Source organism: Gymnoscopelus braueri, assembly GCF_963280865.1.
Source record: "Gymnoscopelus braueri genome assembly, chromosome: 11".
Taxonomy (NCBI): domain Eukaryota; kingdom Metazoa; phylum Chordata; class Actinopteri; order Myctophiformes; family Myctophidae; genus Gymnoscopelus; species Gymnoscopelus braueri.
In genome coordinates this window covers 7,249,236-7,321,324 of record NC_137613.1, presented here as the reverse complement: position 1 = coordinate 7,321,324, position 72,089 = coordinate 7,249,236, and the positions used below count along the sequence as shown (strand labels likewise).

Below are 72,089 nucleotides of genomic sequence, written 5' to 3'. Positions count from 1 at the left end.
ATAGTGGCTATGAGCTTGTATATCTGCTATTTTTGTATAGCCCAAAGTACAAGATAATGGTTAAAGTGGTTAAAAAAAATCTAAAATGACAGATGCTTTCCCGGTCAAAACAGACTTGTGTTTGTAGAACAGAAAACAAACCATACCTGTAATGTACCACTGCCCTACAAGTTGTAAATATATAAAGAGGTTTACCTTTCTCATCGTGGATGATCTGTGCGGCGCGTCGTTGACGCTCCGAAATAGAACTGAGCTCTGAAAGACGCTCGAACAGTTGTTTTTTTTGACGCACCCAGTGTACTCCATACCTCCGGTGTGGCTACAGCCCAATGTAAGCAACGGGTCAGACAGTGTTGATTTTGACAAATTTAGATTTCGTTTTAGTCTTTTGATTAAAATTCCATTCAGTTTTAGTCATATTTTAGTCATCTGAAATGTTTTAGTTTTTGTCTAGTTTTAGTCAACTAAATATCATCAAGATAGTCGACTAAATCTACAGTTGATTTAGTCGACTAAAATGTGTTTTGGCGGTGCCTTGATGGCGTCGTAATGGCTGATTTACACCTGGTTGCATGCAGCGCAACACCCGAGCGCAACCAAACATAAAATGACTTGTCTTTTAGTTCTACTGGATCTCTTCTCCACTAGGTCCCTCACTAACATTTTAGTCTAGTTTTTATTTGTTGATGAAATTGTCAATATATTTAGTCTTAGTTATAGCCGTCGTAGCTTAGTTTTTATTTCGTTTTTATTTCGTTTTCGTCAGTGAAAAAAGGTAGTCGACGTTTTTTTGGCATAGTTTTAGTCGACGAAATCAACACTGGTCAGACGCAAGAAGCGTCTGACACTGTCAGTGTGTCAGGGGCCTTCACGGGTCCATTCGGATTCCATTTCTACACTCTCAGAGTTAAATTCATTTTACAGGATGTTACAGTGTAGACTGGGGTCCCAGAGATGGAAAAAAAAAAAAAAAAAAACGGTGTTTGTAGCCTTAATGCTATCAAACTGGGTGTCTCAGACCTAGAGAATCAGATCTTCTCTGATATAGAGGTGTGTGTGTTGAGTCATTAAACCAGTTTAGAGAGGATGTAGCAACAACAAGCAGACTGGTCCAAAACGGTGACGTCTGGCCCATAAACGCTGTCACTGCATGTTGAAGGTACAGTAGGTTACTCTGTGTTAATGAAGTCTCACCTGTGCCCAGGTGTCCCTTGAAGCGCTCCCCTAAGCGGTCCACAAAGGCCCCGCAGATGTCTATTCCCAACAGAGCCACCTGCAGGAGACACAGAGAGAGAAGAGAGAGAGAGAGACAAGAAGGTTAAAGTGGGGTCAACATAAGACAGTTTTGCTGGGTTAAATATGTTACGTTTCACATTAATACCAATGTTAGTCCAGGATGTCTGTCTTCTTCCACATTAATGCTGGTGGTTAGAGGTGTGGCACAACCAGGAACACAGTACAGTTCAGCAGTGTTAACCACTTTAACCCACACACACACACACCACAACACAACGGTGGAAGCCGAAGGGAACCATGCAAAGCGGAGGAGGAGTTCAGTGCCTTGCTCAAGGACACTTCCACAGGTACAATAGACAGATCATACTTCCATGTTGACAGCCAGCTATACGACACCCAAGGGTCCAGTGACACGTATCGCTATGGATACCATAACCAACGCGTCATCATCACATCAAACAATGCTTTCCCCCATGGCTTTGATCACATGTAGAAATGTCAGTCATTCGTTTCTAGCAGATAATGCTGGGTTAATGTATGGATCCCTGTTGGTACAATGGAGGGCCTGTGGCCGTGATGAGGTCATGGTACGGTTGTGTAATGTGTGTTAACGTCATGGAGCTGAATCCCTTTGTAGACGTATACTTTGTGCCATCATGACAAACACCTTCTCTCATCTTTACATCCTGCTGCTACTGTTGTTGTTGTCTTAAAAACATTCATCGAAAGAAATAGAATACCATAGAACCAGAATTCACTGAGTTTACGTGCAGCCAGAGAAATGGGTTCCTTCCAAGTTCCTCTGGGGTTAGGATGAGATCATGTCACTCTTTCATGCTCTATATGCATCTTGACCACTTTAGAACTTGTCTGTTCTAAGTCTGGAGCTGTACTTTATCACCTTTTATCACATTACACCAGAGCTACAGGGTGCTCAAGCTTGTAGATCAGGAAAAAACAAAACTGCTTTCCAGTGTTGATTTCGTCGACTAAAACTATGGCGAAAAATGTTCGTCGACTATCTTCTTTCACTGACGAAAACTAAATGAAAACTAAATAAAAACTAAGCTATGATGACTAAAACTGAGACTAAATATATTGACAATTTCGTCAACAAATAAAAACTAGACTAAAATGTTAGCGAGGGACTATAGTGGAGAAAAGATCCAGTAGAACTAAAAGGCAAGTCATTTTATGTTTGGTTGCGCTCGGGTGTTGCGCTCTGAAAATAGCAGATCTACAAGCTCACAACGCGTCGCAGTTGTGAGCTTGTAGATCTGCTATTTTCAGCACGCAACCAAATGCAAAATTTCGACGCCGTCAAGGCACCGCCAACATACATTTTAGTCGACTAAATCAACTGTAGATTTAGTCGACTAAAATCTTATGATATTTAGTTGACTAAAACTAGACAAACTAAAACATTTCAGATGACTAAAATATGACAAAAACTAAATGGAATTTTATTCAAAAGACTGACTAAAACTAAATCAAAATTTGCTGTCAAAATCAACACTGTTGCTTTCATTGTCTTGTCTTTTATTCTTAGTAAAGACAATCGTTTGTGGGTCTAAGAGGACTGGGCCATAGTTTTATAACACACTATCCCAATATGACAACAATGTTTTAGTATAGAGTTCTAATGGGTCCCAAGTCTCTCCCAACAATGAACAAAGTCGACTTCAGCCAAGGAGCCATTGTAGGGCCGCACCTTAGAGAAAGCACCTCCTCCATTGATTTAATAAAATAAAACACTATTCATCAAGACACCATTGTTGGGATTGTTTTCCTTTTTTTTCTTTCTCCGCCTGGCCTTAACCCACTACGACCAGGAACGCATCTCTGTCATTTTAGATTTCTTTGGCTATAGCCTATAAACATTATTTTATACTTTGGCTATTAAAAAATAGCAGATATACAAGCTCATACCGCTGCACTGAGTGACACGCTATGAGCTTGTAGAAAAAAATATATCGTGAAAATCTGTGCAAATCTTTGAATATATATATTTTTTTAAACAACATTTTTTACTAAAATCTTTGCTTCTGGGGGTCCCTGGAACAAAACCTTTTCATGTCAAGGACCCCCACAATTATATGTACTCAAAATATACCCCCCCCCCCCCCCCCCCCGAGGAGCAAAGATTTGAGTTACAAATTATTTATAATAGCCTATATAAGAGTTGCACACATTTTCACGATTCTTTTCCAAAAAATAGCAGGTCTACAAGCTCATAGCGTGGCACTCAGTGCCGCGCTATGTATATATTTTTTTAATAGCCAAGGTATAAAATACAACTAAAATCTAAAATGACAGATGCGTTCCCGGTCTTAATGGGTTAATGTATTTCCAGTGAGAAGCGAGTAGGGAAGTGAAACAGGACATGTGACGTGGGTGACATGTGTGCTTGTGTATTATTGTATCATCATGGTGGACACTCTGCCCCTTCCGCAGAGTGGACTCCTTGTCCTCCTGAACTCATCCCCATCCAGCTGACCCTGGATCTGTGGAGCACTGGATCAGACCTCAGATCCGTCGTCTTAATGATAAAAGACAGGATGTAACTATAGTCCCGTGAGCCTGACTGTTGCCTCGCACAATTTTTCAAATGGTTCTGTCATACAGTCTGAACTCTGAAACGGAAGCTGTGAAAATGATCGGAGGATAAAAGCGGATGTGTTTCGTCTTTACAGTTGCGCAAAATTGTCCCAATATAAATGAAAACAATCGAAGCATATATATCTTTGCTTCTTAGCAGAAATGGAAATTCTAAAATAAAATGTAAAGATATTTCAAAATATATTTTTGTGAACGGAAATGACGAACAGATGAGAGCTTCCGTTCTTGGCTTTCGGGATGTGTTGTTCCAGACACTATAAAGCAGGGGTTTTCAACCAGTGGTCCGGGGACCACCAGTGGTCCTTGAGGGGGGTTCCAGGGGGTCCCCAGCCAAATTAATAGCTAGCAACCAAATTGACCCTTATATGTCTGTAACTCTGAGAGTGTACAAATGGAACCAAATGGACCCTAGCGGGAGTTAAATGAACACTAATGATGGTGATACAGGATAGATTGGGACCCCCAAGAAATCTAAATGGTTGAGTCCCTGGCATATCTTTTCAAATTGGGGTCCCTGGGCTAATATTTGTCAATTTGGGGGTCCTTGATGCGAAAAAGGTTGAAAACCACTGCTATAAAGCATTTGGAGACTGTGGAATAGTTGTCTAGTGGCTACACAAAACTAGGATGTAACAGGATGTTCTGTGTGGATTAACCATTTCCATCCACAGTCAAGTCAATTCATTTATATAATGCCAAATCATAGCACGTTGTCTCATGCATGCCAACTTTTCATATAGAGCAGGTCAACACCATACTCCTACAGAGACCCAACAATTACCCTAGTACATACTACAAGGGCAACTGGTGGCCCGGGGGCCACATGTTCACTTATTGGCCCCCACCTTCACTTTAATGCGGCCCCCTCAGGTTAATATGGGATTACTGATATATGATTGATTTCAGCTGTTACAATTCCAAACATGCAAACATGACCCGCTTTAATTACTTCAGTCCATAGCAGTAGCTTAACTCATTGACTGCCAGAGTTAAAACATCGTCTACCGTCCCCTTGCCAGCGGAAAAAAACAGCCATTTTACTGTACCTTTGAAAAAACGGAGATCGGCTCATTACACGCAAACGGGTGTCGTAGTGGAGGGGGAAAAAATGATCCAGAGCTATGGCTGTTTGAATGTATCTCGCCTTCTGTGTTTTTACAATGCATTTTTGGCGAGACATGCTATTTTCAACGGCCTACAACAAGCGAACAGGGGAGGGGGGGGGGGGGGTGCGCGCGCGATGACATTTTTTTGTGCTGGCTCACAGCACAGCCAGACTCAGCAACTACGAATGTGGAAATTGCCTCTGGGTGTCTGCTGCACCGTCGACCTTCTCCTCCGACTCTCTATTACAACAAGCGCTTGGCAACGGCTGAAAGGAAAAGCTCTGCTTCGACGGGAAGACACCCTGCTTTAACAGGAAGACACCCTGCTTTAACAGCACCCCAGGCTCTAGGTGGACGGCCGGCCATCTGCCTTGACCAGTTGGGTTGAGAGACAGAGAGACAGAGAGAGAGAGAGAGAGAGAGAGAGGGAGCAGCGAGCTACAATTTATGAAGAACATTTCAATGAAATAAAGAAAATGGTCATCACGTGGATCTGAGGATCCACATGGGAGCAGCATGGCTCCAGGGTGGATGTTGGACTTCATGAGGCCAGCCTGTGACGTCAGTCATCTATATGACCAGTGGTGGAAAAAGTACTCGAATGTTTTACTTGAGTAAAAGTATCAATACTGTAATGTAGAGGTACTCTGTTACAAGTAAAAGTCGGGAATAAAAAAAATTACTTGAGTAAGAGTACAAAAGTATTGGCATCAAAATGTACTTAAAGTACCAATAGAAAAAAGACTAAAATTTTTGAAAATAGCAGATCTACAAGCTCACAACGCGTCGCATCGCGACGCGTTGAGCTTGTAGATCTGCTATTTTCAAATAGCCTATGAATAAAATAGGGCTCAAAGTACCTCAAAATTGTATTTAAGTACAGTACTTGAGTAAATGTTACTTTACACCACTGTCTATGACTGACACTGCTATGAAGTATGACTCCATCATTTAGGCCAGGTTTTGGGCCGCTCAGAGTCTCCCCCCCCCCCCCCCGTTGACTTCCATCATTAAATTTAAGTCAAATATTTTCAAAATGCATAAAACATGTGAAAAGAACGTATTCAGAGGATATTTGACACTGCGAGATTATCTCCGAACAAACATACTGTACAGACACACTAGTAAGAAGGCTAGACTTCTGCTTTCAAAAAGACAAAATAAGGTAATCTAATATTTTATTTATTTTTGCTACTGGCCTCCTGCTGTTCACAGGCTGCAGTGAGCACAGCAGAGAGAGAGGCAGCTCAGACCCAAAAGCTATTTCCATCCTCTCTTAAAAACCCTTCAGTAAATAAAAGGCATCAAACATAGGGACAGTGGTGTAAAGTAACTAAGTACATTTACTTAAGTACAATTTTTAGTACTTTTTTTGAGTACTTTACTGGAGTATTTCCAATTTCAGTACTTTTACTTCTACTCCACTAAATCTCAGAGGCAAATATTGCACTTTTACTCCACTACAATTATTTGACAACTTTAGTTACTAGTTACTTTGCAATTATCAATTATTACATTATAAAACATACATTAACCACTTTAGCCCCATTTAATACCTAGGCTATTTGAAAATAGCAGATCTACAAGCTCGATGCGACGCGTTCTGAGCTTGTAGATCTGATCTGATTGTAGAGCTTGTAGATCTGATCTGTAGTACTTTTACTTTTGGTACTTTAAGTTCTTTTACTCAAGTACATTTTTTATTCCGGACTTTTACTTGTAACAGAGTATTTCTATATTGCAGTAGTGATACTTTTACTTAAGTAAAACATCTGAGTAGTTTTCCCACCACTGCATAGGGGTACGTTGTTACATTTGTATCACTGTGGAAATCTCAGAGAAAACGTATCGTTAACAAACATACTTTAACGATACGTTTTCTCTGAGATTTCCACAGATTTACACGTAGAGAGACGTATCGAATATCGACGTTTGGTCCAAAAGTATTGTGATGATGTCATCTCTAGGTCACATCACCTCGCAAATGCACAGATCAGCGATCCTATGTCGTGACTAACCGTGCGTGTGCGTGTGTGTGTGTGTGTGTGTGTGTGTGTGACTGTCTGTGTGTGTGTGTGTGTGTGTGTGTGTGTGTGTGTGTGTAGAAGGGAGTTTTTCCACGGTGTGGTTGATTAGTATCAGATCCCATGCAGCTCCTGGAATGCTTATGTTGGCAGCGCGGCGCAGCCGGCGGTCCAGAGAGTAAAATCCTCTGAAAACATCATTCCCTCCATGCTCTGTCCCTACAGACTAACAGCACAGCCTTTTCCCTATTTTAGTCATGAGAGAATGAGAGAGAGAAGGAGAGACGAGCCAGGTAACCACAGACAAACAAAGAGGAGGAACAAGGAGAAGAGGGACGATGGATGGATGAAGAGAAGAAAAGGAGGAGGCCAAGAGAAAAAAACGGAGGGGGGACGAAAACCAGTGGTGGAAGAAGTACTCAGATATTTTACTTATGTAAAAGTAGCAATACCACAATATAATAATACTCTGTTACAAGTGAAAGGCTTGTGTTCAAAATGTTACTTGAGTAAAAGTACAAAAGTATTGGCATCAAAATATACTTAAAGTACCAAAAGTAAAAGTACTAATGTTTCTATATCTACAAGCTCACAACGCGTCGCACAGATCGGCTATTTTCAAATAGCCTATGTATAAAATAGGGCTAAAGTGGTTAATGTATGTTTTATAATATAGTCATTTATATCTGCAAAGTAACTCGTCACTTAAGTTTTCAAATAATTGTAGTGGAGTAAAAGTACAATATTTGCCTCTGAGATGTGGTGGAGTTAGTAGAAGTAAAAGTACTGCAAACTGGAAATACTCAAGTAAAGTCAAAATACCTCAAGATTGTAGTTAAGTGCAGTACACATTGGGTGCCAAAACCGTATATATACTTCTTTTCAAATACAGCTGTTGAGTGCCAAAACCGTATATATACTGTTTTTGAAAAAAAAAAAAAAAATTCCTTCACAGCACCAGGAGATATCATTTTTCGAATATTTAGACTCCAATCCACTTCCTGGTTAACTTATGACTTCAAAAACCTGTATCTCGGCTCCTGTGTACTTTTTTTTTTACAATGTATTTTTAACTATTTTCAACTGGCTGCAACTATGGAACGGATTACCGAATGTTTTTAATTTTTTCCCCCCGATTGTACGAGACCTCTATGTGTGTAATGAGGGGATCACCGTGAGGACGGTGATCACTGAAAATATTTTGTGACTACTTGAAAAAGGTTCAAAAATGGTTAAAAATCCTGGCACTCAACGTATAATATTTTAATAAACCTCTGGCACCCAATGTGTTAAGTAAATGTACTTTTCCACCACTGACGAAAAGGAACTGAAGAAAAAGTCATGTTGGATTAGAAACATGAGCTCTGGGTCCATACGATGATGACTCCACCTACACCACACTGACCTCATTATGATGGGAGGAGGAGGAGGAGGAGGAGGAGGGAGGGGGAGAGAGAGAGCAGGAGGAGAACAGGGTGAATTTATGATGGGAGGAGGAGGGAGGGAGAGAGAGAGAGCAGGAGGAGAACATTTATGATGGAGGAGGAGGAGGGAGGGAGGGAGGGAGAGAGAGCAGGAGGAGAACATTTATGATGGGAGGAGGAGGAGGGAGAGAGAGCCGGAGGAGAACATTTATGATGGGAGGAGGAGGAGGAGGAGGAGGGAGAGAGAGCAGGAGGAGAACATTTATGATGGGAGGAGGAGGAGGGAGGGAGAGAGAGAGAGAGCAGGAGGAGAACATTTATGATGGGAGGAGGAGGAGGAGGAGGGGGGAGAGAGAGCAGGAGGAGGAGAACAGGGCGAGGGGGAAAAGGAAGCGAGGTGCGCAGGATGAGGAGACGGCTGAAGGAGAGAGAGGCGAAGAGGAGGAAAACAGAGGGAGGATGGCAAGAGGACAAGGGGAGGAGAGGAAAGGAGAGGAGGAGGAGAGAAGTGTGGAAAAAAAGAGAGAGATGGAGAGAGAAAGAGAGAGATGGAGAGAGAAAGAGAGGGGGGGAGAAACAGCTGAGGTCTCTCCTCTCCTCTCAGCATCCCAACATGACCATATGTTCACCTCCTCGCAGGAGACAGAGAGATGCTTGTACACTCTTGTACACTCTGTTGAGTGGCGGTGTCGCGCTGAAAATAGCCAATCTACAAGCTCACAACGCGTCGCAATGCGACACGTCATGTTGTGAGCTTGTAGATCTGCTATTTTCAGCACGCGACGACAGCATACGATAAAGCATCCATGGGCATCCGGGGGCCACATGCGGCCCCCACCTTCACGTAATGCGGCCCGCAGGTTAAAATCGGATTACTGATTTCTTATTGATTTCAAAAACATGCAAACATTACTTCCCGCTTTAATTACTTCAGTCTATATTAGTAGCTTAATGACTAGTATTAAAATTCTATCTATGCAATGTGGCCCTCTGGAGTCAGTGTGGAAATATAGTGGCCCTCTACATCATCAACGTTGCCCACCCCTAAGATAAAGTATATAAATAAGTTTAGAGAGAAAGACACAAGAGAAGCCAGTGGATGTTGTTGTCGTCTATCTGGGTAAAAGCGAGCGAGGGAGGAGGCTCTGTTCTGCGGTTCAAACCCCAACGACTTATTGGGAATGAGCGCAGACACATGTAAATATAGAGCTGCTGGGCGAAATATTAATTTCTGCCATGATTCACTTATCCAGAAATATCCACTCCACTGACAGATGAGGAAATGTGGGCATTTAGTTTACTACTGTGTCAGAGGGGGAAATTAAATTATTCACCCGAATCATCTCCAGTCTGACCTCTCTGTCGCTTCTCCTTAACCTTTCGTACACACGTCTGATTCCAGTAAATGAAGATAATAAAAACCCACAACAAAATGTGTCACAATACAGAGAGGTATCGGATATACATAATTATCTAAAGTATGTTTGGTCCATAACTACTGATAACGTTTAACCCATTAAGACCTGGAACTGTGTCATTTTTAGATTTGAGCTAAAAAGCATTATTTTACACTTTGGGCTATTCAAAAATAGCAGATCTACAAGCTCGTAGCGCGGCACTGAGTGCCGCGCTACGAGCTTGTATATCTGCTATTTTTGAAAATTCGTGAAAATGTGTGCAAATCTTTGAATATATATATTTTTAAAGCGAACATTTTTAATTCAAATCTTTGCTTCTGGGGGGGTCCCTGGAACAAAATATTTTGATGGGGGTCCGCGACCAAATACATATAATTTTGGGGGTCCTTGACATGAAAAAGATTGAGCACCACTGATATAGAAACATACGTTTTTCAGAAAACTGTTGGGATTTAGGAGACATGTAGAATCGGCTTCAGGTCTCAATGATTTAAGGCACTGACACAGTCCACACACACACACACACACAGTCAGCGGCTCAGTTGGAGTGTGTGTGTCACTATGATTCAGTGCCAGTGTATGACCTTGCCGACCTTGGTGTGAGTCTCTGCTGTGTGTGTGTGTTCTGGGCCAGGGGAGCAGCAACCCAACGCACAGTGTCAATTTAACAGAGTGTAAAAGATAGGCTCTCAGAGTGAAATGGCCTCTCGTCATTGTGCAGTGTGCACTGTGCACACGCAGCACATAAAAAACAACTGTGCATTGTAACCTGGTGCAGCGCTGAGCTTCACTTAAAGAAACCCAAGTGGAGTTTTTTTTTTTGATCACCCATAATGAATGAATAGGGCTTTGAGAGGAACTTAAGGAGCTGTGTGTGTTGCATGAGGGGCTTAAGCAGCACTTTAATGCGCATACCGTGTACCGGGCTACCCCCTGGCTTCTGGAGGGGCTTAAAAAGGAGCTCATGAGTTTAAAAAGGAGGAACGCTGAATTCAAGACAACAACAAAAAAACTATGTGAGAGAGAGACCACGAAAAGCAAACAGAAGCCTTACTGAAAAGGCCATGAAAGGGAGATTGCTTAATTGCTTAATTATGTTTGCCCAGCAATTCAGAAAACGCATATCTTTTCATAATGTGTGAACAAAGACAAGCATTCACATGTTGGTGATCTGTTATTTAAACCACACACAACCTCCAATAGCAAAGTCCAACATTTACTAAGGCATGTCATAACAATGGTATTTATGTAGCACGTTTCATACGAAACAGACAAAATGTGATTCACTAAACTAAAAGGATGACAAAAAATGTACAATCAAAATATAGCATAATATACAAATGACAGTAAGCATACCCCCCCCAACGCACGTCCATCCACACATGGACAAGACACAACCCACAACACACTGTACATAATAAAGTATACATAGAATAACCACCCACAGATAGCATGTCATGTAGACAGATGCCAGGTCATTGTTGGCCTGGCATCCTATAGTAGTGCATGGGTTCCCAAACTTTTCAGCCCGCGACCCTAAAATAAGGCGGCCATTGACTCGCGACCCCACCTAAACCTGGAGGTAATTTATGCACATAAACTTGCACGTTCGGTGCGCATTTGAAATGTATTAAAATGGTAAAATGTACTATTTCTAATAATTTTAGGTTGTATTTCATCCATTCTGTTGAATTAAAAAAAAAAAAAAAAAAAAAAAATGTTTTTTAATGACCCAAAATAATTTCGCGACCCCACCGTCAGTCTCCCGCGACCCCAAGTGGGATCGCGACCCCAACTTTGGGAACCCCTAGTTTCAATGTAGGCTGATGATAGGTTCTTGGTTTAAGTATGTATTTGTTATTATTAGATAACTGGTTTACTTATGTATTACTTTATTATTAGATACTATGTCTATGCATTTGATGTATTATGATGTATTATCTTGTGTCCTTGCTTACCGTAAATCGCTCTGGATTAACACATTGACTGCCAATCACGTAGATCTACGTGAAGTAAAAAAAAAATTCACCCAAAGACCAAGGAGATATGATTAGTTGAAGATCTAGACTCCTATCCACTTCCTTGTTAACTTAAAACTTAAAAAGTCTGTATTTCGGCTCCTGAGTACTTTTTTTTTTCCAATGAAAAACTCTGGCACTGGCTAAAAAAATATGAAAATACCTCTAGCAGTTAATGGGTTAAGAGCGTCTTCTAAAGGCCTAAACTGTAACTGTAACTGTAAACCCAAAGGCCTGAGAAATTGCTTAAATGCAGGTTCCACACAGAGATACCAGACTAATATCAACGCAGTGATATTAGTCTGGCCAATCAATGCCGGGCTACACAGGAGCAGCAGTCGGTCAAGTTCAAGCCCATGGGCGATTCGGCACAGGGTTGAGTTTCCATGTATGAGAAGGGGGGGGGTGGGGTGGAACGAGTTCAGCAGCTGCATTTTCAAAACATCTGGTTGTTGTTGTCATTAGTATTCATGTCATAGTAATACACAGATATGAAAACTATAACATATAGGTGGGGCTTATATCCAACTACATTACTTCACTATACCGTCCGTGATAGTGTTTGCTAGATAAAGTAGGCCTAGATTTTGTGTAGATGAGCTACTAATCACAGCCACACCCATCCTATAGCCTATGTTTAAATCAAATGCACTGTAGGCCGATAGTCTCAGCATGAGTGTTAGCCCATAACGTTATATAACCTTTCATAAGCATGACAAAATACCCTCAAAGTTCACCACAGAACCACCAACAGACACACTCGTATGCCCAACTTATACTGCGTTGTGCACTGGTGCTGCGCGCCGAATATGTGCCAATCTACAAGTTAAAAAAAGAACAGATCTACAAGCTCACATCACAGCGCAACAACACAGATCTGCTACATTGGGCATGCAAGAGCGGTGCATGAAGACATAACTCCGGCTTCATGAGCTGCATAAAGCCGTGTCATACATCCTCCACCTGCTGTGATATGAGCTGGACCAGGTTCTCAGCCCGGGTCACCTCCCACAGTGGTCCACCAGCCAGGTGGCTTCACTGGCTTGTATTTATTATCATAACACATCCTCTTCTTGTGTTTATCTATGTAAATCATGCCATCTGTTTTTTTTAATGCCAAACAGGAGTTGGTTGCATTTATTATATGAGCTACAGTTGAATTGTGTTTAGTGACTACATTGTACATTTACCCAGTTCTGATTTGATTCTACAGTACGTACAGTTAGCAGACCAGTGCCTGGTGATCTGAGATTTCTGATTGATCCCACAGTGAGTAACAAGCTTCCAGATCAACACCTATGCCAGACTTTTAAAAATGGTAAACGGTGCATTTATATATATAGCGCTTTTATCCAAAGTAAGCGCTTCACATAGATTGTGCATTACATTCACACACAACATTCACACACCGATGGTGGAGGAAACCATGCAAGGCACCAACCTGCTCATCGGGAGCAATTAGGGGTTTCAGCGTCTTGCTCAAGGACACTAACTCTGGGGGAGCCCGGGATCAAACTGGGAACCTTGCGGTTGCCATCCGGCCGCTCTACCGGGCCGCTCTACCCCTGAGCCACTGCCGCCCTAGCCTTGACACCTGCCAACAGTAGCTAAATATGGAAAAGGAAACGAGACCCGTTCTACAAAACACTGACGTTTTGCTGATGACATTTTAAGTTATCCAGCTGATTTCAGCAACATCCAGCAGATTGAGTTTGGTAGACAAGGTCACAAATATGGGAACAATATTGTCAAGGATGCACTGGTATTAAATTACTGGCCGAGACCAATAACCAATAATGCAAAATGTGCCCCTATCTATCTGCAGATCTGTTAATAATTAGACAAGTACCAATACATCGGTGCTCGCCTCGCCTCTACAAAGACAACACAGAATCCTTGACATGAGGGCTTTGGGAATGCCTGCTGGCTCCTCAGAGATAAAACACTCCGGTGGGCCTTTCTAATGAGTTGACAGCTAGCCTAAATGCTTATTTCTCTCTGCGTCGTACAATCTGTACAAGCTACTGTTAACAGACGGTGATGGAGAGCCTCGTCCTCCTCTGGGAGACGTGAGACAGAGCGGACCGGACGCCAGGGGAGAGAGAGGAGGCTGGGACTTAGGCCACTCACTCACTCTCACAGTAGATTCTATCCTGAAAAGCTCCACAGTCACAGACTAGTGCCCAGTCATCTGGCCCTGCTTGTTCCTGACAGAGCAGTAAAAAGCAGCCTGAAATATTAATGTCTGGTGTGTGTGTGTGTGTGTGTGTGTGTGTGTGTGTGTGTGTGTGTGTGTGTGTGTGTGTGGCATATGCACAGAGTGCACGGTGAAGGTGAGAGGACTGCAGTGAGAGTGAACGCTGGAAGAAAGACAGGAATAAAAGAGAGGAGTAGTATAAGAGGATGACAGAGACTCCCCAGACAGAGAGATCAGAGGCAGGATGAGGGCTCAGAACAGAAAAGGAAAGGAACGGAACAGGAGAAGGCACTCAATCGATATTTCCTCCACAAACGAAAAAGCAGAACTGTGTGATGTGATACAGTCCCCAGTCCTCCAGACACTAGCATTTTGTGAGTCACTATTCGAGCGCTCCACTCCCCTCTGGAGTCTGGCCGTGCCCAATCTGTCGCCCTAACAGCCCTCCACTCTTTCTGAATCTCTAATTCTGCATCCCACCCCCCCAGTCCTCTGTTCTCTCTCCACCCCCCCCATTCCTCTGTTCTCTCTCCACCCCCCCCCTAGATGCTGACTCAGCATATTCCTCAGACTCCCTCCTCCCTTCCTGCTCGGCTAGAAGACAAACGTTATCATCACAGACAGAAGTCTAGGGAGAAGGGTTATACTGGCCCCTGAGCTGTACTAACTAAGCCCCCCGATATGTCTACTGTCTGTCTGTCTGTCTGTCTGTCTGACTGACTGACTCAGAGTCCACTGTCTGGCTGCAGTCTAAATGTGTCCTGACCTGTCTGTCTGTCCGTCGGTTTCGTTGTGCATCTTGTGTCAATTTGCAAGTGTAACGTTGGGTTTGTCACCGCCAGTAGTGGAAGAAGTACTCAGATATTTTACTTAAGTAAAAGCAGCAATACCACAATATAAAAATACTCTGTTACAAGTAAAAGGCCTGTGTTCTTACTTAACTAAAAGTACAAAAGTATTGGCAACAAAATATACTTAAAGTACCAAAAGTAAAAGTACTAAAATGTTTGAAAATAGCAGATCTACAAGCTGACAACGCGTCGCATCACGACGCGTTGTCAGCTTGTGAGCTTGTAGATCGGCTATTTTCAAATAGACTAGGTATAAAATAGGGCTGAAGTGGTTAATGTATGTTTTATAATGTAATAATTTATATCTGCAAAGTAACTAGTAACTAAAGTTTTCAAATAATTGTAGTGGAGTAAAAGTACAATATTTGCCTCTGAGATGTAGTGGAGTAGAAGTAAAAGTGCTGAAAACTGGAAATACTCAAGTAAAGTAAAGAATACGTCGAAATTTTACTTAAGTACAGTATTTGAGTAAATGTACTTAGTTGCATACACAAATGAAATTAATTAACCATGACAATGAACGCACCAACACACAACCCAGAGAGAGATTCACTTATAGCAGTGAATGGTTGTTAGTTTCAGGGTCCCCACACATTTTTAGCAATGAAATTCCAAAACTTTTCCAAAACTTTTCCAGAACATTTAGCCCAATTTCCAGGCCTATATAACAATCATTCAGCGCAATAATGTGTCTCTTACTCCTATGTAGAATGCCCAAAGATAGGCAGTGTAGCAAAAATAAAGCATAGAATATAGAATAGTACAATTTCATTCAAAATTTCGTGCAAAATTAGGGCATAGCTCACTGGAAGACTCATTATGGCATCCGTATGACTTATTTTATTTAAATAATATTGCCTTGCATTTGCCCCATTTATGAATTCAAAAGTAATGAAGGATGCAAGGGCGTTTTAAATTACACTTTTGTTGTTGGTTTTCCTATGTTTTTCCTATTAAGTTAATATCAACAAGAGGATACTGTCAGCCACAAGGAGGGATGAACATAATTATGCAAAACAAATCAAGACTTAAAGTGCCATTTATTTTAGGAACAGTACAGTATTTCCAGACCAGTAGATGCTACAATATTTCAATGAATGCTCAAATAGCTAAAAACACTGAACAGGTAGAGTAAGTCAGTCAAATAAAATAATAAAATAAAAAAACAGCTTACTCCTGGTAATGTTAAAGTGCATTAAGTTAATGCTTACATATTTGGCTTCCCCTGGACAACACAATAAAATAAAATAAGTCAACTTAATCCTAAGCACAACAATTACAGTCAAACAGCACATTCCAACAGGAACGGGTCTAAGTAAGTCTAAGTAAGTAAAACAGCACAACAATAAACAGCAGTCATAGTGCAGTACACCTTCCAACCGATAGGGTCACGTTATTGAAAGCAAATCGATAAAAACGGAGAAAATGGCCACCGATCGGATTAAAATGCTTTTTATTGAACAATACGAAAGAAACAGGTACTTTTGGGGGCCCGTACACAATTGTAACAACCGTGGCCATAGGGTAAGCACTTTATATTTGAAATATGAACGTTCATGTAGATGCACGGGCCAAAAAGGGAGAAAGGTCAAACACTATTTTGAAGATCATCCATGACTGTCAGATAACATAATGACAGTCACGTACAGTATCAGGGCTATGAAGTTCTCTGTGAATGGAGGGATCGAGGATATGGGAGGGATACGTTACTAGCGTAACGGAAGCAGAGATTCACTAGCACCACCAGCTTCTCAAAACTTGGTTGTGTTGCTTTCACAACAGAAGAGTGAAGACACGCTCACATCTGCATCTCACAGCGACACAACTGTCCCTACAGCCAGGTCACACCATGTCAGCTCAGATCATCAGTGGCAAAGAGGTCTCAGCGTAAGTTGATTTCATTTATCTTATTAATAGTACATACTTGTCTTTGAATGGATGAAGCATGCTATAATGAGCCATGCTGTCTGTCTGTGTGCGGCGGGCTAACTCCTGTTTCTTCTGATGTCAAGTTCTATATTGTTATTATTACATTAATCAATTCATTCATTGAACTGAGTCATCTTGGAATCTTAAAAACTTCCTTACAAGAGCTGGCCTGGGCTGGTACATTTATTAATTGTCTTGAGCTTGAGTGACAATGAATGGATTGTTATAAAGTGGCATTGTGTGTGTTGACCACGTGTATCAAAATCAATAATGCAGGGATTTTAATATGACATGTTTGTATCCTAATAATGATTGGACTGAGAAATGAGCAAAACTGGACGGAGGAGTGTATGGCCAGGTTTGAATTGGTGCCATATACCCTCTGAAGTCAGGTCAGGGTCAGCCTTGACCACTGTTTGTGATTAATTGGTTAGGTATTATGTAATAAGTTTATATATTGTGGCCTTTGCCCTTTACGCATGGGGAGTGACCTGTGGTGATGTTGACTGAGACTTTTATGGCATTCTTCAGAGCTGATTATTGCCAAAACAATGCCTTTGCATTCCTATTTTTCACTGCCTATATAGGCTTGTAAACAAAACAAACAATGCAAATAAATAGCAGTTACCACTATTTTCATTCTTTCATTTCTCTTAGCTTCTCATCAATTTGCTTTTCAATGTCTTGCAGGCTTGTTTTTTTTTCTTTAGCTGAACGGCGGAGGCTGTTGGACTTTGCAATGAAGGTAAGTTTGCTAGTGGTCTCTGCCTTTTCTGCAAACTCATCTGCAGCTTTCTCCATGGCTTTGGAGTCAGCATCAATTCTAGCCCTCTTTTTTTTCAGCTCACCTAATTCATCCATGAGAGTCTGTCTTTTCATAACAAGACTCTGTCTACTTTTCTCTCTCTTTTGCTCATCAAGGTGGGCAACATACTTCTGCCTTGCACCTGAAGCTGATGCGAGCAGTTCTTTTGTGAGCTTAACCTTACAAACCCCTCCAACTGCCCTGATATGGTCAATGATGAGTCTCAGTGCCACTAAAGACGTTTGCTTCAGATTTTCCACCACAACTTCTTTATTCACAGAAAATCCCCTCTCCACACTTGCCTGTCCATGGGACATCACAAGGAGCACCTTCACCACATCCCACAGATGTTTGAATTTACTGCTAGAGCCCATAGTCTCATGAAACAAAGTATCCACTCTATCTGAGGAGGGGTCAAATTCTCTGAACCCTGGAGTGATCAGAGAGAAATCACAGAATTCCTTGTACTCTCTCAAGACATCATCACATACTGACTCCTGCACTTGATTTGCAGCCACAAGGGTCTGCAGGACTCTCTTCATTTTGTTCCCACACTGCTCTTTGTTTGCAACCATTTGTCTTGGATCTAGGCATTGCATGTTTCTAACAAGTGGGTACTGCACAGGTGACTTGTTAACAAACTTGCGCAAGAGTGAAATGAGGAATTTTTTACAATCTGTTTTTATCTCAAGCACCTGCCTCTCTGAGATCTTTTTCTGGTTTTTCAGTTTACTGAGTGCTGTTTCTGCTGTAAAACCAATGTCCACCTTTGAAGCATCCTTGTGTTCACTTGCTTGCTCAAAGGGCACCTGGAGAACTTTGTATGCAGAGGTAGCCTCTTTCATGGTCTTCTCTGTGATGAAACGGTCCATAAGCCCTCCAGACAGAACAAAGCAGAACACATTTCTTTTGTTATTGCTCCATCTATGTCAATACTTTTTCTCATGACTACATTAACAAGCTATTAAAGGCCAAATCATTAATATGAGTTTACTGGCTCCATTGGTAACTGACTGTCTTCATCAGAAATATTTTTTTTAACAAATGTATTTATACATGGACTGACAATAATATTTGTCATATTTATGTTCTAGCTTAAAATTGTATTTCAATGTGCATTGATTAATCACTGGAGCAAAATTGGATATTACTGTAAAATATCTCTCTTTGTGGTATTACATCTTAAGGTCAATAGAGGGCTCATGCATTTCATTAATAACAAAGCCAGTATTATTATAATATCTGGCCACTCAACAGTAATGGAAAAACTTTTCAGATTCGTTTTTCTTAAATAAAAGTAGCAATACCACAATGTAGAAATTGACATCAAAACAAAAAGTACCAAAAGTAGAAGTACAGTATGCAGATTGTCCCATTTCACAAGTAATTTTTCTCCAAAATGTTTTCAAAATGTGTCAAAATCTTTTGGAAATAGCTGATCTACAAGCTCACAACAAATCACAATATGAGCTTGTAGATCGGCTATTTTCGAAAAGACAAGGTACAAAATATGGCTTAATTGGTTAATGCACAGTTTGTAATAATCTTAAATCTACAAAGTAACTTGTAAGTTTTCAAATAACTGCAGTGGAGTAAAAAGTTAATTATTTGCCACAGAGATGCATGTAGTGGAGTAGAAGTATTGAAAATTTGACAAATATAAGTGAAATTATCTAAAATAAATACTTTGTACTCTTTATGTAAATGTAGGACTATAAATAATATTTTACTATAGAAGGGCTATATATAATTACCTTTTATGAGCCTGTACATGTCCTCACTCATGAATGGTAACATTGGCTTATCCGTTTGGTATTGGACCAGGAAGGGAGTGACTTGCTTGGCTATGCTCAGGAATATTGAGGCTTTCACTACAAACAGTGGATCTGCAGAGGCTTTCTTGACCTCCTGGAACGACTTGATCTTTGGCTCTGGTACTTCCTTTCTTGCCACTGCGTCAATGTACTTAATAATGTGAGGCCACAACAATAGTCCTCTCTCACAAACGGTCACATTTTCAACCCATCGGTGCTGGCAGAATTTAAGCATGGGCGTGTCACAGCCTGTGGCTTTTATGAAGTCTTCTCTGCGCGCGGGGCTGTCTTTAAACATCCAATACATCATGGAGAGAGTATGGTCCACCTCCCATCCAGTTGCCCGGTATCCATCCTTGAACGCATTATGCAGTGTGTGCAGACCGCACGACCCGATGTTCAGTAGGGATTTGTTAACTTGGGCAAGTTGAGATTGAAGTAAATTAAACGCTTTCCAATTTACATTCGGCCCATCCATGGATAGCTGCACAAGGTTCTTTATTCCAGTATCGGATAGCATATTTTGCATCCGTTCAACTATGTCCTGGGCAGCTGCGTGGCCTAGGAACTCAGAGCCAACATACCTGGTTTTCACCTCCCCCCCGTCCCAAATCCGAACATGCAGGTCCATCTGCTTCATTTGGAGCGGTTTGTTGAGACTTTCGTCGAACATCAACGTGTAAGCAGCCTGCCTGGATACCTCTCTTACGAGGAGTGACTTAAAGTAGGGTCCCAGTCCAAATGTACTGAGGTACGCACATTTTGTTTCCCCACACGCAAATTTGGACGCTATTGCACTGTCGGGAAACATAGCTCTGAAAAGCTCACTCGTGTTGGCGCTGGAGGTAAACGAATAGTGAGAGTCCACTGTTTTAAGTGCCCACAACACTTCAGCCGACAGCTGGTCAAATGAAGCTGCGACGGCTTGGTTGAGCGTGGGTTGTTGTTGTCTTGCGGTCGTGCAAGAAGCACCAGTTGGACCTGGCCTTACATCAGGTGTAAAATAGGTGCCGACACCAGCGGTCTGTTGAGCAGCCTTTTTGAGGTCGAGGTGTTTTTTGCTTTTCGCATGACTGACCAGCGCCGATTCCCCCATGTTCCCAACATCAAAAGTTTTGTGGCATAACTTGCAGCCAGCTCTATTCGGGTCCTCATCTCGCTTTATCCAGTCTTTAAACTTTTCATTTGTAATCCACAAATTATTAAACGAACATTTCCCTGGCATTGTGGATCATACTAGTTCAACCGATATATTTTAACTGCATTCAATCGTTTACGCTTCACCGACGATTCACGTGTTGCTCGCAATTGTTTGTTGGGACAGCAAACGCACAACCTGCACAAGTTGCCAGGTTGGTGTCACGTGACAAAACGAACAGCTCTACAAGCTAACTACTCATCACGCTGCAGCATGTTGTGAGCTTGTAGATCTGTTCTTTTTATCACGTGACACCAACCTGGCACCCTATGCAGTGCAACCTAACAATTGAGACATACATTAGGCTGCCATCACACAGCCCGTTCGGCGAAAAACTACTTATGTTACATATTTCGTGTAATGTTATACATGTTTATGAAAATGTTTTGTATTAACAAAATCAATAGCCAAAAACAATGCATAGCCAAATATTTTTCCAGGACCCTTGATAAATTCCAGGACCTTTGATCAATTCCAAAACTTTTCCAGTACTGGATTTTTTTTTTTTCAATTTCAAAACTTTTCCAGGAATTTCATGACCGTGGGGACCCTGTAGTTTACAAGAGGTTGCCACAGCTTATGGTAATGTTAATGTTGTGTGAACACTGAACTACTTTTCTCAACCACCACTTGGAAACGGTGCTGTCAATCAAACGCTCCGTCTGTCATCATCACACAGACCCCAGACACTCAGCCACGCCTTCATTACTCTCATCTCTCTTTGAAGAGGTTTTCAATGGTCTCTCTGAGTTTACCACATTAACACCAGTAATGTCAAGTCAAGTTTAAAAATAATTCCTGCAGTTCAATTGCAGCATGACTTAGAAGGAGAGGAAAAAAACTAAACAAAACAAACAGTACACATTCAGAATGTTTAGTCTGAGAGTCCAGATCAGCAAGATGGATCTTGGCAAGAAAAAAGGTCACATTCCACTCTTATGATGATATGAAACACACAGCAGCGAGCGCACAGAGCAAAAGGAAGAAAGAAAGTATGAGGAGAAAACAAGAGAGATGAAGACAGAGATGGATTGACAGAGAGATGGAGAGAGAGAGAGAGTCGAGACCTCCTCCAAACAATGAGCTTGTCTCTCTCTTAGCCCCTCCCCCACAGCCCTGAAACAGTCTGGAGCTCTCCCTCTGTGACAGACAATGGCTGGCTTCTCTCTCAAAACACACGCAGACGCACACACACACACACACGACCGTCTGATCCAAAATAACAACAACCCCCCCCCCCCTCCTAAACCAGTGGTTTTCAACCCTTTTCACATCACGGTCCATTATTTATTCAGCATTTGAGCCACGGATGAACCACCGTTTGATGAGATTTAGACTCTCAGACCCCAATATGTAGAATATTTTGTTATCGTTTGGATACGGTTTTGTCCACAATTCCATCCATGCTGTATTGATGTTGGTACCAATAGGAGAGATGACAGGCAAACGCTGATCAAAACAACAATTCTGCAGATGCTTAACAATAATTTAACTCTTGAGAGTGTAAAATTAAACCTTGGTTTCATTTCACACTCTCAAGAGTTAAAGATCTATAAGGGTCCATTTGGTTACCAACTCTCCCAAGGACCACTGGTGGTCCCCGGACCACTGGTTGAGAACCACTGTCCTAAACAATCCACAGGAACGCCATCATGCACTCAATGTAGTAACTTTATAGCGTAATACAGGATTAGATCATGATGTTCTTTTTTTTTTTTGAAGGAGAAACGTACTGGATCTTTGTGTCCTTGAATGTTTTCCTTGAATTGAGTACAAAGGACCCCAATGGAAACAAGCCATAGTGCTTTCTTGGGGTTTAAAATCCTCTTAGCAGACCTTGTATTGAACTGTACTTTCCTGTGCTTTTTTTTGGGGTTGCAAACTGCTGATAAAGCATTCAATCAATCAATCAGAATTCCTCAGGCTGAAGCTAAACTTTAGCTTTAGAGTGTAGATAGGACCGTTTTAAAATCAGATTAGCAGTGTTTCGAGAGAATCATCATGCTGATGATGATGGCAGATGGTTTAGGTCTCAAATCAGTGGTTCTCAACATTTTTAGGCCGTGACCCCCCAAAATAATCATATTTGAACTGGGGACACCCAAAAATAATCATATTTGAACTGGGGACCATCCAAAATATTCACATTTGAGTTGAGGCATTACATTTAGTTTTACTCGGTTCCACAGATAAATATTGTGGAAAATAGCCGATCTACAAGCTCACAACGTTGTGTGCTTGTAGATCAGCTATTTTCTGTGGGTTAGGAGGACCCTGGTCTAAAATGAGCAGCCAGCCCAGAAGAGGAAAGAGAAGAGAAGACTTGTGTGACTGTGGAACAAAATCATATTTCCACTCACAAGGAGAAATCTGCTCCTCCCTTCTTTCTGCTCCTCATTCATAACTGGTAATAATTCATGAACCACAGCAGATGCTGCAGTGTCTGTCCAGCAGCAAATCTGCAAATCTAACACCTATAGGGCAGTGGTCCTCAAACTTTTTCACATCAAGGACCCCCAATTCCCAAATTGATCAATATTTGGCCGCGAACCCCCCCCCCCCATCTGAAAATGTGTTGTGCCAGGGACCCCCGGAAGCAAAGATTTGTGTTAAAAATGTTCAAGATTTTTTGAAAAAATAGCAGATCTACAAGCTCACTATGAGCTTGTATATCTGCAATTTTTTTGAAACGCCAACGTGATGCTGTATCAACTACTCTTGCTGGGGACCCCCTGGGACCCCCTGGCCCCCATTTAGAGAACCGATGCTATAGGGGTAATGGTCTTACAAATGGACCCCTCGGGAGATCTCAGTGTGTGACTGATCCATCATGGTTCGATCCCCTCCTCCGTCCTCTCACTCACCTTGAAGTTGCTGGAGTTGACCCATCCCGTCAGCTCGTCCACCGTCTTGTCCAGCCGGGGCTTGTCGTGCTCCACGTCCGGGGACCGCTGGGGGTCCGCCAGGTAGTCGATGAGCTCCTGGCCCACCTGCAGCCTGCGGGTCACGTCCTTCTGCACGACCTGCTGGTAGAAATAGTCCATGTTGTCATGGTCCTCCATGACAGGAGCACAGCAGGAGGTGCCCTGTGTGTGTGTGAGAGCAGGAGGAGGAGGAGGAGGAGACACCGGTCTCTGGTGGATCGATGGAGGAGACTGAAGGAGGAGGGTGGCAGAGATCCAGGAGGAGAGAGTAGCCCTGCCTGGGGACGAGGAGGTTCACTGTGGTGGTCCCGTCGGGGGGAGAGGAGGAGGAGGAGGAGGGGGGAGAAGGAGAACGGAACTGTGTGTAATCATTAAACACACACACCCCTCCGATGAGAAAATAATGGACTCAACATGTATTGTGTGTGTGTGTATTGTCACTAAAACACAACAAACACCCTGTGTAATAAATTAAGACTTAACACTAACTACACACTACTAGTGTGTGTGTGTGTGTGTGTGTGTGTGTGTGTGTGTGTGTGTGTGTGTGTGTGTGTGTGTGTGTGTGTGTGTGTGTGTGTGTGTGTGTGTGACCATTAAAGCCACACTAATAAGAGTCTATAACACCCCCTCCACCTCCTATAATACACTATAACACCTCCTCCACATTAAAGCCACACTAATAGTCTATAACAGCTCCTCCACGTTTCAAGCCAAAGGCTTAAACTTTGATTTTTCTCCTCTTGTTGTGTTTGCTTCAGTATCCCAGTGTTATTCCCTTTGCTGCTTTAAACCCTCCTTTAAAAACACAATAAGTTCCAGATAAAGTTGTGTTGTTGAGATCCCTGGAACAACAGATCCACATGAAAACCCAACCAGCAGCACCGGGTCCACTGAGCTGGAAAACCCCAAACCCGCCGAAAAACAGCCTCTCCAGTCGGCCAGGCTCAGCACTATGGAGCCGCTGCAGGCATCAGTTAGCGCTTAGCTTCAGTTAGCTTCAGTTAGCTTCACGAGGCTAAGCTAAGTCCTCTCTCTCTCTCTCTGCAGGCCCGCCTGGCTGCTATGATAACACTAGCGGTAACAAACACTCCATGAGAGACAATTAAAGTCTCCTTTCCGTTAGAAAAAAGAGCTTCAAATCTTCCTGAAGCTCCGGCTCCTCTCCGGCTCAACGTAGCGCCACTGTAACTCTGTGTGTGTGTGTGTGTGTGTGTGTGTGTGTGTGTGTGTGGGGGTCAGTCAGCGGGACAATAATAAGGCTGTGTCCGTTAAAGAGCCTCTATGAGCGGGTCTGTTCTGTTGGTCCTGCCGCTCGGCCGGTCACTGCGGTTAGAGCATATAGTGACTGACTGACCCCATAGCCCGGAGGGGCGGCCGTTAGTGTGTGCGCGTGTTGGCTGGTTTGTTTTGTTTTTTAGTGGCATTATTATTATTATTATTAGTATTAATAATAATAACAATAAATCATAATAACAATAAATAATCATAATCATAATCATAATCATAATCATTATTATTATTATTATTATTCGATCCACTTATAAGACATAATATTATAATAATTTTATACTATATTATAAAATATATAATATACTATAATATATAACAATGTTAAGACATAGGCATAATTTTAAGACATAGACATATAGGCAAAAAATGCGAGGTGTTGTGAGCTTGTAGATCGGCTATTTTCACAATATTTATCTGTGGAACCGAGTCAAACTAAACGTAATGCCTCAACTCAAATATGATTATTTTGGGTGGGCCCAATAATGATAATAGTAAATAATAATTACTATTATTATTATATGTTATTTACTTTTTCTTTTGTTTACACATATATTCCTCAACTCAGATACAACTAAATGTTATAGTTTTATGTATAAAAAAACGAAACATACATACAATGGTATTTTCTCTGTAAAGTAAGTAAAAGTAGTGATACCACAATATAAAAATACTGTTACAAGTAAAAGGACTGTGTTCAAAATGTTACTTGAGTAAAAGTACAAAGGTATTGATATCAAAATATACTTAAAGTACCATAAGTAAAAGTACCAAAATGTTTGAAAATAGCAGATCTACAAGATCACAACAAGTCGCGATGCGACGCGTTGTGAGCTTGAAATTGTACTTAAGTACAGTACTTGAGTAAATGTACTAGGTTACTTTACACCACTGATTATTACTGTCAGCCAATCGGAGCCAATTATTCGGGCTATTCCGTTCAGGCTATGGGATCTGGAGGAGGAGGAGGCGCCAACCAGCGAGGCCGAGGCGAAGGGGTCCTTCGGCACCGCACAGCTGTCCAGCGCAGTGCCCGATGGAACATTTCGAATAATCACACCGTTTCACACAAAATGTGCCTGATTACTTTGTAAGCGAGAATATAGATCGATTCTACCAAATATCGTCATATCACACAGGCAGCAACCAACCAACCATATCTGTGTGTGTGTGTGTGTGTGTGTGTGTGTGTGTGTGTGTGTGTGTGTGTGTGTGTGTGTGTGTGTGTGTGTGTGTGTGTGTGTGTGTGTGTGTGTGTGTGTGTGTGTGTGTGTGTGTGTGTGTTATGTCAATTTAGATGGATCTTTGGTGACCTCCAGTGGGGAGATGTAGACATGACCTGACTCTTGTGGCACTAACACGTAAAATGTACATGTTAAAATAAACCATAGATTAGTCTCTCTCTGCCTCAGTAGATTGTTTAGAACATACATGCAAGCCCTGTGGCTGTGGGTCGGGACCCCCACGGCCCAGGGGGGGTCCCCACATTATAATTGGCGGGTCCTCAGATGACATTAAAGGGACAATTTAAGGACTTTTAATACCTAAAAAAAGAAAAGAAAAGATTTGAAATGAAAAAAAGACTTGGATTGAACCTGGATTAAAAGTAATGAACACATTATACTATCAAATAATATAAGACATAAGCAAAAACGTTGTGAGCCTGTAGATTTTCACAATATTTATCTGTGGAACCGAGTCAAACTAAATGTAAAGTCTCAACTCAGATATTATTATTTTGGGTGGTCCCCAGTTCAAATATGATTACTTTGGGTGGTCCCCAGTTCAAATATGATTATTTTGGGTGGTCCCCAGTTCAAATATGATTATTTTGGGTGGTCCCCAGTTCAAATATGATTATTTTGGGTGGTCCCCAGTTCAAATATGATTATTTTGGGGGGTCGTGGCCTGAAAAGGTTGAGAACCACTGATTTAGACCAAAGCCATCATCATCAGCATGATGAGGAGCAGTCTTATCTCAAAACACTGCTGATCTGATTTAAAACGGTCCTATTCTAGCCTGAAAGGGTTGAGAACCACAGATTTAGAACATAGGCTACATGCAGGCCCTGTGGACTGAAGTCTCGCTCTGACCGCCTTCAGGTGGGCGAGCCTTTCCACAGGGCGAGCCAGCGCTCTGGACAGAGTTCAGCACCTCGGACAGCGTTCAGCACCTCGGACAGCTCCTAGAGGCCAAGGTGTTACTTGATAGCGAGCCAATCTCTATGATCAATCAGCTTGATTATGATGACCCCTGCGCTCTGTAACGGCTGCGCTGGGTTGGTTCTGAACTTCTGAACAAGCTTTTGCTACTGTGACTAGCCTAGTGTAGTGGTTCCCAAACTGGGGCTCGGGACCATGATGATTAGCTTAATGTGCAACATTATTTTCTCACTCAACAGTAAACAAACCAACATACAGTATACGTGTATACAGAGTATCTGCACATTTCTTAAGTGACAATGTAAGGACTTTTAAGGACTTGTTTATACTTCTAAAATAAAAATAAAAAAAGACCAATAAGACCACAAAAGTAACCAACAAACTATATGTCAAATATTACCTAAGAAGGAGGCAAAAGTTTTGAAAATATTTATCTGTGGAACTGAGTCAAAGTAAATTTAATGCCTCAACTCCTACAATTCCAAGTGCTTGTCAGGGTGGGGGTCCACAGTTCAAATATGAGTATTTTGGGGGGTACCCAGTTAAAATATGTTTTTTTTGGGGGGGGGTCACAGCCTGAAAGGTTTGGGAACCCTTGGCCTAGTGCTCACTTTTCGTCAGACGCGCTCCTTGGTGGAAGGACCTGCTCGGGTGGCAACTTAGAAGCTTGACTGAACACTTCAGTTTGTGTTTGCATGGACTTGACCCAGACCGAGAAGAATGTATGTTGTGAAACTTGTTTTATTTGAGCTCCCCTCCTTGACTTTGTAACTTTTCCCAGTAAATGCAGGGGACAAATTTCATATATGTGCAAATGTACAGTGACACATACTCCAAAATAAAAACAAAGCACACGTGTACCGTTATGACATAATACAAATTCCACACTAGAGAGCCAAGGCACATTTACTATTAGTTACTTTTATTTATCCATTTCTTTCTTTCTTTATTTTTCATTTATTTATTTCTTTTCATCAACATAAAACTCCTGTTAAAACAGCTGTCAGAGAGAGAGAGAGAGGGCATTAGTATCACAACCACAGCAGCCAGCTTTGTGTCATCTCTGCATCTGAGTCACAGACATGATCCCTCTGTCTAGAGGCCGTCTCCTCCATCAGAACCCCTGCACGTAGAACAGCCGTTTACCACCTTTTCTTGAAAATCTCCAAAGTGTTCTCGGCCCACCCACATACATGGCTGTCGTGTTAAGTGGTCAGATGGGTGGACCGCATGCGTTCTCAGAGCATGGTTATTTTAACGATATAAATATCAATCGATTGCATTCCGTCTTGGACCAATGGAACTTATATATATAGTATGCTTTTAAGTTCCTATCACAATGAAAAGTCATTTTTCAAGGTTCTAAAGAAAAATAATACAATTTCTTTACATTATTCTTTAAATATGAATGTTATATATTATCATTACAATCATAGTGTTTCGCCAATTATTTGGGGGCCCACTAGCAATACCCTCACTGCCCACAGGGTGGGAATGGCTGCTGTAGAATATTTGGAGCAGTCAAAGCTACAGTGTGATGCTTGTTATAATTCATTCCTTGCTCATCCCATATGAGCTGAGACACGCGGATGGGACTTTGACCAAGTTGCTCACCAGATCTCTGTCAAATAGAATTAGAATAACTCTACGTTTGATTGAACTTGCCTGCAGTGCCATATTAGTGGAGTTGTGCCATTTATATCAGGACAGTGTATAATGAATAGTGTTAAAGCTGCAATCCGCAATCATTTATGTCCTACACACAGGATTCAAATCTGGTTCTCAAGCATGACGGACCAAATCTCCACCTCTCGGTCAAGAGGCAATCCCCGCTTGGCCAGGGAAGATAACACGCTATACGCTTCAGGCAGTACTACTTGTCAACATAGTAGGTATCCTTCCCAACATCAGGATCTAAACAGGATTTCTCAGTGAAAGAGTATGGGGAGAACACCTCCAACCACTGCACATGTACTTAGCTATATTGTATTAACATACAGTACCATACAGATTGATTAAAATAATGTTTTATTCGTTGAAATAAGTTCCGGATTGCAGCTTTAAACGGACTCTCAGACTTTCTTATGACTATCTAAACTTCATGGCACTAAACACGGGTCCAGGCAGGCTCAACCAGACACTGGGTTTGTGCAAATGCCGCTTGACACGGTTCGGTTGTTCAAATGTCTTGTTTTTCAAGGTGGGGAACGACTCTAATACTATCTGCCATTCTTAATATTTCATAAAATATCAGGGTGGACGTGGAGTCAGATAGGCTCGCTGCAATAGACTGAACAGACACATATCCAAATCAATGATGACATTCAGCAAATGCAACATTCTAAAGGAGAAAACACTTTCCCACAGGGCTGCAAATCTTCTTTAAGAACAAGCAAGGAAACCTTGTCACTTCACGTTAGCTTCTCTGCTCCAATCTTCAGCTTCTTTTATACTTCGTAGTACAGCGGTATCGCTCGTCAGAAAGAACAGATCTACAAGCTAACGACACGTCGAGACGAGGCTACGCGTCGTTAGCTTGTAGATCTGTTCTTCTTGGCGAGCGACACGCTTGCGCGATGATGATGGCGTATAAAGACACGACAAGTGCTCACTGCTCAGCGGTCCTGGAACACTTAGGTTTGGAACGGGGCCTGTTGGCCAACAAAGCTGCTCCACAATCATCAGTGACTCCACCTTGATGCTTCTCAGTCACCATTGACAAGCGTTTTTATTTTCTTAGTTTGTTCATTCATTCAATAAAAGGACAGATACACATTATCTCCCTCTCTGGACAGACGAGCATGGACAATTTACGAGAAGCACTGACGAAAAGAAAAGACAAAAAAAAAAGACAAGAAAATAAAAATCATTTGTTGCCTACTCCAATCCTGAGTGAGGCGCCGTACATTGTAACTCTTATGTTTGTTTGTTTTTTTCTTGCCGATGCAAAACATTCTCTGTACAAACAGAAACACGATCTCAAAAGATGAAGATTTCCTCAGATGCACAAAAGAAGAAGTCCTGCGTCCCGTTCTGTATCTGGTACTGCTGTTTGTCGGGGTCTTTTTTCTTTTGTTTTTGTTTTTCTAACCCCCCTCCACCAAACGGGAAGGGGCGAGGGCCACGCCGTGTCACCGACGCTCACGCAACAAAGGACTGCGTTTCCCCCAAACGAAGCCCCGCCCCTTCCCTCCTCCACTCTCCTGCGTATTGGTCGAAAGCGCTAAAGCAGGTACGGGTCACGTCAGAAGGTGTGGTGTGATTGGCGGAGATGATGCTCCATCTCGGAGAAGCAGGTTCGCTCCTCCGAGATGACGACGTTCGTCCATTCAGCTATTTTTTCTTCTTGCTTTATATGTCTTTATGTATTTTCTTTATTTTAATGTTTTGAATGTAGCTCCACTGTTTGGAAACCATTCCCACTCCTCTTCCTTCGTCACTCACGGTCCAGGTGCAGTCTCCTCCTCCGTCGCCCCCCTAGAGGCGGGGCGGTGCTGTAGGCAGCAGAAGAGTGAGACGGAGAAGAACAGAAAGAGAGAGAGAGAGACCACGAAAGAAGCCATCCATCTATCCATCGTCATCCATCCCTCCCTGACACCCCCCCCCCTCCCCCCCCTTTGGGAGAGAGCGCTGTGCAGAGTGCAGTGAAAACACACACCGCAGGAAGGAGTGAGACGGGGGAAGACGTTCGGTTCGATCGGCGATCAGTGGCGGGTGATCGGTCGGTCTGTGTTACTGATTAGTGAGATCGGGAGTGGTGATTGGGTCCAGCCCCCCCCCCACGCCCCCCACCCAACCCTCACAAACCCCCCCATCCTCCTCATCCTCCCCCCCGAGACAACCCGACCCGACCCGACCCCGTCCGGTTCAGAGCAGCAGGACCTGGACCTCCACCGTCAGAGGAGCAGGACCTGCAGACAGAGGTGGCCCCCCCTGGCCCTCCACTGTCAGAGGATGATGCAGCAGCGACAGAGACGCTGGCCCCCGCCGTGCACCGACGGGGGAGGGGTCACCGGGGCGAAGTAGGCGTGGACCTTGATCTCGGGGAGGTGGGCCTGGAGGAGAGAGGAGAGGAAGAGGAGGAGAGTTAGAACGAGTCTTCATCGTAGCGACACAAGTACAGATTTGTGCCCTTGCTCCATTACTTTAACCCAGTGGTTTTTCAACCTTTTTCATGCCAAGGACCCCTAAATTGATATACATTTGGCCGCGGACCCCCATCTGAAAATGTTTTAAATTATACAAAATTCTTCAAACACTTTTTTTTTGAAAATGTTCAAAAATAGCAGATCTACAAGCTCGCAGCGCGGCACGAAGTGACGCGCTGCGAGCTTGTAGATCTGCTATTTTTGAATAGCCAACGTCTACAATATAGATAAAGGGGTGAAAATGTATTAACATCTTTTGCTAGGGACCCCCTGGAACCGCCTCAAGGACCACTGGTGGTCCCCAGACCACTGGTTGAGGACCACCGTTTAAGAGCGGGAACGCATCTGTGTCATTTTAGATCGTAACCGCTTTAACCATTATCTTATACTTTGGCTGTTCAACAATAGCAGATATACAAGCTCATAGTGCGGCACGTGAGCTTGTAGATCAGCATTTTTTCTTTTTTAAATCATGAAAATTTGTGCAAATCTTTGAATATATATTTTTTTAAGCAAACATTTGTAAAATATGTTGTTCCAGGATGTCGTTTAAAAAAAAACTATATATGTAAGATTTGCACAAATGTTAAAGAATTAAAAAAAATAGCAGATCTACTGGTATAACCCAGAGTCATTGTCCTCTCTAGTGCATGCAAGCAGAAAAGCACGTACAAAACAAAACATTAAAATGCATTAAATGCAGGGCAGAAGTAGCCTGACACTCAGCCTGAATTTTCATTTCGTTTCACTCCATTATTCAGTCTGAAAGCCCTCTCAATGCAGCGGAGTTCTGAGATGGGGGCGTGGCCAAAGTGGGACTCCACTATGAACCAACGCGATTGGTTCATACTGGATTGTCCCGATCCCGATTCGTCGTACAGATTTTCAACCGAGAAACACCCGCCTTCGAAAGCGTCACCAGACCCTGAATGCTAGGCAAAGGATTCAGGGGGTGGAGCCAGGCTAGGGCAGAAGCAAACATCAATAAAAATAGAGTCACACTAGGTCATGCTCCAAAAGATGAATGGTTTATTACCACCTAAGCGTGATGTTTGGAGCCCAGTGACTCTCCCTCAGACAGAATCTCTAGTGCATGACCAACCATGCTATAACCACAGACCGTTAAAATATGGACAGCGTCACGCCATTGGTTTCGCCTAAGATTTCTCTATGGGGAATTTCTATGGGGAAAATAATCCGTGACCCCGGGGGGAATAACGCCCTCTAGCGGCGGACTTCGATGCTTTATTACGGCAGTGGTTCTCAACATGTGGGTCGGGACCCCCAGGGGGGTCCCCACATTGATTTTTTTTGGGGGGTCCCCAGATGACAGTGAAGTGACAATTTACGTCCTTTTAAGATATTTTTCATACACCCAAAAAAATTACCATAACTGAATCTGAAGTCAACTGCAGTCATTAAACAAACTGTACGGACTTAACCCATTAATACCTGGAACGCATCTGTGTCACTTTAGATTTCTTTGGCTATTCAAAAATAGCAGATATACAAGCTCATAGCGCGGCACCGAGTGCCGCGCTATGAGCTTGTAGATCTGCTATTTTTGAAAAATCGTGAATTTTTTTTTTTTGGACTTTTTTCCAAAAATTGTTAGGATTTAGATTTATTTTAAAGAATCGCCTCAGGTCTTAATGGGTTAAATATACAAACATTGGCCAAATTGTCAAATAGTATAAGAAAGAGATAAATATTGTGAAAATAGCCGATTTACAAGTTCACAACGCCTCGCGTTGTGAGCTTGTAGATCTGCTATTTTCACAATATTTATTTGTGGAACAGAGTCAAACTAAATGAAATGCCTAAACTCCTACAATTCCAAGGTGGGTGGGGGGTCCCCGGTTCAAATATAATTATTTGGGGGGGGGGGGTCGTAGCCTGAAAAAGTTGAGAACCCCTGTATTACAGAAGTGTGCAATAGGTTAAAGGGATACTTCACTTTCACATAAAATAAACATTTAAAAAATATATTAAAAATAAATGAAAAAAGTAATGGAAAAATCACGGCCCCCTCACGCATTAGAGTGTCCTACTAATGTGTGAGGGGGCCTTTATTTTGCCATAACTTCTTTCATTTTTTTAAAATATTTTTTTTTAATGTTTATTTTATGTGAAAGTGAAGTATCCCTTTAAGTATGACCTCTCTGGCCCCTCCCCACTGACCCGGATGCGTTTGATGCCGGCCCTGGTGACCTGCTGGCAGTCGTACAGCTCGATGCGCTCCAGACGGTGGCAGCTCTTCAGGTGCTCCAGGGTCACGTCGGTGATCAGCGGGCAGTTGTCCAGCTCCACCACCGTGAGGCGCTCCTGGCCGCAGGCGCTGCTGCTCAGAGCCCTGATGCCGTCGTCCGTGATCAGCTCACAGTGGGACAGCGACTGGATTTGGGGGGGGGAGGGGGGGGGTAAAAGTACAAAAGTATTGGCATCAAAATATACTTACCAAAAGTAGATAGTAGTCATTGTGCAGAATGTCACAATTTCACAAGTTTTCAAATGTATAAAATGTATAAAAATGTTGAAAATAGCAGATCTACGAGCTCACAACGTTGTGAGCTTGTAGATCGGCTATTTTCTAATGGCCCAAATGTATATAGCTGAAATGGTGAAAAGCTGAAAAAGTAACTAGTAACTAAAGTTTTCAAATAATTGTAGTGGAGTAAAAAGTACAATATTTGCCTCTGAGATGTAGTGAAGTAGAAGTAAAAGTATAGACAATTGGAGATACTCCAGTAAAGTAAAAGTACCTCAACATTGTACTTAAGTACAGTGCTTGAGCAAATGTACTTAGTTACTTTACACCACTGTATTTCATACAGTATATCTACTGTAAGCTCAGCTCTGATTCTCCTGAAATAACCTGGTGAGCTAATGTATTGTTAGGCAGCAGACAGATGACCTACAGTACGTGTCTATTTATACAGTACTCTATCACTCTATTTATACAGTACTCTATTACTCTATTTATACGATGACACTCTGAGAGGAAGGTTGAAATGTCAATAAAGATGAAGTGAGTCGAGGACATGCTTAATCTCTGCCCCGTGACGCCACAGTGTAGCCGGATGAAAATAGCAGCTCCGCAAGCTAGCTCACCGCGCGGCGTCACAGACGCCTGCTTCAGAATCCCACCGCACTCTGTCTGGAGGCCACGCCCCTTGAACCCAAACGCTGCCCCACGGCTGTCTTGAGTGACACCGCGTGCACACAAACACGCCACGCACGTTTGCAATGAGAACAGGACGTTATTAAGTTCAAGTTGGGTGGCATATAGACCTACTAATTATTATCCTACAATTTATTGATTGAATATTGTTATCAAAGACAAGCACAGAAATGTACACTTCAATACAAGGTCTGCTAAGAGGATTTCAAACCCAAGAAAGCACTATGGCTTGTTTCCATTGGGGTCCTTTGTACAATACTATGCAAATAAACAAGTAGATATCAAAATGGTGGCGCAGTCGGTAGCGCTGTCCTCTCACAGCTAGAAGGTCCTGGGTTCGATTCCCGCCGGGGACGCTGTGGGCGCTGGGGGCGTGTTCTCTCCTCCGCGTCATCAGTGCCCATACCCTAGGTGGGGTTGTCGAAAGGGCCTTTCTGTGTGGAGTTTACATGTTCTCCCCGTGTCTCCTAGGGTAGGTACCCTCACAAAAACATGCAGTAATCCTGGTCACTATACTGCCTCCCCCTGGTCAGCCAGGGCGCCTGATGGAGGGGAAGGGAACTGGTTGGAATAACGTGTTCCTTCCACGCGCTACGTCTAACCAGGGAACCTCCCCCCTGTCGGGAGATAAGAAGCGGCCTGCTTGCTCCTCATGCATTGAAGGAGACATGAGCTTCAGCTTGGGCTCTCCCTAGGCTGGCAGAGGGAGAGTAGTGCCCAGGATTACATAGGCAATTGGCACTGGGTGAAAAAAATATGGGTTACATAATCGTGGGATAAAAATTAGTAAAAAAAAAAACGTGTACAGTTACAGTAAACAGTTAAACTAAACTTCCATTCATAGGAAAATCGTCCAGAAGAGAAAGCAGCAGCAAACAGAATGGTGTTTTAAAAGGCGATCTAAAAGAACTAACTAATATTATTAAATATAATAATTGCGTTGTGCGATCGCTATAGATTGATAGATATATAGCCTGTTCTCATTGCATCCGTGCGGGCCGTGTTTGTGTGGACGTGCTTTCACTCAAGACAGCCGTGGGGGCGTGTTTGGGTTCGCGTCGCCAGACGTGACCTTGCTGAGCTGCTATTTCCGGGATGTGACATCGGCGGGCGGCCGTACGGCGAAAATATAAATGGGGGGAGGGGCTACAACAAGAGCTCTCACCAGGCCTTGTGTAAATATAAATATAAATGGGGGGCTACAACAAGAGCTCTCACCAGGCCTTGTATAAATATAAATATAAATGGGGGGCTACAACAAGAGCTCTCACCAGGGCTTGCAGACGAGGGCAGTGAATAGAAAGCTGAACCAGGGTGTTGTCGGTCACCTGAATGGGAAGAAAAGGGAACGTTTACATCCACAGTCCTTACTGAGCTGCATCCACAGAACACATGCGTCAATGTCAGCTTAAAGGAGAACTCTGGACTACCTTTTTCTTATCTTTATATGATATTATTATGAGTGGTACAGCAGGAAAAATGCGCTAGATTGCGTATTTTATCCCTCGAAATGTTTTTTTTTTGTTGATATCTGCCGTTCATAATGACATAAAACTCTCCACAGTGTTTGTGTTAGACGCTCCCCTCCCTCCGGAAGTCTCGCAAGACGAGATTTCACCCGTGAGTCAGCTTGTAAACACTACGGCGGCCCATTTGGGACAAAAACACTGTGTTGAGGTTTCTATCATTATGGCAGATATCATTTAAAAAAAAAAATATTATACGTTGAGTGCCTGGATTTTTAACCATTTTTAAACCTTTTTCAAGTAGTCACAAAATATTTTCAGTGATCACCGTCCTCATGGTGATCCCCTCATTACACACATAGAGGTCTCGTACAATCGGGGGGAAAAAATTAAAAACATTCGGTAATCCGTTCCATAGTTGCAGCCAGTTGAAAATAGTTAAAAATACATTGTAAAAAAAAAAAGTACAAAGGAGCCGAGATACAGGTTTTTGAAGTCATAAGTTAACCAGGAAGTGGATTGGAGTCTAAATCTTCGAAAAATGATATCTCCTGGTGCTGTGAAGGAAAAAATTAAAATATATATATATATATTTTTTTTTTTTCAAAAACAGTATATATACGGTTTTGGCACTCAACAGCTGTATTTGAAAAGAAGTATATATACGGTTTTGGCACCCAATGTGTTAACAGTCGCTTCTTCCAACTTACCAAAATACATTCTTCTAGGTCCATTTTTTCAAGCTCGTGACAATTCTGCAAAGAGAAACACAAACTCAACCCATTGACTTCAACCTCAGAGACACTCCATAGAAGACATGATGGGCTGGACAAATGGAGAAGGGGGGAGGAAGGGAGGAAGGAGACTCACCCTGGCCAAGACAGTGAAGCCAGCATCTGTCACATGGGAGCATCGTGCAGCCTCTAGGATCCTGAGCACACACACACACACACACACACACACAAAGGACATTTAGGTGATGTCGGTCAAGGAAGAGGGTGGAAACTGGAAAAAAAATAGGTAGAAACTGAAGAATTTTTTTTCGTATTTGTGTTGCAGTGTAGTGTAGTGTACTATGTGTGTGTGTGTGTGTGTGTGTGTGTGTGTGTGTGTGTGTGTGTGTGTGTGTGTGTGTGTGTGTGTGTGTGTGTGTGTGTGAGCGAGCGTGTGTCAGTTGTCGCAGTGGTGTAAAGTAACTAAGTACATGTACTTCTAAGTAAAATTTTGAGGTATTTTTACTTTATTGGAGTATTTCCAAGTTTCAGTACTTTTACTTTGAGGTACTGGGGGTCATCAAGGGTTTGGGGGTCATTGATCTCACACAGAGCCAAACAGCTGACTATAATAAATAGAATGGACGATGATGTCGCGGGGCCGAAAATGGCCGAGCTACAAGCTCACAACCCTGTTGCATCCACGACGCGTTGTGAGCTCGTATGCCTGCTGTTCACAACGAAATACAAATCAAGCTTTAAAGGGATAGTTCACGCCCCAAAAATGACTTTTTTTCCTATCGATCAATCATCCCATGGAGACTTGAATTCATGGATACTTTTTTTTCTCGTTTTTATCGCATTCCTAAGACAATAATTCGATGACCGGCAGCGGTTCCGGGTGTCCTACCGGAAACGCTGCCTACCGGTCCGCTGGTCATCAAATTATTGGCATGGGAATGCGAACAAAAACAAAAGTATCCATGAATACAAATAAAAGAAAATCTATCAGGTCTATGCGGAGAGCAAAGGCTGCGTCTCTGTTGGACAAAACTACAGTAGTGTCATGGCCAGGTCTTTTAGAGTAGAAAAAATGCTGTTCCATTGGATAGACCAGACCCTCCCCCACCCCCCACCCCCCGGACACTTGTTATTTACATCAGCATGCACGTGGTGGCTTCTGCAGCGCTCCAGAGAACATCAAAATAAGGTGAAAAACGCTGGCAGCAGCAAAATAATTAATTAAATAATACCTGGCAGAAAGCTTCCTGAATAAAAAAAAGAGGCAGTCAAATCCACTAAGGAAGCATACATGTGTCCTCACTCCTCATGGTAAGAGGATACCAGTGATACTGTGACTGTACATGGTGTCCATGTCACTGTGTAGAGCAAGTGTTCTCTGGTCTCTGGCTCAGTGACCCCCCTGTTACTGTCTGCTGGTTAATTACATTCACCTGGTGTCTCAGCTCTAAGCAGTGTGTGAGCAGAAAGCTACACACACACACACACACACACACACACACAGTACATTCAGCTTGTAGATCGGCTATTTTTGGCTCAAGTTCTCCTCAGAAAATGGATGCTAGGGTTCAAGTGGATAAGGTAAAAAAATAAATAAATCATACCACACAAAGATTTGGCGGACCCCCTGTAGTAACTCTGAGGACCACCTAGGGGTCCCGGACGCCCTGTTGAAGACCCCTGCTCTAAGCAGTGTGTGAGCAGAAAGCTACACACACACAACATTCACAGTTGCTCATGGAACGGTGCAATAGACAACATTCAGCCACTAGATGTCGCCCTTACTTAGCTGATTCTTTGGTTGATTTTTAATTCCTCACTGTATTGCCTATTTTAATGTTGTTTTATGCCTTTGCTTTTATTTTATTTTATTTTATTTTATTGTTAAATTGGTTCTAACTGTAATTGTATTCTTGCTCTGTAAAGCACTTTGAGCTGCATTTCATGTCATGAAAGGTGCTATACAAATAAAGTGTATTATTATTTATTATTATTATTACACACAGGTTTGTTGTTATTTCCCTGATTCATGCCTAATAATATACACAGTGGTCCCCCCAACCTTTTCTGGATCAGGGCCTTGCATGTTTATGTTTAAACGATCAATCAATCAATTGAGTTCCGGCTTTGGATCAATTGAACTAAAATAGTAAAATAAAATAAAAATAACATACTTTATGTAACTTGCTATTTATCGGTATCACCATGACATGTTCTTTCCATTTCTTTCATATCGTCTCTGTCGGGTGGAAACCTCATGATGTCATGCTGGACAGGTTAAAGTGGTGAAAATTATTGTGATGCTATATTAACCGATTAAGGCCTGAGGCCAATTCAAAAAATGTTTTCTAAATCCTAACAGTTTTTTGAAAAAAAAAATTAAAATATATTTTTTCACGATTTTTCAAAAATAGTAGATCTACAAGCTCATAGCGCGGCACTCGGTGCCGCGCTATGAGCTTGTATATCTGCTATTTTTGAAACAGATGCGTTCCAGGTCATAATTAACTTTGAGAACCAATGATCTATGAAGTAACCCAGCAGCAGGAGGAGGTGAGATTTAACAGATTGTAAATGTATGGAGTGTGTGAGGGTGTGTGATGGTGTTGTGCAGGTGTGTGTGTGTCTGTGTGGGTGTGTGTGTGTGTGTGTGTGTGTGTGTGTGTGTGTGTGTGTGTGTGTGTGTGTGTGGTGAAGCTCACTTGAGTCGTGGACAGTTGAGTCCCAGGGCGGTGAGCGAGGCGTCGGTGATGTTGGAGCAGCCGGACACACAGAGGATCTGCAGCTTGTGACAGCCCCGGCACAGGCTGACCAGACCGTCGTCCGTTATCTGCCGTGGACACGCAGCACAGCGTTAGGGCTGACAACACTTCATCCATTAAGAGCAGGAAGGGGAACGCATCGTCATTTTAAGAATTCTCTGGCTATTAAAAAATAGCAGATCTACAAGCTCATAGCGCGGCACTGAGTAGATCTGCTATTTTAGAAAAATCTTTATTATTTTGTAAAATACTTTGTTCCAGGGACCTCCCAGAAGCAAAGATTTTAGTTACAAATGTTCGCTTTAAAATACATATATTCAAATGTTTGCACAAATGTTCACGATTAAAAACAAAATAGCAGATCTACACTACAAGCTCTACACGCAATGAGCTTGTAGATCTGCTATTTTTGAATAGCCAAATAAATCTTAAAATGACAGAGATGCATTCCCGGTCTTAATGGGTTAATCCATTAAGTAAACTAAATCAAACTAGATAAAAAACAATTGAGAATCGATCATTTAATAAAATAACCGATTCATAATCTATCCCTTATTTTGGGCATGTCGTTATAGACAAAATTCCAATGTGTGTGTGTGTGTGTGTGTGTGTGTGTGTGTGTGTGTGTGTGTGCGTGTGTGCGTGCGTGCGTGCGTGCGTGCATGCGTGCGTGCGTGCGTGCGTGCGTGCGTGCGTGCGTGCGTGCGTGTGTTCCAATTCCAAATGTTTCCCCCAAAAAATTTACAGCACTTCCTTTTTTAACAAAGTTACAAAGTGCTAGCAAAACATTACACCTACAGTATAGCTACAGAGGCCATTACACCTTGGCAGTGTGAAAGCACACTCTGCACATTTTGCACGTACGGAGGTAAATTTGTATCGTACTGAAGGTGCACTTTCTGGGCCCCGCAACTACTAAAGCCCACGAAACACCCCTGAGCTTTCCTTTGTTCTATTTTGGATTTTTGCTAAGACTTGCTTTTGTTGTCAAGAAAACTTCCATTCTGCAGTGGCTTCATCCTGAACCTTGTTGCTATAGCTGCTGTTAACGTGCCACTAATATGCCTTAAATCCAGTGGTTCTCAAACTTTGTCATGTCAAGGACCGCCCAAAATGATATGTATTTGGCCGCGGACCACCATCTCAAATATTTTGTTCCAGGGACCCCCCAGAAGGAAAGATTTTGGGGGCGCTATCTTACCGTGCATGACTGCATGTTGATGGTGGTGAGTTCAGGGCAGTGCTTCTGCAGGTGTTTCAACGCTCCGTCATCCAACTGGAACAAACCAATGAACACGCAGAATCACACTCAAATCACATGTCATAAACACACAGTGGTAGAAAAAGTACTCAGATATTTTTTATTAAAAAAGTAGCAATACCACAATATAAAAATACTCTGTTACAAGTACAAGGCCTGTGTTCAAAATGTTACTTGAGCAAAAGTACAAAAGTATTGGCATCAAAATATACTTAAAGTACCAAAAGTAAAAGAACAAAAATGTTTGAAAATAGCCTAGGTATAAAATAGGGCTAAAGTGCTTAATGTATGTTTCATAATGTAATCATTTATATCTGCAAAGTAGCTAGTAACTAAAGGGCACTTCTGCTCCAGAGGGCAAACGGGCAGGTGCTTTAGCATCACCCCTAAAGTCTATCTGTGCACGTCCCTGTGTGTGTGTGTGTGTTCAGACATGATAGTATAGTTACCTGTGTGCATCCTCTGAGGAACAAGGCGTGTAGTCCAGCACAGCCTCTGGCCAGAGCCTCGATGCCATCGCGCGTTATCTGGTCACACCACGACAGGTTCAACATCTCCAGCATCCTGCAGCCATCACTGACCCCCCCACACACACACACCCACACACACACACACACACACACACACACACACACACACACACACACACACACACACACACACACACACACACACACACACACACACACACACACACACACACACACACACACACACACACACACACACACACTTCAATTGGCTTTATTGGCATGAGAAAACATTACATTGCCAAAGCAGAAAGCACAATACAACAATACAGCAATACACACACACACACACACACACACCTTAAAAAAAACGTCTTCTTACTCGCGTCGCCCGCTGAAAATGCACGATCTGCAAGGTCACAAGCTATACTTTGGTCGTGCAACACCTCCGTAAGATGAAGTATAGTCAGGCTTTATGTTCTAAAGGGTTTTTACGATTTCAGGTTTCACTGTGAACCTGAAGAAAGGTGGTTCCACTGCGCTTCAGTCAGGTGAAGGCAGGTCCGGTTGCATCACAGGAGCAGGACAAGGAAGGCACTGTACTGGAGCAACTCACTTTATAACAGCCTGTATTTCAGGCTGGCATTAGAGATGTCAACGTTTCATCAGGTGCTGATGAAGACACATCAAAACATTGTCCATTTCTGTGCTTTATCTGTGCTACTGCCAATACAAAAATCATCCAATTTCAGAAATAGTGAAAATAGCCATTGTGAGCATGACGCATATTGGCTATTTTCATTTAAAAAAAATATATAATTAGCATTCTTTAAAACACGTTTTTGTACATTTGGGATACACCAAATGTATCTTTTTGGTCTTGAGTTTCTTTTCTTTTTTCTATATATTGTTTGCAGCATTTCTGCCTTTACAGGAAACAGGGAGAGAGAGAGAGACAAGGGAGTGACACTCGGCAAAAGCCGTTAGGCTCAGGAATCGAACCCGCAGCTCGCTGTCATGGCTTTAGAGCCTATATGTGGTATGTACCTCAACCACTGACTAGGCCATTGGCGCCCCCACCCCAGAAACGTGAACGATTTCGTTCACGTTCAGGGCATTGATTCGTTCAAATGATTTGTTCACGTTCTCGTTCAGTAGCGCTATTTTCTAGCGTTCAAAATTTACTCGAGTAAAAGTACATTACAGTATTGGCATCAAAATATACTTAAAGTACCAAAAGTAAAAGTACTAACATATTTGAAAATAGCCGATCTACAAGCTCACAACGCGTCGCGATGCGACGCGTTGTGAGCTTGTAGATCTGCTATTTTCAAATAGCCTGGGTATGAAATAGGGGCTAAAGTGGTTAACGTATGTTTTATAATGTGTGTAAAACACCATAGCGGGAGCGGGGTTTTTTTTACGTCACCTGAACGTAACAGTTTCAGAAAGTGAACGAGCTCGTTCACGTTTCGCGGCAAATGAACTGGTTCTTTTTGAACGAATCGATTCATGAACGACACATCACTAGTTTTAGTACCTGAGGGCCTTGAGGGAGTGGTTGGTGAGGGACACGCAGGAGGTGAGGTCCAGCTGTTTGAGCTTGGAGCAGAACTTGCTGAGGCTGAGGCAGGTGCTGTCTGTGATCTTGGTGCAGCCGTTGAGGTTCAGGACCTCGATGTTCCTGCAGTTCTGGGCAAACGTCCTTGGAAGACATAAGAGAGAGAGAGAGAGAGAGAGAGAGAGAGAGAGAGAGAGAGAGGCACAGGTCAGCCGTCTCTTTGGCCCAGGTGTTTCGCCCAGGTGGGCGTGGTTTCGATGTGGTCAGGTTAAGGCAGTGGTTCCCAAACAGTGGGGTCGCAGTAAATATCCCTTTTTTTTCTTCTTCTTAAAAAAATTGCAGCTTGTAGATCTGTTATTTTCACTACTTCTTAAGTTTTTTTTTCGAAAGATTTATGGATTTTTTCCCCACAATCATTCTTAAAAAAAATATATATATATATTTTTTTTAGAAGTAGTGAAAATAGCAGATCTACAAGCTCATAGCCCAGCCCTCGCTTAAGTAAAGTACTTGAGTAAATGTACTTTACACCACTGCTTGACAGAACACTTGGTTTCATGCGCTGGTATTACGTATTGACATCACTGTTTAGTATGCCCAGGGATCTGTGAAATATGCTTCATCAATACTAATAAACATCCCTACACGTCTGAGCCTCTACAATCTGACAACATCCATCCATCACAACCCGGCCCACCGCGTTAAAGTGGAAAATGCCTCATCACTATAAATATTTCTTTCACCATTGATGCACTATAGCCCACAAATGTATGTACAGCTACAGCACTAGCGCTGCAGCTAAATCTGTCAATGGAACATTTTTATTCTCAGCGGATAAAGTATCTTTAGTTACAAGTCTTGTTTTATTGGTTATAACTGTATGTCAGTCTAGAAATGTAACGGATCCTTTTATTTTGAAAACGAATCATCTAAGAGAAATTGGCCCTGAAGTACAGTAAATGTACTTTAGTTACTTTACACCACTGCTCTGGAGTTACCTCAACATCCACATAATTGTACTGTATGACTCAAATCACAGGTCGTTAGAAGGTCTTGTAGAACAGTCTCACAGCATGGTGTTATCTCCTCTATACCCAAAAGGTCCTGAACACCTGAACCTCACACAACTCATAGCAGACAGCCAGCCCCCCTATGAAGAGACCCTCGTAAAGCTGGCCTGCCTGGTGGCTCTTTTGTCATCTCTAACCAAAGAGATAACAAGAGTCTGTTCGGCTCTTTTCAACAAATTTTTTTGAACTTTAGTTACTAGTTACTTTGAAAATAGCAGATCTACAAGCGTACAACGCGTCGCGATGCGACAGTATTGATACTTTTACTCAAGTAAAAAAGGCGAGTACTTTTTCCACCACTGCTAATGATATATATGGTCATGCGCTGACACAGGGAAGAAGAAGAAGAAGAAGAGGGGGGGGGTCTCACTTCATGGATGCGTCTCCTACACTGAGACAGCCTCTCAGGCTGAGCTGCCTCAGGAAGCCTCCACAGCGCTTTGAGATGTTCTCCACCACCCGCCCCTGTGTGAGACACAAGAGACACAGTCAGACAGACACAGTCAGAGACACAGAGAGACACACACACACACACACACACACACACACACACACACACACACACACACACACACACACACACACACACACACACACACACACACACACACACACACACACACACACGTAAAGAGACAGACTCAAGACCAGTGGTGGAAAGAGTACTCAAATGTTTTACTTAAGTAAAAGTATCAATACTGCAATGTAGAAGTACTCAGTTACAAGTAAAAGTCCGGAATTAAAAATTTACTTGAGTAAAGTACAAAGGTATTGGTATCAACATGTACTTAAAGTACCAAAAGTAAAACTACTAAAATAGCCGATCTACAAGCTCAGAATCTGCTATTTTCAAATAGCCTAGGTATAAAACAGGGCTAAAGTGGTTAATGTATGTTTTATAATGTCATAATTTATATCTGCATAGTAACTAAAGTTTTCAAATACTTTTTGTGGAGTAAAAGTACAATATTTGCCTCTGAGATGTAGTGGAGTAGAAGTAGACAATGGAAGTACTCCAGTAAAGTAAAAGTACCTCAAAATTGTACTTAAGCACAGTACTTGAGTAAATGTACTTAGTTACTTTACACCACTGGACTCAAGACACAGATGGAGACAGAGATACATTTAGAGTCAGAGACCAGGACAGAGAGAGAGAGAGAGAGAGAGAGAGAGAGAGAGAGAGAGAGAGAGAGAGAGAGGGTCAGGGACAGCGAGAAAGAGAGAGAGAGAGAGGGTCAGGGACAGCGAGAGAGAGAGAGAGAGAGAGAGAGAGAGAGAGAGAGAGAGAGAGAGAGAGAGAGTCAGGGACAGAGAGAGAGTGTCAGAGAGTGTCAGAGAGTGTCAGAGAGAGAGAGAGAGAGAGAGAGAGAGAGAGAGAGAGTCAGGGACAGAGAGAGAGTGTCAGAGAGTGTCAGAGAGTGTCAGAGAGAGAGAGAGAGAGAGAGAGAGAGTCAAAGTCTAAAGCACATTATCTTCCACCCGGCTTATCTTCCACTCAGCACAGCAGCCCAATTAACATTGCTATTATTCAGCTATTTTCCAACCAACAGCAGCTTTTTATGCCCAACGCCCACGTTGTTTACATACCAAACCATCTTCCGCCTATCTAGTGCCCATGGGCGTGTGGGTCTTAAATGGAGGTAAATGCTATCTTACACACAGAGAGAAGAGTAAAAAAACACATTGCTGCTTAGACCAGCTTCACGTTACAGTAGTCTTAACTCCCGGCGCCGATATCTGATTCGTCATTAATCCTATTAATAACATTTTTAAAAATGCATCTCCAAAGACGAGCAGCTCATTCTGAATCTGGCTACGTAGGCGCGCATCTTAATGAGCTCTCTAAACAGTAAGGAAATATCTAAGCTGTCACTGTTTAAGAGCAGCTTAGGGCTGGTCTAAGGATTTAACAGCAGCTTAGGGCTGGTCTAAGGATTTAACAGCAGCTTAGGGCTGGTCTAAGGATTTAACAGCAGCTTAGGGCTGGTCTAAGGATTTAACAGCAGCTTAGGGCTGGTCTAAGGATTTAAAGGCTGGTCTAAGGATTTAACACCAGCTTAGGGCTGGTCTAAGGATTTAAAGGCTGGTCTAAGGATTTAACAGCAGCTTAGGGCTGGTCTAATGGCTTTTTGACTTTTCTCACTGTCCCTAAGATAGCAAGCAACGCACCAGTAATGCACACCACATTTTAAGACCAACATCACCTATCAATGCACTGATGAGCCACAGTACATTTGGTAATTATACTGTACTTGGGCGCTGGGCGTGATAATGACAACGCATTGGCTGTAAAATAACAATGATCAATTCTGCTGCACCACCTACTAGCGCCATTTAGCACTGGGTGTAAAATAGTGCCCAAAGAGTCAGAGACAAAACATAAGGACACAGAGTCAAAGAGTCAGGGACAAAAATATAAGGACACAGAAAGCCAAAGAGTCAGAGACAAAAACATAAGGACACAGAAAGCCAAAGAGTCAGAGACAAAAACATAAGGACACAGAAAGTCAAAGAGTCAGAGACAAAAACATAAGGACACAGAAAGCCAAAGAGTCAGAGACAAAAACATAAGGACACAGAAAGTCAAAGAGTAAGAGACAAAAACATAAGGACACAGAAAGTCAAAGAGTCAGAGACAAAAACATAAGGACACAGAAAGTCAAAGAGTCAGACACAAAAAAAACATAAGGACACAGAAAGTCAAAGAGTCAGACACAAAAACATAAGGACACAGAAAGTCAAAGAGTCAGACACAAAAAAACATAAGGACACAGAAAGTCAAAGAGTCAGAGACAAAAACACATAAGGACACAGAAAGTGAAAGAGTCAGAGACAAAAAAAATAAGGACACAGAAAGTCAAAGAGTCAGAGACAAAAACATAAGGACACAGAAAGTCAAAGAGTCAGAGACAAAAACACATAAGGACACAGAAAGTGAAAGAGTCAGAGACAAAAAAAATAAGGACACAGAAAGTCAAAGAGTCAGAGACAAAAAAACATAAGGACACAGAAAGTCAAAGACAAAGAGAGTCAGTCAAAGACAACCTCAGTGTGTAAGAAGGGAAATCCATAACCTTAGTGAGGGTGACAGAACTGATCTCTGCTATAGATGCTTTATTAAAACACAATTACATAAATTGATCTTGTACAGTATGTTTTAACACATTAAAACCGGGAGAGCATGCGTGTCGTTTTAGATGTTTAGCAATATACGTTTTTTCAGAGAACAGTGGTTTAGAACGGTAATTATAAAAAAATTTGCAGATATACAAGCTCACAGCGTCGCAGCGCGGCACGAAGTTCCTAAGCCAATAATTTGATGGCCGGCAGACAGTGGTTCCGTTAGGAGACACAAAGGAGACTCTTTGTGTCTCCTACCGGAACCGCTGTCGGTCATCAAATTATTGGCTTAGGAATGCTTAGGAATATCCATGAATTCAAGTCTCCATGGGGTGAGAAATCCATAGAAATTCATTTTGGGGGTGAACTATCCCTTTAATGGGTTAATAAAGAGCCCTTGTTGAGGTGAATCTGATACAGTCAGACACAAAGAGAGAGAGAGACACAGACAGACAGAGCGGGGAGAGCAGCAGACTACAGAGAGAGAGAGAGACAGAGAGAGAGAGAGAGAGAAAGAGGAATCCTGACATGACCCAGGTTACTATGAGGCTAAGCTGTGACGTCGCGCGTGCACACACGCGCGCACACACACACACACACACACAAGCCTACTGACCCAGCAGCACTAAGCCCTGGGAAACACGCGCACACAAACAAATGACACATTTACAGATAAGACACACATTTTCACTCTTGCACAAACACACACACACACACACACACACACACACACACACACACACACACACACACACACACACACACACACACACACACACACACACACACACACACACACACACACACACACACACACACACACACACACACACACACACACACACACACACACACACACAAAAGAACACAGATTCTCTCTCAATGACACACATTCTCTCTCCCCCTCCTCTCTCTCTCTCTCTCTCTCTCTCTCTCTCTCTCACCTCGATGTCTGTCTGGAAGTTGAACAGGTCGATCTTCTGCCAGTTGCTGCCATCCAGGGCCAAGACATTCCATGCCTGAGAGAGAGAGAGAGAGAGAGAGAGAGATGGATGAAGAACTACCAGTAACTCACAATACAATGTTTATATTATAACAGCAATATAAACAGCAGAAACTTCTTATATCCATTTTCTAATATTTATTGGTAAATGAACGTCCTACTTGATCACACTACAGCGTCACACACAAGCATCAAAAGTAGCAGATCTACAAGTTCCAATCGCGGCGCGTTTCAAGCGCCACAATCATTTTAACCACTTAATCCATATTTTATACTTTGGGCTATTAAAAAATTGCAGATCTACAAGCTCATATCGCGGCACAGAGTGCCGCGATATGAGCTTGTAGATCTGCAATTTTTAAAAAATCTTGAAAATGTGTGCAAATCTTATAGTTTTTTAAAGCGAACATATTTAACTCAAATCTTTGCTCCTGGGGGTCCCTGGCACAAAACGTTTTGAGATGGGGGTCCGCGGCCAAATAAATACCAATTTGGGGGTCCTTGACATTGAAAAGGTTTGAGAACCACTGCTGCATATGACAGCCTTTCACATACACAGTGTTACCATAGCAACCATCCGATCAGTCCAAACCCCACAAAGATCATTGATCAGTTTCAATGTTGTCGTGTAACCAAATCTGTCCAACTCATTTTGTTGTTTCTGCACTTCCAATTTCACTTGTTTTATCCTGTATAACGAGTTCTCTCTCCTGATTGGATAACATTTGTATCCTGACATGAAAAATAAATGTTCTGTTTACTAAAGAGCTGTGGGTAGATGGAGAGATAGTAACCCCATGTTAATGAACCAATCCTCTTTAGCAAGCAATGACAACTATATAGAACTTTATCTTTTTAACAGACTTCTTTTTTCTTTTGGGAAAGCTGGATTTAGAAGGCTCTTTTAGAAGAGGTCTAAATGGGTTTGAATGCAATAGCGTGTTATCTTCACCTTTGATTGATTGATTGAATACTTTATTAACAGTTTGCAAAGACAAGCACGGGGAAGTACAGTTCAATACAAGGCCTCTGTTAAGAGGATTTTAAACCCAAGAAAGCACTATGGCTTGTTTCCATTGGGGTCCTTTGTACTCAATTCATTATGTTATCGTTTATGTTATAATTTGTACTGCCTGTATGTCTGTATATTGGATATAATTATTGTATTGCTTTTGCAACAACGTTTTTTTTTAGAGGGGTTGGATTGTTGAGGAACACTTCATGACAGAGATACAGTGAAGAGGGCCAGAAGGGGGGCGGGGGTTGGGGGGGGGGTGCTTGTAAGTGTTATCGTTACATGCAGTAAAAATGAATGGCCCATGGAGGGCTGTGTGCTGGATGTCTATGGAGGAGGGTGTAGTTTGGTGTGCGCAGTATGCAGAGAACACCAGGAGAGGGTGTAGTTTCAGGCAGTTTGACGTTATGAATGATGCAGCATACGGCTTGACAACATGAAAAGTAAACACCTTGTAATACAAGCACCTACAGGTAGAAAAAAACCCACTAAATAAATAAAATAGTTATTATAGGCTTAGGTTCTGACACCAGACATTAATAAGTTAACATATTAACATACTTTTGTCGTGTTTTTTTAAAGAGCAGGTTTGTAATTTTGGAAGGGTTGCAACTTCTACCAGGGTTTGGTATATGAGCATGTGGTAGGATGTACACACTTTTTCTAAATAAAGAATTGCACAAGAAAGAAAACATATTAACATACTTTTATATTGCTATGGTTTGCTTGAACTATGCCACAAAGAAATAGCAGATCTACAAGCGCACCAAGTGCAATGAACAATTTGTTAGAAAGAAATTGTGGAAAATGTGTACAAATCTTTGAATATACATGTTTTAAAGCGAACATTTTGAACTCCGATCTGTGCTTCTGGGGGTCCCTGGAACAACATATTTTGAGATGGGGGTCCGTGGCCAAATACATATCATTTCGTGGGTCCTTGACATGGAAAAGTTGGAGCACCACTGATATGGCAACATACTGTTAGGATTTAGAAAACATTTTTTAGATGTTTTTTGGCCGCGGACCCCCATCACAAAATGTTTTGAGATGGTGAGAGCAAAGATTTGAGATACAAATGTTCGCTTTAAAAATATATACATTCAAAGATTTGTACAAATGTTCAAGATTTTTCTAAAAATAGCAGATCTACAAGCTCATAGCGCGGCACTCTGAGCTTGTATACCTGCTATTTTTTAATAGCCAAAGAAATCTTTAAATGGCACAGATGTGTTGCTGGACTGAAAGGGTTAACCGTGCACATGAAACTGTGATGTTATACCTGCTGCTATTTATATCAAGTGGATGCAGTATGTTAACGTCTCCCACCTGCACAAGAAGCAATCCTGCTTTCTGCATCGCTATTTATCCATTGCTATTTTTAAATCATGCGCCTTATGTGTGTATTGGACATTGTACTGTATGTGTATTTGAGTTGACTCTGTGCCTTCCTGGTATTTAACTTGCTCTTTGTTCCTTTCTTTCTCTATTCTAACCAGTGGTGGGAAAAAGTACTCAAATGTTTTACTTAAGTAAAAGTATCAATCCTGCAATGTAGAAATACTCTGTTACAAGTAAAAGTCCGGAATTCAAAACTTCAAAACAAAAGTATTAGCATCAAAATGTACTTAGTAAAAGTAAAAGTACTAATTATGCAGAATGTTCCATTTCATAAGTAAAAAAAAAAAAGAAGAAGAAAATGTTTTGAAAATAGCAGATCTACAAGCTCACAATGGGTCGTGATGCGACGCATTGTCAGCTTGTAGATCAGCTATTTTCAAAAGGCCGAAATGTATATAGGGGTGAAGTGGTTAATGTATGTTTTGTATACATTAATAATCTAAATCTACAAAGTAACTAAAGTTTTCAAATAATTGTAGTGGAGTAGAAGCACAATATTTGCCTCTGAGATGTAGTACCTTTTTTCACTGACGAAAACTAAACAAAAACTAAATAAAAACTAAGCCTAAGACTAAATATATTGACAATTTCGTCAACAAATAAAAACTAGACTAAAATGTTAGTGAGGGACGAGTGGAGGAGAGATCCAGTAGAACTAAGACGAGACATTTCATGCTTGTTTGCGCTCGGGTGTTACACTCTGAAAATAGCAGATCTACAAGCTCACAACGCGTCGCGGCTATTTTCAGCATGCAACCAATTGTGAAATCAGCCATTACGACCGCCATCAAGGCACCGCCAACATACATTTTAGTCGACTAAATCAACTGTAGTTTTAGTCGACTAAAATCGTATGATATTTAGTCGACTAAAACTAGACAAAAACTAAAACATTTCAGATGACTAAAATATGACTAAAACTAAATGGAATTGTATTCAAAAGACTATGACTAAAACTAAATCAAAATTTGCTGTCAAAATCAGCACTGCATTTGAAAATAGCAGATCTACAAGCTCCGCATTGTGAGCTTGTAGATCTGCAATTTTCAAAAGATTTTTATACATTTGAAAACTTGAAATGGGGACATTCTGCATAATGAGTACTTTCTACTTTTGATACTTTTAAGTACATTTTGATACCAATACTCTTGTACTTTTACTCAAGTAAATTTTGATTTTTTTCGGACTTTTACTTGCAACAGAGTATTTCTACATTGCAGTGTTGATACACATTTGAGTACTTTTCCCACCACTGTGTCATTCTTACATAGTTCATTGGGGCTCATAGTGCTTTTGTCTCTGCTCACAAATGATCATTCTTACATAGTTCATTCATAATGGAGCCAACCAGTGTTGCCATGTCTGCTTATTATAAGCGACTTTGGGCTTGTTTTTCTATGAAGTCTTTCTATGAAGACGCGTTGTGAGCTTGTAGATCGGCTATTTTCAATATATATATATATATATATATATATATATATATATGTATATAGGTCATGTGGCCTATTAGTCGCTTGTTTTCATAGACCTGGCTGCTTATTTCTCTCTCAATCTGGCAACACTGGAGCCAACTGCCACAGTAGTGCACTCTGGGAAGGGAATAGTCTCACGAGGCCAGAGGGTGGCGCCATGCCCAATGAGACATTCCCCAAAAGGTATTTTTTGTTGCCTTTTTTCTCACAGTGGAGAGACTTCTTTGACCCAATGCCCTGGTTTTGTTTTAACGTGCATTAGTGCACTAGTACTAGTCGAGTGGTGGAAAGTAACTAAGTGCATCTACTCAAGTACTGTACTTAAGTACAATTTTGAGGTATTTTTTACTTTACTGGAGTATTTGCAAATTTCTGTACTTTTACCTCTACTCCATTACATCTCAGAGGCAAATGTACTTTTCCTCCACTACAATTATTTGAAAACTTTAGTTACTAGTTACTTTGCAGATATAGATTATGATATTGTGAAACATACATTAACCACTTTAGCCCTATTTTATACACAGGCTATTTGAAAATAGATTCAATATATATATAATACAAGTGGGCACACAAAGCATCGCACCGCAGCGTTGTGAGCTTGTAGATCTGCTATTTTCAAACATTTTAGTACTTTTCCCTTTGGTACTTTAAGTATATTTTGATGCCAATACTTTAGTAATTTTACTCAAGTGATATTTTTTAACACAGGCCTTTCACGTAACAGAGTATTTTTATATCGTGGTATTGCTACCAGTGGCGTTCCCAGAAATTACATTTAGGGCAGGCGAGATATTTTTCTCTACCTACCATCCCCCCCCCCCCCAACACTACACTGACTACAAAACTGAAAAACGTTAATAAAAACAATATGCAAGTATAATCAATCTATCAATTATTCAGCGGTGGTCTCTTCATGTTGTAGTTTAATGGCTCAAGCTGCTCTCAGACTCAGAGCCCCTTTTATGCCAGGTGAGTACTACAGGTGATGGCCCAGACCCCCACACCTGGCACTCCTGGCACCCCATGAAGATAAAGGCATACATTTGCATCACTATAGGCGACGTAGCTCTGCTGAATGGATACGTTAGTGATTGGCTGCCTGCCCGCGTGAATGGACGAGGAGGTCCGACGGCCACTATTCTCTTTGGATTCTTTTCACTGCCTGTTTTTCAGTCTTTTACTTTATTTTCTAGGGGAGGCTAGATTTTAGTTGGGCAGGCGGCCGCCTGCCCTGCCTCTATGGTGGGTACGCCACTGATTGCTACTTTTACTTAAATAAAATATCTTATATATATATCTGAGTACTTTTTCCAGACGGAATGCTGAGCTTCACAGAGAGGAAAGGAAAGAGCTTACCTTAGACACCTGGGCGCACCGACACAGTGTTACCACGTCTAGGTAGGAGAAGATTCTACACACAGAGAGAGAGAGAGAGAGAGAGAGAGAGAGAGAGAGAGAGAGAGGAAGAGAAAGAGAGAAAGAGAGAAAGAGAGAAAGAGAGAGAGAGAGAGAGAGAGAGAGAGAGAGGGACAGACAGAGAATATGAGTTCACAGATTTTATTGTTTATTTATAACAGTCTATTGACCACTTAAGCGCCATATACTTTTGAAAAGCAAAAATACAGCTGATCTACAAGCTCACAATGTGTCGCACGGTTTTCCTTTGTGAGCTCCTAGATCTGCTATTTTAGCTAATTTTGAAAATGTCCACGAATTAGTGGTACTTTTTTTATTATTTTTATCGATTAGTCACCCCCATGGAGACTTGAATTCATGGATATTTTTTTTGTACCGGAACCGCTAGCCTACCGGTCCGCTGGTCATCAAATGATTGGCTTAGGAATGCGACAAAAACTCAAACATATCCATGACTTCAAGTCTCCATGGGGTGACTAATCAAAAAAAAAAGAAATGTTTTAACTATCCCTTTAAACAATTCTAGAACCCGGTCATTTGTGCCCTTTGTGTATTTTTTATCCAATCATCACATATTAGTAATGATCATGATCTATATCTCTGAGGTTCTCTGAATGTAAAAAAAAAATCTTATTTTACTGTATTTGTTTTGTCTTCTGTACTATGTCTACTTGTTTTGTATTGTTGACGATGATGTCACTTTTTGTATTATCTCTCAAGAACAGATTCTGCTCTGCGTTTGAATCTGTCGGGGGGGTTCGTCATATCGTGTATGCACTGGCCTACAAGTGGGCGTGCCTTCAGATCAGGAAGAAGGCTGCGCTTTACCCAATCAAATGTAGTGGGCGGGATTTACGTGTCTGCCGATCCTTCCCCTCTAGAAACAAACCGAAACTCATTTAATGATAGCGTCCTCGGAGCAGACAAAACCACGGAAAGACATTCACATTTTAACTTGCTCTTTCCTCATAGAAACAAGTGGGCTTATAACCAAAACGATCCATGTTCTCTGGGAGAAGTGGTGTTAGTGTTCCGTGTAGAAATATTGTTAGTGGGAATGAAAACATAGTCGCACCACCGGAAGTGAAAGGCTGAACGCAGACCAAAACCCCGGTTTCCTTGCGTACGTGTGCTACGTCGACTTCCTCCCAGAGCCAAGTGAGATAGTAAAAAACAGCAGAGGGCGCTGTTTTTCCTTTTCATTTGGCGATGGGTTCCCAGATTGCTTTTTGTATGGATAACTATACCACTTTTTTTAACAGCCTGCTCAGGGACTACAGATGAAAATTAGCCAACTCTTAACTAACTCTGGCTCATTTACATGGATGTGAATAACGGACATGTTGATCAATGTGCATTGTCCCTCTTAAATAAATAAATAAATAAAGCAGACATAAAAGGGCAAGTCTCGTGTTGATTACAGAGATGGTCTACAGACAGACAGACAGACAGACAGACAGACAGACAGACAGACAGACAGAAGTGTGTGAGGCCACAAAGGGCCGCATGCAGCATGGAGAGAGGGACAGTGGGTCAGCTCAATCCACTAATCTGCCAATGACTAATCTCTGGCACTCAGACAAGCAAAGGCCACCACAGACAGACAGACAGACAGGCCCAGAAAGACAGACAGACGCACACACAGCCAGTGGTGGAAAAAGTACTCACATTGTTTACTTAAAGGAGTAAACGTATCAATACCACAATGTAGAAATACTCTGTTACAAGTACCGGAATTCAAAATGTACTTGAGTAAAAGTACAAAAGTATTGGCATCAGAATGTACTTAAAAGTACCAAAAGTAAAAGCACTCATTATGCAGAATGTCCCATTTCAAGTTTTCAAATGTATAGAAATCATTTGAAAATAGCCGATCTGCAAGCTCACAATGCGTCGCATCGCATGAGCTTGTAGATCTGCTATTTTCAAATGGCCCAAATGTATATAGGGCTGAAGTGGTTAATGTATGTTTATGTTTTCAAATAATTGTATCGGAGTAAAAGAACAATATTTGTCTCTGAGATGGAGTAGAAATAAAAAGTACTGAAAATTGGAAATGCTCCAGTAAAGTAAAAATACCTCAAAATTGTACTTAAGTACAGTACTCTAGTAGTACATGTACTTAGTTACTTTCCACCACTGAGAGCCACACACACACACACACACACACACACACACACACACACACACACACACACACACACACACACACACACACACACACACACACACACACACACACACACACGCGCGCGCGATTGGCTGTAATTAATTTTAGAAAAGGAGGGTGTTCTGTCAGAGGAAAGCGTCCTGCTTATAGGACGGGGGGGGAGGGGAGGGGGGCTATTTGTTGTGTCCGTGTCAGAGCTTCCACAGTGCAGCTGGGGTTCTGAACTGGAATGTCCTTTTTAACCCGCAGGAAACAGGAGCTCACCATTGTTCTCCTCTCGTATAGGCTCCGGACAAAAGGGCAGTGTGTGTGTGTGTGTGTGTGTGTGTGTGTGTGTGTGTGTGTGTGTGTGTGTGTGTGTGTGTGTGTGCGCGTTGGGCTCGGGGGGGCATGTCGGGACATGTTTGTATAATCTATAACGTCAGAGGATGGTTTGTCCTTGAAAGCCGCTAGAAAAGCTATGCGGAGAAACCCACGATGTACACATACCACCATGCACAGACACGCTTCTGTGTCATTTGTCTATTAAAAAAATAGCAGATCTACAAGCTAATAAGCTGTAGATCTGCTATTTTTGGAAAAATCTGTGGATTTTTTTTGAATATATATGTTTTAAAGCGAACATTTTTAACTCTGATCTGTGCTTCTGGGGGAGTCCCTGGAACAACTTATTTTGAGATGGGGGTCCGCGGCCAAATACGTATAATTTTGGGGGTCCTTGACATGGAAAAGTTGGAGCACCACTGATATAGCAACATACGGTTAGGATTTAGATATACAGTATGTTTTTAGATATACAGCATGTTTGGCCGCGTACCCCCATCTCAAATTGTTTTGTTCCAGGGACCCCCCATGAAGCTAATATTTGAGCATAGCTGCAGTATGAGCTTGTAGATCTGCTATTTTTGAATAGCCCAAAAGAAATCTAAAATGACACGGACGCTTTTCAAATGGGTTATAAGTCAGAGAGGGGCCCTTGAGCTAAGCACAGGGGCCTCGCTGCCTTGCACTCGCACTTACAGCCAATCAGGGGAGTGAATTTGGATGAGCCCTCTTAGCACATTTTGCCATCCGATAGATAGAGTGCTCTCCACTCCACAAGCATCACGGTTAAGAATAGCCCTCTCTCTCTCTCTCTCTCTCTCCCTCTCTGAGGACACTAAACTGCACTGGCATCTGTTTCTAATGGCCTATAGGTGACACCAGCCTGCTGCCCCCACCCCGACCTCCTGACAATATTATTATTATGAGCATATAGTGGTGGAAAAAGTATTCAAATGTTTTACTTTCTGCTCAAGGGAATATACACGAGTATAGGAAACGTGCCGCTGGGATTCAACCACTCACAAAAAGTATTGGTATCAAAATGTAATTAAAATACCAAAAGCAGAAAGTACTCATTATGTAGAATGTCCCGTTTCACAAGCTTTCAAATATAAATTGTATAAAAAATCTTTTGAAAATAGCAGATCAGATTGGCTATTTTCAAATGGCCGAAATGTATGTAGGGCTGAAGTGCTTAATGCACGTTTTGAAATAATAATCAAAATCTACAAAGTAACTAGTAATTAAAGTTTTCAAATGATTGTAGTGGAGTAAAAGTACAATATTTGCCTCGGAGATGTAGTGGAGTAGAAGTAAAAGTATTGGAAATTGGAAATACTCCAATAAAGTACAAATACCTCAAAATTGTACTAAAGTACAGTACTCAAGTAAATGTACTTTCCACCACTTATGAGTGGAGTTCTGCTCCATTTGACCTTTTTGATTTGTTGCTCTTTGGCATTAAGTGCAATTGTATGACAACAAGCCAATAAACACACATTCAATCCGCCCGGTCCATCAAGTCCTTGCTTTAAGACTCACTTTTTCGACTTGGCTTTTAAATCACAGTCGAGCTTTATTTTAACTTGATCACCTCCTGTTTGATTGTATATGATTGTATTGTTTTGTCGTATCGTTTCTTGACATGTACGGCACTTTGGTCGACGACAGTCGTTTTTAAGTGTGCTGTATAAATAAAGTTTGATTTGATCACATCGAAAGCACAGAGGGATCTGTGCTTCATGTAGGTCAAGGGTCACTCTCACAAACTCACAGCACAGTAAAAGTATGTATCAATACTGCAAAGTAGAAGTACTCTGTTACAAATACAAGTCCGGAATTCAAATAGCAGATCTACAAGCTCACAATGCCAAACCGGACGAACATTGTACATCATTGATTGAACATCAACAAACATCGTAGCCGAACCGACTTAAAAAAAATAGCAGATCTACAAGCTCGTAGCGCAGCACTCGGTGCCACGCTATGAGCTTGTAGATCTGCTATTTTTGAATAGCCAAAGAAATCTAAAATGACAGAGACACGTTCCTGGTCTTACTGGTTGAAGTTGTTTTAAAACAAAACTACCAACATCACATACAGTACAATAGCGGTTCACTTTATCTCATTTAGATGAGCTACAACGCCACATCCGTAACGACCAAACGGACCAAAGAGCAAAATCTAAAAACGCAATTGACTTTTCTCTCTCTCTTTTCTTCAATCTCTGTCTGTCTGTGTTTAGCAGTTGTTGTTGTTTTTTTTGTTTTGTTTCCCGACATGGAGCGGTACACAACGGGATTCTCCTCTAGCAGGAAGTAATCCCATTTGGCTGTCAGAACACAGGTTTACGGCCCGCTCCACGCTCCAACGCAGTCCAGAGTGGGGGGGGGAGAGAGAGAGAGAGAGAGAGAGAGAGAGAGAGAGAGAGAGAGAGAGAGAGAGAGAGAGAGAGAGAGAGAGAGAGAGAGAGAGAGAGAGAGAGAGAGAGAGACACGGGAGACTGAGGATGCCTGTTGCTATAGTAACTCAGAGCAGACAGGAGTTTGGTACGTGTCTGTGTCTGTATCTGTGTGTGTGTGTATGTGCGTGTGTGTGTGTGTCATGTCTGATTTATACTTAGTTTAGAGCAGTGGTTCTTTGGTCCTTGGTGGGGGGGGGGGTACCAGGGGGTCCCTAGCTAAATTAGCTAACATAGCGTCACAATAATTTTAACCACTTAGATTTGGCTATTAAAAAATAGCAGATCTACAAGCTCATAGCGCAGCACCGAGTGCCGCGCTATGAGCTTGTAGATCTGTTATTTTTGAAAGATCCTGAAAATGTGTGTAAAGCTTTGAATATATATATATTTTTAACATTTTGTACGCAAATCTTTGCTTCTGGGGGTCCCTGGCACAAAACATATTCAGACAGGGGTCCACGGCACCCGTGTTGCACACAGAAAACAGCCATCTACAAGCTCAGATTGGCTGTTTTCATGCTTTACGGTTAGGGTTAAAAAAAATGGGAAGAAATCGTAGAAATGGCATCGATAAAATAGCCGTCCTAAAAGATGCTGATGTCCTCAATATTATAGTAACACACACGTGAATGTGTGTTGGCCGTTCAGTGTGCTGCTGAATCAGCGCTCCTCCAGCTAAGAGGACCCTGGACCGGGGAGAACCCTGCTATCCTCCATCAAACAGGACCAGGGGGGGACTCCCTCTTTCTTTGGTGTTTCGCCCCAAAAGAGACATTTTCCCGGGACCCGGGACCCAAACTAGTGAAAATAGCAGAACTACAAGCTCACAACGTGTCGCGATGCGACGCGTTGTGAGCTTGTAGATCTGCCATTTTCACTACTTCTAAAAAAGAAATTTAAAACGTTTTTTTTTTTTTTATATATATAAAAAAAAAAGAAGAGATTTACTTGCGAGTCGCGACCCATAAAAACGTGTCTGCGACCCACAAATGGGTCCCAAACCCACTGTTCGGGAACCAGTGCCTTAACCTATAACCTCAAAACCACGCCCAAACCTGGGGCGAAACACCAAAGAAACAGGGAGTCCCTCCCGACCAGGGGGGGGGAGAGCCCTAGCTATCCTCCATCAAACAAACAGCTTAATGTCTCACATCATCATCAGGATCTCTCACAGCTTGTTCTGCAGCTCTACGTCTGGGCTGGGCTTCACGCCATGTGTTTATACCAACGTTACTGCTTTCTGCAGCGTTCCCTGGCTTAGGAACATTAACCCATTAACACATTGAATGCCAGTCGCGTAGATCTACGCGAACCTATTTAAAGCCGCAGCGTGCCAGTCGCGTAGATCTACGCGAACCGCCGATTCCCATTGAAATTGCCCCAGGTGCACTTTCCGAATTTTTTTGATCCATTTCCGTTTCCGGTTTCCGGTCGGAAACAGAATTATTCGGGTTCCGTTTTTTTCGATCGTATCCGCTTCCTGTCTGGGATCCTGTTTAAAACTCGATTTTCTCTGTTGTTGTTTTTCTCCTCGCTGATCACTGTTTAGCGTTGATCTGCTGTATCTTCAAGATGGCGGCACGGATTTGGAAACTATTTTCGCTGGCCGTTTCTCACAGATCCGCTGTGTGTTTAGAACCAAATGAACGCGCACTTTTAACTTATTTAGCGAGGTCTGTGGCGACATGAAAAAAACAAAAAAAACAACAATAAAACGCTGGCACTGGTGAGTACATTATGAGATTAAACTCTGGCATGGAATGTGTTAAGACCAGGAACGCATCTGTGTGTCATTTTGAGATTTCTTTGGGCTATTCAAAAATAGCAGATATACAAGCTCGTAGCTTGTAGATCTGCTTTTTTTTTTTGTGAAAAATGTGTGCACATTTTTTTATATATATGTTTTTAAAGCGAACATTTTAACTACATTTTTGCTTCTGGGAGGGATTTCTACAAATGTCTTATAAATCCTAACTTTTCTATATCAGTGGTGCTCAAACATTTTCATGTCAAGGACCCCCAAAATGTATTTGGTTGTGGACCCCCATCTAAAAATATTTTGTTCCGGGACCCCCATGAAGCAAAGATTTGAGTTACAAATCGCTTAAAAAAAAAAAGATATTTGCACAAAAATAACAGATCTACAAGCTCATAGCGCGCCACAGAGTGCCACGCTATGAGCTTGTAGATCTGCTATTTTTGAATAGCCCAAAGTATAAAATAATGGTTATGGCTAAAAATCTAAAATGACACAGATGCGTTCCCGGTCTAAAAGGGTTAATAGGCATAAAAACAAACAAATCGCATGAGAATTAACAAACAGCGTTGGAAAGGAAGCAGCCTTTTAGTTGCCAGGTCCTAGGCTGTGTGTGTGTGTGAGGAAACAGGGAATCATCTGGGCACGGAATTATGCCTGATTTATACTTATAAATAGCAGATCTACAAGCTGACAACGTGTCACGCGGCGACGCATTGTAAGCTTGTAGATCTGCAAAATATTATTTTCTGGCTTTAGGCTTATGGTTAAAAAACAAATAAAATAAATTCAATGGCATTCATAAAATCACCGGCGTAAAATATTGATGACGTCCTCACGAGTATAGTAATACAAATGTACAAGTGTGTGTGTGTGTGTGTGTGTGTGTGTGTGTGTGTGTGTGTGTGTGTGTGTGTGTGTGTGTGTGTGTTTGTGTGTGATGGTGGTGATAATGGGCGTACTGGCTGGTTGTGTGTGAAGCGCAGCTGGAAACAGCAGGGGGGGTTGGGGGGGGGGGGTAGCAGAGCAGAAAGCACTGCGGAATTCCCCACCAGCAAAGACAAGTCTATTTATAGACGCACTGACGTTACACACATGTTACTGTATATGTGTGCCATATGGCTGGGTGGGCCACACGCGCACACACACACACACACACACACACACACACACACACACACACACACACACACACACACACACATATCTGCAAAGTAACTAGTAACTGTAGTAACTAAATAATTGCAGTAGAGTAAAAGTACAATATTTGCCTCTGAGATGTAGTGGAGTAGAAGTTAAAGTATAGACAATTGGAAATACGCCAGTAAAGTAAAAGTACCTAAAAATTTTACTTAAAGTACAGTACTTGAGTAAATGCACTTAGTTCCTTTTACACTGGTGTTGTCTCAGATTTGTGTGACAAGCACAGCTGCTGTGGAACAACATATTGGTCTATAGGTCACGACTGTAATTGGAATCTCATTTCTGACTACGGGAGGTGACACATATATTATATACAGTACTGTATACGTACTGTATACATACCCCACACACACACACACACACACACACACACACACACACACACACACACACACACACACACACACACACACACACACACACACACACACACACACACACACACACACACACACACACACACACACACACACACACACACTTCAAGGCTAACACAAACTAATCAGTAGCCCTGAACTACAGTCCCTGCCCCTGGGTGTGTGTGTGCGCATGTGTGCCCGTGCACGTGAGTATGTGTGTGTGTGGCCGTGTGTTTGTGTGCGTGTGTTTATGTGTGTGCGTGTTTGTGTGTGTGTGTGTCTGTGTCTGTGTCTGTGACTGACTGTGTGTGTGTCTGTGTGTCTGTGTGTCTGTGTGTGTGTGTGTGTGTGTGTGTGTGTGTTACGTGCCATTTAAGCTTAGCTCACCTAAGCAGAAGCTCTTTGGGGAGCTTCTTGTTGATGGGGGCTTCATCGCTGTTAGAGAACACCTGCGGAGAAAACAACACATGATACACGTTAGCCGCATGCGTGTGCATGTACGTGTGCATGTGCGTGTGTGTGTGTGTGTATGAGCAATGGCTGCAGGACTGGGTAAATGAGAAGGGAAGACAGACATAAGCCATAAGACACTATGGTAACTAGTGACGGGTCGGTCATGATCGATCCGTTCATAAGAACTAGTTCTTTGCCGTGAACGAACCCGTTCACTTCTTCAAACTGTTACGTTCACCATTTCGTTCATGTCCCCCATGAAGTTTCGGACAGTGATTTAATCATATTCAATGGCGTCAATGGTGTGTGTGTGTGTGTGTGTGTGTGTGTGTGTGTGTGTGTGTGTGTGTGTGTGTGTGTGTGTGTGTGTGTGTGTGTGTGTGTGTGTGTGTGTGTGTGTCAACCCGGTCATTTACGACCTGACGTGGAGTCGTTGCCACCCACAGCCATGAGAAGCTGATGTTTAGGCTGTTTCAGCTAAGCTATGTGTGCTAATAACACAATGTGGATTTGAACAGTGCACGTGTCAATGTGTGTGCTAGTGCTATGGAGAGCGCCCTCCTGCTCACACAACGCAGTGTGTGTGTGGACTGTGGACACGGGCTCTAAATGAAAGTCCTTAAAAGGGATAGTTCACCCCCAAAATGACTTTTTTTCTATGGATTAGTCACCCCATGGAGAGTTGAATTCATGGATATTTTTTAGTTTTTGTCTCATTCCTAAGCCAATAATTTGATGACCTGCAGGGTTCCGGTGGTAGGAGACACAAAGAGTCTCCTTTGTGTCTCCTACCGGAACCACTGCCTACCGGTCCGCCGGTCATCAAATTATTGGCTTAGAAATGAGACAAAAACTAAAAACGATCCATGAATTCTAGTCTCCATGGATTGACTAATCCATAGAAAAAACGTTTTTTGGCTGAACTATCCCTTTAAGTTTGCAGCGTCTGCCTGTTCTGCCGTTATCTCTGTGCCGGTGTGTGTGTGTGTGTGTGTGTGTGTGTGTGTGTGTGTGTGTGTGTCTGTGTGTGTGTAAGCCAAGTTAGTGTAGCCAACGGCTAGGGTTCCCATAGGCTGCCCTGCGGCGCTGTAACCATGACGACAGATCCCGTAGGCCGAACTCCGAAACTCCAGTGTTTATATCAAAACGCTAATAAACAGCTTAGATTTTGAGGAAGGGAAAAAGGAGCTTCCTCCATGGTCAGCATGTTGCTAATTATGGTCAATGTCTGTGTGTGCAAGTTGAGACCAATTAGCTCAACCCGCTGAGGAGGACCATGCAGAACAGAGTGAGTGAGTGACGGACAGAGGTTTCCTTCTAGCAGGCAGACACTGCAAACTTAAAAGGGATAGTTCACCCAAAAAATAAGCCCGTCGCGAACACACACACACGCACACACACACACGTACACTAGGGCGGCTGTTCGTTTGACAGCCCTAACGTACACACGCACACCCCGTCGCGAACACACACGCACACACGTACACACGCACACCCCGTCACGCACACACACGCACACCCCGTCACGCACACACACGCACACCCCGTCGCGAACACACACACACACGTACACGCGCGAGCGGGCGCGGCCGGAGCCATCCCCCCATAGCGAACACACGCACACACATACACACAGATCCCATAGGTTGGGGGGCTGTAACCATGACGACAGTCCCATCGGCCGAGTCGAACTCAGAATGTCCGTTGTTTACAGCAAAGCGCAAATAAACATCTTAAATTGTGAGGAAGAGGAAAAGGGTCTTCCTCACGGTGTGCATATGATAATGATCAATGGCCATGTGCAAGTGCAGAGCGATTGATTACTGAGGAGAACCAAGACAGACAACCAGACTGACTGACTGACATTCCTAAAATGATATGTAGGATAATAATAATAATAATATAATACAATAGGAAGCTTTGACAATGGTGTTCCTGGTTGTTGACTGTAAAGGAAATACGCAGAAGTGACCCCTGATGACCCCCAGCCTACATAAGAGACAAAGATCTGTAGTAGACATCAGCTGCTTCTGTTATTGGTCACACATGACAACAAACACACATGTTATGTCATATGATTTAACTTGTCTTTCTCTCACACAAACAAACACACACGCGCGCGCACACGCACACACACACACACACACTTAAGTAAAAGTATCAATACGGCAATGTAGAAGTACTCCGTTAAAAGTAAAAGTCCGGAATAAAAAATTTACTTGAGTGAAAGTACAAAAGTATTGGTATCATATAAATAAAAACACATCACGTGGATGCACCCACGTGATGGGACGTATCATCAGTGTTGTAGCCTGGGGTCATCTGGGCTCATCGGGTGTTTCGGGTCTCGCAACAACATACACCCTCGCCCAGGTGACCCAGCCGGGGTTGATGCACATTGTGAGCTTGTAGATCGGCTATTTTCAAATGGCCGAAATGTAAAGGGTTGAAGTCGTTAATGTTTAGTAATAATAATAATAATAATGTTTAAAAAAGTAACTAGTAACTAAAGTTTTCAAATTATTGTAGTGGAGTAAATGTACAATATTTGTCTCTGAGATGTAGTGGAGTAGAAGTAAAAGTAAAGAAAATTGGAAATACTCCAGTAAAGAACAAATACATCAAAATTGTACTTAAGTACAGTACTTAACTCATTGAGTGCCATTAATGTGTTTCACGTGTTTTACCGCTATGGTGCAACGTGCCATTAACGTGTTTCACGTGTTTTTGAAAAAAATAGAAAAAAACTAAAAAAACGTATCTCGCGTCCTTAACTCTTTCAGTGCCACAAGACGTCAAATACGTCATGAGGCCTGACGCCCCGTGTGCCACAAGACGTCAAATACGTCATAAAAAAAAATTATTTGTTTTTGGAAAAACATGTTCAGAACCCAAGATATGATGATTTGAAGATTTGCTGCTCCATTCACTTCTTGTTTAACTTTTTACTGAAAAAGGCTGTATCTCGGCTCCTAAGCACTTTTTTTTTTACAATTAATTTTGGTTGTGGCACTCAGAACCAAAATTCCATAAATAAGCATGGCACTGAAAAAATTAAGCACTTTTTTTTTACTTTGAATTCAACAAAAAAAAATCGTACTGGCCAGAAATAGCCAGAAATAATTTGGGCACTCAATGAGTTAAGTAAATTTACTTAGTTACTTTCCACCACTGGTCACACCTAATAACAAACACACATGTTATGTCATATGATTTGACTTACACACACAGGTTCCTGCTATCAGCGGTGTCCTCACAGTGAGCTAACGTGACCCCTGCAGGCAGTCAGATAACCAGTTTACTTCAGCTCTGCTAACATTCTCTAGGGAGGCATTTATCCTTGGATTCCCTTTGCTCACATGTGAACTACAGTGTATTAGCCCTGTTAACTGCTGAGTGACACGCACGCACGCACGCACGCACGCACGCACGCACGCATTTCTTTTTTTCCTTTTTTTTTTAACCCATTAAGACTTGGAACTGTGTCATTTTTAGATTTGAGCTAAAAAGCATTATTTGACACTTTGGCTATTCAAAAATAGCAGATCTACAAGGTCATAGCGCGGCACCGAGTGCCGCGCTACGAGCTTGTAGATCTGCTATTTTTGAAAAATCTTGAAAATGTGTGCAAATCTTTGAATATATTATATTTAAAAGCGAACATTTTTAACTCAAATCTTTGCTTCTGGGGGTCCCTGGAACAAAATATTTTGATGGGGGTCCGCGGCCAAATACATATAATTCTGGGGGTCCTTGACATGAAAAAGATTGAGCACCACTGATAAAGAAACATACGTTTTTCAGAAAACTGTTGAGATTTAGGAGACATGTAGAATCGGCTTCAGGTCTCAATGGGTTAATCCATTAAGACCGGGAACGCATCTGCGTCATTTTAAGATTTCTTTCGCTATTCAAAAATAGCAGATCTACAAGCTCACAAGCTTGTAGATCTGCCATTTTTTAGAATTTTTTTAAAAAATTTTGCAAATCTTTGATTATATATACATTCTTTTAAAGCAAACATTTATAACTCAAATTGAGCTTCTAGATCTGCTATTTTCAATAGCCAAAGAAATCTTAAAATGACACGGATGCGTTCCTGGTCTTAAAGGGTTAAAGATATTTCTTAGGCTTTTTTTTTCTCCACGGCACGCTGTCAGGCTGCATCAGCAGCCTAGGTGCCCGGGCCGCTACACCAGCCGTCCGGGCCAACAACAATAACCCATTTCTACTTGTTCATACGATGGCTGGCTGTACGGAAACTGACATTCTGCCTTAAACCACATAAGCTTTGTTTTATACTTTGTTGTACGACGGTGTCGCACAGCGAAAATATGCGATCTAAAAGCTCACAACACATCATTTTGTGATAAACCAGAATGATCTCGCACAACATAGATGAATGACAATAGACGACTAGAAAACCCCGAAAAGCCGTGCATATGAGCCGCGAATCCCACGGTGAAATAACACGGGTTGCAACCCGGAAGCAGAGCAGTCCCCACAACATGATTTACCATTCTGTGCCTATCGGTATATAAACTCAGACAGCGCTGAGTAGTCTCAAGCGAACGTCGCAGCGTTCAGCGCGGCAACTCGCTCGCTTTAGCTCGCTCGGTGGCGCTTCACGTGGCTCCAGTTCGCTTGAGACTGCGCTCCTCCGACATGGTCCAAAACCTAACAAAGTCAATGGAGGGGATACGAGGCGGCTATGCACAGGTTTTCAGGTTTTCTAGGTGTCTATGTACGGGGTGTGCCGATATATCGTCCCGCGATATATCGCGATACGTTTTCGTGACGATATGTATCGTTTTGGAGAAAAAAAAATATCGTTTTGAAAAAATAATAATCAGGCATGCAAACAGCCCCGAGGTGAAAAGGGTGACAACATGCTGTTTTTTTCGGGTCAGGTGTCACACTATTGCCTTATTTGGATTCAAAACGGCTATTGTAGCTGAAAAGCTACAAGTTTGCGTCTGAATAATGCAAAAACAGAATTATTTGTTTGCATTTTTTCTCCCCCATATATTTTCATAATAAAAAAAGTGCGTATCGTATCGAAATCGTATCGAAGTTGTGAGCCAAATATCGTATCGTATCGTTTGGTGAAATTAGTGTATCGGCACACCCTATGACATCCGTGCTATTTCACCTATGTAGTGCGAGATCGGGTTGGATAAACTGAAAAGAAAATGTTTGTCTCTGTCGGTGCAGGTAAAACAAGGTGATGGTTGCATTGAGGTGCAGGTAAAACAAGGTGATGCTTGCATTGAGGTGCAGGTAAAACAAGGTGATGCTTGCATTGAGGTGCAGGTAAAACAAGGTGATGCTTGCATTGAGGTGCAGGTAAAACAAGGTGATGCTTGCATTGAGGTGCAGGTAAAACAAGGTGATGCTTGCATTGAGGTAAAACAAGGTGATGCTTGCATTGAGGTGCAGGTAAAACAAGGTAAATCAAGGTAAATCAAGGTAAAACAAGGTGATGGTTGCATTGAGGTAAAACAAGGTGATGGTTGCGTTGAGGCAGAACATTCTAGAGAGCAGGTGGGCTGACTGTTTCAGCCATGAATGGGAGTCACAGCAGAGAGAGCAGACAGACACCCACCACTGTGCCACTGTGTCTCTGCGCACACACACACACACACACACACACACACACACACACACACACACACACACACAGTGCCACTGCACAGAGAGAGACACACACTTTTGTCAGCGATATATAGCCTAGCAGCTCCTATCCTCACATGCACTCTGTCCAACTGTAGTGTCCTAACGAGAGAGAGAGAGAGCTCCCACAGCCAGCCAGCCAATCTCAGCTCAAACCCACACGTATTCTACAGACACAGAGGATGTCGGGGAGAGCCAAGACACACCGACGCTCCGATGGGCGCTTTTGGAATGTTTGATGCACAGCGCGCTCCGTCTGATCTCACACACACACACACACACACACACACACACACACACACACACACACACACACACACACACACACACACACACACACACACACACACACCCCTCACCTCACATCACCCCTTAGCAACAGAGCAATAAGTGAAAAAAGAGAGAGAGAGTGGGTGGGGAGGGAGGGAGAGAGTAGTAGGGGCTAGGCGGGGATAATAATAAGTAAAGCCTGTTTTACGCATATTATTATTATTATATGTTAGGCAACACGTTGTATAAGCTTGTAGATCTGCTATCTCAGCTTTTTTTTCTTTTTTTTTTTATGTGTGAAAATGTTTCAACATGGAAACGATTATGACGATTATGCAAAAAATAATTGCGATTATCTCAAATAATTGCGATTAGACGATTGTGTAATAATTGTGACAGGCCTACGTGCGACGCCGCCACGCACCACCGGCGTGGAACTCAGTGTGAATCAGGCGTAACAGACGAGTGGGACAACAAAGGAATCATAGGCGAAACAGAGGAAACGATGCAGAACAGCAGAACAGCAGGAGAACGTATAGAAGAGCCACTGTCTGTGAAACCAAAGAGAGGAGAGGAGTCTAAAGCAGTGGTTCTCAACCTGTGGGTCGGGACCCCCCATGATGATTTTGGGGGGGTCCCCAGATGGCAGTAAAGTGTCAATTTAAAGGGGAAATCCACCCATTTTCAATATTTAACTATGTCATTAATATAGCATAAAGGAGTTGTGTGGAAATAAGAAAAAATTAAAAAAAAAATTAACATTGCAAAAAAATGTAACATTGCAAAAAAATTAACATTGCAAATTACACTGTGATGACTCATCATGGTGTAATTTGCAATGTTAATTTTTTTGCAATGTTACATTTTTTTGCAATGTTAATTTTTTTTTTAATTTTTTCTTATTTCCACACAACTCCTTTATGCTATATTAATGACATAGTTAAATATTGAAAATGGGTGGATTTCCCCTTTAAGGACTTTTAAGAAAAAATACACTACATGTACATACTACAATACATACTATGTCAAAAGTAATCAACAAACTATACTCTTTGCCTAATGATATAAGAAAGAGGCAGAAATTGTGAAAATAGGCAATCTACAAGCTCACAACGCCTTGCGTTGCGAGGCGTTGTAAGCTTGTAGATCTGCTATTTTCACAGTATATTTATCTATGGAACCGAGTCAATGCCTCAACTCCTACAATTCCAAGTGCCTGTCAGGGTGGGGGGGGTCCCGGGGGGCCCCCAGTTCGAACGCCTCCGTTGTGAGCTTGTAGATCAGCTATTTTCAAAATGTTTGCCTCTTTCCTACAATAGTTGACAATTTGGCCAATGATTGACCAGTTTTTTCTTAAAAAGATCTAAAAATCCTTAAATTGTCACTGTCATCTGGGGACCCCCCTCCCAAAGATCATGGACCACAGGTGGAGAACCACTGGTCTTAAAGGAGAGGAACGGAGACTATAGAGGAAAATGTCATGCAAGTCCAACCCGCAAAGGGCTTGAAGTCAGCCGTCTGTCAGGGCATGATGCAAGCACCAAAATAAATGGATTTGATAAGGAAATCACTGAGAATAATATTGACTCATCATCTCCATCATTGTCAGGTCATCATGGTCGCTTGACTGGCTTCCTGGCATCTACATTCTGAACTCAAACCAACCCTATATACTCCCTCTGCCACCGTCTTGGTTCAGAGGACAGAATGTTAGTACCGTGTCTGTGACTGTATATGATATTATGCATCTCTATCTTCTCATTTTGCTAGAGTGGGACGGCTCAGGGTTGAGGACAGAGTACAGCAACTTGCAATGGGCCTGGTCTACAAGATACACCACAACGTTAAGACACCCATGTGCCTGTCAAAGTACTTCAACCTGGTCTACAAGATACACCACAACGTTAAGACACGACACCCATGTACCTGTCAAAGTATTTCAAAAAACGTAAATGAAGTCCACAATCACAACACCAGAGGCAGCTCCACTGATCACGTCCAACCCAGATTTGGCACAAACAAGGGGCTGAATTCGTTCTCCTGCTATATGCAACACAAATGTGGAAGTATAAGGAGTGTAAAACCCTTCTCTCTTTCAAAACTGCCCTAAAATATTACCTTCAGGACTGGAGGCTGCAATTCAAAACTGGCCCCTATAAAAGTCATAACCTTGTTTTGTTTTTTTTGTCTTACTTTTAAAATGTTCATATGATGTTCTGCATTCTGTCTTTTAATGTCTATATGAATTGAGTACATGGACCCCATCTGAAACAAGCCAATGCAGCTTTTCTGGGCTTTTTCAATCCTATTTAGTTGACCTTGTATTGTGAACTGTACTTCCATGTGCTTTTTCTCTGCAAACGTCTAAATAAAGTATTCAATCAATCAAACTGTATGTGATATTATGCATCTCTCCATTGTGGAGACTTTCTTCCAAACATCCTCTACTGCACATCACTCACCTTTGACCAGTGGTGGAAAAAGTAATCACATTTTTTACTTAAGAAAAAGTATCAATACTGCAATGTAGAAATACTCTGTTACAAGTAAAAGTCCGGAATTAAAAAATTTACTTGAGTAAAAGTACAAAAGTATTGGCATCAAAATGTACTTAACGTACCAAAAGTAGAAACTGCTCAATATGCAGAATGTCCCATTTCAAATGTCAAAGTCCCAGTTTTCAAATGTATAAAATCTTTTGAAAATAGCCGATCAACAAGCTCACAATGGGTCGCATCGCGACACATTGTGAGCTTGTAGATCGGCTATTTTCAAATGGCCGATAAGTATATAGGGCTTAAGTGGCTAATGTATGTTTTGTAATAATAATCTAAATCTACAAAGTAACTAGTAACAAAAAGTTTTCAAATAATTGTAGTGGAGTAAAAGCCTTTGAGATATAGTGGAGTAGAAGTGAAAGTACTGAAAATTGGAAATACTCCAGTAAAGTAAAACATATTTTACTTAAGTACAGTACTTGAGTAAATGTACTTAGTTACTTTCCACCACTGCCTTTGACCCGTCGTTCCTGTGCAGAGAGAGAGAGAGAGAGTGAGAGTTTGGGAAGCCGCCCAATCCAGCCCCCCTGGGACCAAACCCAAAGTTAATTTCATCACAATGCTAACCGCTTTGTTGTATTGATCAATTGTTCCAGCCCCCCCATAAGCACTTCCATGATGTGATTAATAAATTCCCTGACGGCATCGCCGCAAATCATGCAACCATCAGAATACATTACTCTCTCTATACCTACTGTACCCGACAGCCTGGCCTGCTAAGAGCAAAGCTTCCACGGTTCCCATCGCGAGCAGAAGGAAGGGTCTCGGCAGGCGTAAGCACCACCACCACTGAATTCGGGAGGACACGTGTTAAAGGTATCATGACATTCATTTTCACTTTTTTTATTTTCAATGTTTTATTTGGGGTTTTATGACCTCAATTACACCCAAAAAACCTGAACTTAGAACATTCAGTGGATTTTCTGTGGTCTGGGGTTTTCTGAATAATTAGGCTGAAAAGTAATCTGAGCTTGGCCCGTCGACAGTGAGGTCACAGTCGATAAATCCCGCCCACTCTCCTCCTCGCCCCTCCCCTCCCCTATCCTTTCCTTTGGGGGGGGGCGGAGCAGAGGCGATGATTGACAGGCAAAATCCCTCACCAGCGACACCCGCAGGCAAAGATTTCTTTTTTCATTGCAGTTGAAAAGGCTTTAGAAATGTGAGAGAAAAACACCTGCCATGGATCACTGGAATGGAATTTTCACTTAAAACTTTTTGTACACTTTTGAAGGACCAAGACAAAGACTTTGAATGTGGTGTAAAAGTGAATGTCATGAAACCTTTAAGTTTGATACATTTAATTGGGACAATTAATTGACATCTGACAACTTTAGACAACTTTTTTATCCCACCATTTTTGTAACCCTATTTTTTCACCCAGTGCCAATTGCAGCTTGGGGGATCAGCCCAGAACTGGGCTCATGCCTCCTTCAATGCATGAGGAGTGAGCAGGCCGCTTCTTATCAGAATGACAGGGGGGAGTTTCCCCGGTAGGACGTAGCGCGTGGATTAACACGTTATTCCAACCAGTTCCTTCCCCCTCCATCAGGCGCCCCGGCTGACCAGGGGGAGGCAGTATAGAGACCAGGATTACTGCATGTTTTTTTGTGAGGGTACCTACCCTAGGGAGACACGGGGAGAACATGCAAACTCCACACAGAAAGGCCCTTTCATCAACCCCCACCTAGGGTATGGGCGCTGATGACGCGGAGGAGAGGACACGCCCCCCCCCCCAGCGCCCACAGCGAACCCGGCGGGAA

At 42.2% G+C, this 72,089-nt stretch overlaps 2 protein-coding genes across 12 annotated transcripts in view; both read right to left on the bottom strand.

Annotated features, from left to right (window-relative positions):
• Positions 1 to 24,806, bottom strand: part of clasp2 (cytoplasmic linker associated protein 2) — a 139,867-nt gene extending 115,061 nt beyond the window's left edge. For 3 of the 11 annotated variants that reach the window (XM_080441468.1, XM_080441471.1, XM_080441474.1), the window contains exons 1-2: positions 23,504 to 24,803; positions 1,195 to 1,273 (exon numbers count right to left, since the gene is read on the bottom strand). In XM_080441468.1, coding sequence (XP_080297594.1) covers positions 1,195 to 1,273; positions 23,504 to 23,701 — 277 coding nt within the window. In that variant the 5' untranslated portion in view covers positions 23,702 to 24,803. Of the gene's footprint in view, positions 1 to 1,194; positions 1,274 to 23,503 lie in introns of all 11 variants that reach the window. The other 8 variants (XM_080441464.1, XM_080441469.1, XM_080441470.1 and 5 more) reach the window with 5 other exon arrangements.
• Positions 24,807 to 30,881: 6,075 nt separating this feature from the next.
• Positions 30,882 to 61,809, bottom strand: LOC308094713 (uncharacterized protein). Its single transcript, XM_080441526.1, has 12 exons — positions 61,763 to 61,809; positions 47,734 to 47,808; positions 44,040 to 44,134; positions 42,579 to 42,743; positions 41,018 to 41,144; positions 40,509 to 40,583; positions 39,248 to 39,375; positions 36,682 to 36,742; positions 36,522 to 36,566; positions 35,617 to 35,673; positions 33,346 to 33,558; positions 30,882 to 31,071 (listed from the first exon to the last, which is right to left on the bottom strand). The coding sequence occupies exons 3-12, from the start codon at positions 44,042 to 44,044 to the stop codon at positions 30,964 to 30,966; spliced, it is 984 nt and encodes a 327-aa protein (XP_080297652.1). The 5' UTR covers positions 44,045 to 44,134; positions 47,734 to 47,808; positions 61,763 to 61,809; the 3' UTR covers positions 30,882 to 30,963.
• Between the last annotated feature and the right edge of the window lie 10,280 nt (positions 61,810 to 72,089).

What these genes read in the sequence shown, in the direction of transcription:
- LOC308094713 (XM_080441526.1), bottom strand. An exon ending in CACTCCCTCAAGGCCCTCAG is followed by an intron (nt 41,145 to 42,578) that starts GTACTAAAACTA and finishes TGGGGGGGTCAG; the next exon opens with TGATGGCTGCAGGATGCTGG. An exon ending in TCCTCAGAGGATGCACACAG is followed by an intron (nt 40,584 to 41,017) that starts GTAACTATACTA and finishes GGTTTGTTCCAG; the next exon opens with TTGGATGACGGAGCGTTGAA.